Source organism: Vitis vinifera, chromosome 11 (genome assembly GCF_030704535.1).
Source record: "Vitis vinifera cultivar Pinot Noir 40024 chromosome 11, ASM3070453v1".
NCBI lineage: Eukaryota > Viridiplantae > Streptophyta > Magnoliopsida > Vitales > Vitaceae > Vitis > Vitis vinifera.
This window is the reverse complement of record NC_081815.1, coordinates 18,719,548-18,791,636: the sequence shown is the minus strand read 5'-3', so window position 1 is coordinate 18,791,636 and position 72,089 is coordinate 18,719,548. Positions and strand designations below refer to the sequence as shown.

Below are 72,089 nucleotides of genomic sequence, written 5' to 3'. Positions count from 1 at the left end.
AGCCATATAGAGAGCGGCGTAACTTGCACACTAAACCAGACTCCCCCTGAGCAACAAAACCAGGTGGTTGCTCCATATACACTTCCTCGAGAAGTTCACCATGAAGGAAAGCATTCTTAATATCCAACTGATAAAGAGGTCAATGATACATAGCTGCCATGGAGAGAAATAAGCGAACAGAAGCAATCTTGGCAACAGGAGAGAAGGTGTCACCATAGTCACAACCATAAATCTGAGTATAACCTTTAGCAACCAAGTGAGCCTTAAGGCGATCAACCTGACCATCAGGACCAACTTTAACAGTGTAGACCCAACGACATCCAACTGTAGATTTACCAGGAGGTAAAGAAACAAGATCCCATGTGCCACTGAAGTGCAGAGCAGCCATTTCATCAACCATTGCCTGTCGCCACCCAGGATGAGAAAGTGCCTCACTAGTGCTCTTAGGAAGAAAAACAGAGGATAAAGTAGAGACAAAGGCATAATAGGATGAAGATAATCGATGGTAGCTCAAAAAATTATAAATAGGATGAGGATTACGAGTAGATCGATTATCTTTTCAAAGAGCAATAGGCAAATGGTCAGTAGATGACAAGGTCGGGGTAGGAGAAATCGATGGGACAAGAAGTGAGTCATCAGGTACCTCAGCTGAAGAGAGAGGAGGAGCAATAGCACGATTTCGACGATGATAAACCTGAAGAGGACGAGAGAGCGCATCTGAAGAGGGGGATATATACGGAAGTGACAATACTTCAGAAATGGGAAGAGATTCAGAGGATGAGAAGAATGGAGAGTCCTCAAAGAAGGTGACATCAGCGGAGAGAAAATAACGATGAATGTCAGGGGAATAACAACGATAGCCCTTCTGAAGTCGAGAGTATCCCAAGAAGATGCATTTTGTAGCCTTGGCGGAGAGCTTGTCCTATCCAGGTGTGAGAGTATGAACAAAACAAGTATAGCCAAAGACACGAGGAGGAAGGAAATAAAGAGGTTGAGTAGGAAAAATGAGGGAATGAGGGATTTGGTCATGTAATATAGATGAGGGCATACGATTAATCAAGTAACAAGTTGTAAGAACAGCATTCCCCCAAAAACGAAAAGGAACATGACTATGGAAAAGGAGGGTACGAGCTGTCTCAATAAGATGTCGATTTTTACGTTCAGCAACCCCATTTTGTTGAGGAGTATGAGCACAAGATGACTGATAGAGGATCCCATGTTGGGACATAAAAGAAGTAAAGGGTGTAGAAAAATATTCCCGAGCATTGTCACTGCGTAACACTCGAATAGAAACATTGAATTGTGTTTGGATTTTAGCATAAAATTTCTGGAAAATAGAGAATAACTCAGCTTGATTTTTCATTAAAAATAACCAAATACATCTTGAATAGTCATCAATGAAAGTGACAAAATACTGAAATCCTAAAGTAGATGCGATCCGACACGGACCCCAAACATCAGTGTGAACAAGTTCAAAAAGAGACTTTGCCCGATTATTCAAACACTTTGGGAACAAGACATGAGTATATTTCCCAAGCTGACACGACTCACACGCAAGCGACGACAAAGTGGAAAAACGAGGGACCATCTTCTGGAACTTGGAGAGACTAGGATGACCCAGACGATGGTGAATGAGAAGAAGAGCATCGGTGGAAATGCAAGCTGCAGGATATGAAGGTGATGTGAGGTGATAGAGGCCTTGAGACTCACGCCCTATGCCAATCGTCTTCCCCGTACTCCGGTCCTGCAAGATCACAGATTTATTAGAAAAAGTGATAGAATAGTTAAGAGTGCGAGTTATTTTGCTGATGGAAATAAGATTAAAAGGACACTCAGGGGCATAAAGGACAAAATGGAGAGGTAGGAAAGGGAGAGGATGAGTCAAACCAATACCTTTAGCCATAGTTTGGGAACCATTAGCTAAAGTAACAGTAGGTAAGGCAGAGGTAGTAGTAATAGAGGAGAAAATGTGTTTATTACCAGAGATATGATCAGATGCTCCAGAATCTAGAATCCACGGGTCAAGAGAAGGAGACTGAGTAAAGTAGACAGAGACATTACCGGTTTGGGCAACAGAAGTAACAGAAGCTGATGTGGTTGCTTGATATCGGAGATAGGCATCATAATCACTACCAGTAAGGGTGATACTCTGAGATGTGGAGCTCGCAACGGAGTCAGGTCGAGATAGCAGAGGATCAAATGATTGAGCAATGTGGGCAGTGCGAGGAGGCCGTCCATGTAACTGATAGCAACAATCTTGAGTGTGACCAAGCTTATTACAATAGGTGCACTGAGGACGTTGTCTTCGACCCCGATTGCCACTACGTCCTCCTCGAGAGTTAGTCTGAGAGGCTAACACAGATGAATCTGAAGGACCATCAGTCGACAAGGTCTGAGTAGAGGAGAGGCGTAAGAGACGAGCAAACACATCATCCAATGATGGTACTGATGAACTAGCAAGAATCTGATCTCGGACATACTCAAGATCTGGACGGAGGCCAATGAGGGTTAACACCATAAAGAACTTGTCAGTTTGTATTTGTTGAGCTTCAACACCATTAGTGAAGGGCATCAAAGTTAAGAACTCCTCCTTAAGAGACGCAATCCAGCCAATATAAGTAGACAGATCCATGTCCTGCTGTCTCACATGAACAATATCATAAACCACCTTATAAAATCGTTGAATATCATTCGTGTATAATCCTTTAGCCTGAGTCCAAAATTTAAAGCAGGTTTTGTAGGCACGAAGATGATGTAAAATTTTGGGATCAACAGATTGCCATAATACGCTGCATAATTGTGCATCGATTTTCTTCCATTGCACTTTGTCAACATCAGGTATAGCATCCTCAGGTGTAACAAGATGATCCTCATAACCTTGTCCCATAAACCAGAGTTCCACAAACGCTGACCAGGAGAGATAATTCTCACTACCAATCAATTTTTCCGATGTGATAGTAGGAGATCTAGAGATGACGGATGTAAAAATAGGATTTTTAGTCGCCATATCCACTTCACCTGAGATTGAATCACGTTTGGATCGAAGAGAGCCCTAAAGAAAGAGAAAACCTTAATTCTCATTCATATTGTTAACTTCTTACAATAGAGAAATATATATACAAGGCTAGGTTGAACTAACTACCATATATGTGACCTATATTAAGAAAGGAAAGAAAGATTGTACACTATAAATACATTATATTCAACAAATACCATAGATTTCTCCTGTATACTTCTATTGTACTTGGGTTACCTTTCTGCCAGGGCTTACTAGTATATCTATTTTTTGCCCTTAAAAAAAAAATTCAATATCATAGATTTGTGCATGAGTTTTCTCCAAAGTCCTATAGAGGGCTACATAGTAATACAAAGCCACTTCTATTTCTGTAACATTGTAGGTTTTGAAGGACCATGTCATAGACACATCACAACATCTAGTCTACACCAGAAACCTTGTCCTTGAGATATAGGGAAAGTGATGTTGTTCAGAAAAGTGGTACCATTGCCAAAAAACTAACTTTTTATTCTTCCTAGTGTTGTGACAACTAAATTTAGCTCCCATTCACTTCTAAGCATCTTCACAGAGAGAAGAACTAGCTCCCTCGACCTTGGGAGTATAGCCACCTCTAAATGAAGAAATTGAGAAACTCTTCTCCCCTGTAAGCAAATAGATCGTATTGATTGTCTTCTATGTTCTATGAGTTCTTTAGAACTGTGGTGCACTTTTTGTCCGAAGGAAAGTTCACTCACTTTCTGAAAACCACACAATCCTCCATTCAATTTAATTAATTCTTTTCAAATGAAATTAAAGAGGCTGAAGTTTGAAAAAAAGGTAAAACTTTAAAGCCAACTACTAATATTAGCCTTTTCAATAAATGAAATACCATGTCAGATTCATGCACAAGCTCCTCAGAAATGACTATGGACATTGGGATCTCTAAAGCAACATCTCCAACTTTAAGGTCTTCTGTGGCAATAGCACCTCGTCCAGCTCCTTCAACATCTATGTGATGAATTAAGCATGAGAAACACAATACACACACACACACACACACATATATATATATATGTATATGTATATGTTTGTATGTCTATATTTGATAGGCAAGAAACACAAAATACTGAAAATAAAAAATTTAAATATCAGAAACTACAGAAATATCCGTAGTTGAATCTTATGGAAATTCGGACAAAAAATATATGTGAGACAGAAATTGATCAAAACTCATAAAAATAACGGAAAAAAACTTTAAAAAAATGATAAAACAAGCAATAAGACATATTGAAGTTGTTTTATCAAAGAAAATAATATATGAATGATAAGACAATAATATGCAGGACTTGAGAATACATTTAATAATAAAATAATGATTCATGTGGTCCAGATGTATTTAATAGTATAAAAGAAATGATAATATTCGAATAACTATTTCTTGTTCAAATTTTTTTTTATAATTTTATATATTAGTATATGTTTCTCTATTTAATTATAAAAGAAAACGTTCTAAATTCGATTAAGAAGTTCAAAACATAGTTTAATGGAATTAAAAAAAAAAAAGATAATTAAAATTTATTTATTTATTCAAGTTTGTTTTTAATTTTTTATTTTTAAGATGGTTTTAAGGGAGAAAATTACATTATATATTTCATGTAACAATGTAAACAATTGGAAACTTGGTTTGTTGGTTAAGCCTTTAGACTGCCACCTTTGCATGCCCAGGTTCAAGCCTTCTACAATTATGCATTTTTTTAATTTCAAAATGGGTCATGAAGTGCTACTGCAAGGGGCAACTTGCAGACTTTCCATTGTGATTTTCGATTCGACACTAGCCAACAGACGTTCAATTAATTGGTTCGAAAGTCGGTGACAGTATCTGAAATTTTAATCCTTACTGAAAACTAGCTTCCTTTATCCTGTTTTTTGATATCTTGGATATTTCAAAGAGCGATTAAGATTTTTCTAGAAGATGCTTGAGAAGAAAGACAGAGTAGACCAATAATCATAAAGGTGAAGACTTACAGGCTATCTTCAGCTTTGTTCTAACATCGTTTCTTTCACCCCACTGTAATATACACTCCTCTTTTTCAATGCTCAAGTCTTCAACAATTCTAGTCTCCAGTCTGTTCTTGTCACCAACTTCTTGAATCCTATCAAGAGTTGCATTGCATAATTCTTGCAAGACGTCCATTCTCGTGTGTTGACAACTTGAGCAAGAGATATCAATGAGGGAGAGGATTGAATTGAGAGCCTCCAGCTCATTCCTGTGACTGTAAAATTCTACAGATGGAGATACAGGAACTTCACCAAAGTAAAGTTCTACCTGCAACTCAGCCCCATTTTCATCATTAGTGACTTTATAATGTAGGGACTGTCTGGATATAGCCTAATTTTGCATGCCTGTGTGTTAGAACAGGCCAGAGAGAAATTGAAACTACCAGATTCACAGAGCTAAATTAGCAACTGTGCCAAACAGCTTGGCCCGTATGCTGACCAAAAAGGATGTAGGGCAAATACCAGCATCTTCCTTCAATATTCAATAAGCCTTAATGACCTACTTAGAACATACTCTAGGATCAAGACTATACAGTTTAGAAAGCAGAAATGCAGTTACCTCATCCAAATGAATGATTCTCGCTCTCTTAAGCATTTTTTCCAATGTAGTATTTGTCCAACTAGAACATGAGATGCTATTGAAGTATACACGTTCCTTGGTATCAAAACCCTTAGCTTGTAGTACTTTCTGGCAAAGAAGGCAACATTAGAAGCATGTTCAAAACAATGTTAACACATTAACAAGTCTTAGATCAATAGAAGCAATCATTTTCTGTTCATCAGGCACCAAACAATCCAAAACATCAGCAACATAAGCCACAACATTTATAAAAATATATGGTTAATTTACTCAGACTCCCTATGGTTTGATGTAAATATACGTGACTACCATTGATTTCAAATTTCATCAATTAGCACCCTTATTTCATTTATTTTTAAAGAATAAGTGTTAACTAACAAAGTTTGAAACCAATAGTGGCTTAGTGTATTTGCACTAAACTCAGAGGGTGTAAATGAATTAAACCCTAAAAATATACTACAAAGTGTTTAAAAAGAAAAATATAGATGAATAGAGTGATGTGTTGTCACACTGGTTAGTATACACTTTTTATCCTCTCTCTTAACCTGTTTAACCAATCACTAAGAGTATCTAATGAAGATACATTTTGAATAAAGATGGCAGCATTTCTTAATTACTAAACAGTGTGCCTTTCAAGTTCTGGGCTATATAGTACATAGAAACACAATAGAAGCAGGAAACCGTTATCCATAATATCTACTTCCCTTTGTTTTTTCAGGACCAGCTATATTCTATACTTTCCCTCAGCTACATACTTTATGGTTCTCAAATTTCTTATAAACCGGTTAAAGTTAGGATTTTAATAAAAAGATTTGTAACCCGACAAAATGGATGAAGAAAATAAAAACAGAACCAAAAGATTGTGTCTATTTATAAATCTTACCTTCTTTTTCTCAAAGAGAGGATCATTTTCAGGGAGTTCAAATACTAATGAACAGTCCCCATCAGCCTCTGTCATCTTAATGGATGAATATAACTGCTACAAGCAAAAGGGAAATTATCATTAGGATTAAGGTTATTGTTCATTTGAAAAATAATATGCAGGAAAATATAACCAACCACATCAAAATAAAATAAAAGCAACGAGTTACAATTAAACCGTAGAGGAGTCTCCTCACTCTCCTTGTACTCAAAACACAGAGAATTCTTTATATGACCGTTGGCAAATATCGTATCATATGCAGTGTATTTTACAAATCTCATGAACAGAAGCCATTAGTACTTTCATACCTCTTTCATCAATCCAAATAAGAATTCCAATTGGTGTCATTTAATATCATGTTTTACCATGGACCAGTTGATATTTACAAAAGGTTGAAGGGGAGTGGGGTTTATAGGGAAAAAGGAAGTTGGAAGAGGATATGGGAACTGAGCTCCCAATTATCAGTTCTGAACAATAAACACTGCAGAAATCACTAAAATCAAGAGATATAAACAGATCAAAATGGATTGACCTAAAAAAGTAAAGTGCTTTTACTTTTTTCTTTCATTTTCCTTTTCATCAGAAATGTATAATAAATCATCCAAGTCAAGATGTTTCAGTGCTTAGCTCAACAAAACGAGCCACAAAACTCATAGCAAGAAACACAAAACGGGGCAACTTTAATAATAATATATTTGTATCAAATTCTTAAACTAATACACCAGTCGCAATGCACACCCCCGTTTGGTTAGCAGGAAAATTAACTAAAATTGACGCATGGAGCCTTTTTCTGCTTTTTAAAACCTAAAAAAAAAAAAAAAAAAAAAAACTGCAATGCAACTGAACTAAGTTAGTTACTCATATGAAGCTCAGTCCAGTCCATTCTTTCATTCCTTGGAAAACCAAAGCAACTGAAAAAGGAGTTCCAAAATTTTCTCTTCTTTTCCATCGGTTTCGCAGCAACCAAAGAGAACATAAGAATCCAAAAACAAACAGACTAAATTGACAACAACAGGTAAAAAGGACAGAAACTGAAATAATAAACAGTAACATCGACAACCAAAGCTCTGTTTGGTTGCTGAGAAAATTAGAAAAAAATAAAAATGAATAAAGGAAAAGAGAAAAAGAATGAAAAGAAGTTGAGAGCCTAGGGCTGACCTTGTCATTGTCCATGAGGTCCTCCATTCCACGGCTTCAACAACGCAAGGCAGAGACAGAAGAGAAGAGGAAGGGAGCGTTCGAAAATATTTGTGGGCTTTTACTTGGATTGAGATGGAAGGCCAGGCCAAACCCTAGGCCCAATAACTACTTTTTGGGTCGCGAGTTGTTGGTAGATTCGAGCTTAAAAATGGCTTGTGGGATCATGTGAGAATGACGGGTAAGGACCACTAAATTAGTCAAAGAGTAGTTAGTATTTTTAGAGAGAGTTTGGAAAATATTTCTACCCTTTCTAATATTAAAAAAATAAAAAATTTGAAGTGTAAAAAAATATTAAAAATATTTTTTATAATTACTTCTAAACACACTCTAATTGTCAAACTTCTAGAATCACTAAGTCAAAGTCTGTCGGTACTGTCTTGTTCTACCACTTTGAGTTACTTGAAAGCCCTTCTCAATCAAGCCATGTCCTCGTTTGGAAATTACTCATCCATTGCTTTTTTTCACACATTAGGCTAGATTTCATTTTGCTTAATCAAAAACCGCATATGTCAATGAAGCAAACAAAAGCCTCTCTAGGGCTTGAACCAAAGAGTTGGTTTGTCCTTTTGTTTTCACTAAGCAAGCTCCTGTTTTGTATTATAATTAAATCCAAATATATAAGTAAATTATACTAGACATGTTTATTGTATCCCCCAAAAGGACTAGAAGGAAAATGGACCTTATTGATTAAAGTAAAGGACCAAGGGTTTAGCGCTTTTGTAAAAGAAAATAAGAAAACATAATTCACATATTTTCATAATTACTTTCAAACGAATTCGAAGAATAATAATTTTAAAAGAAAAAAAATTACTACAAATTTATTGTACCCTGAATGGTTTAAGGCTATAAGAATTTCAAGCATTAAATATTGAAATATTAAACTCGATTATTAAGTATATATATATGAACATTTTCTTAATCATATAGATACATTTTTACATCGTAATCACTTTATTTCCACAATTCATAAAATCTATAGGAGGAACTAATCATACAAGCACTCGCCAGTGTTTCTGGCCCACGAGCCCAAGTGGTTAAGTTTGGGCGGGTCCTTCCTAAAGTCCGAGCCCAAAATTACTTTTCCTCATCCTTCCTCGTCTCTCTTCGAACGACTTCTCATCTCTGCAACGCTTTTATCGTTCACTTCAAATATTATCTCAGAAACAAACCTTAGATCCAGATCCAGATCTGAAGAGTTCCGATTCATCGGGAAGGAAAACGATGTCATGTCTAGCGCTTTCTCTCCAACCCGCCAACGGACCTGACATATTGCTCCAGACCCGGGAATGGTTCCCGCCGGCGAGAGCTCTCGTCGCCCTCTCTGCATTCCGTCAAACTCGACAAGCCTTCGCGGCTGGAAAACACCAATCCGCCGAGGACGGCGATTCCTCCCTTGGCGACGATCCCCTCGCAGCCTCCAGCGGCCAATTAATCGTGGGCGTTGAGAGCCGCTATCGCGTTGTGTACCGCCTCGTCAACGGCATCTACGTGCTCGGGATCACCACCGTGGACTACGACCTCGGCGTCAACAACGTGTTCGAGTGCATCGGGATCGTCAACCAGGCCGTCAGCGTGGTCGTCGCAGCGTGCCGCGGCGTCGATGTGACGCCGGATAAGCTGAATCGGAAGTACGCCGAGATCTACATGGCGTTGGATATTGTTTTGAGAGGCGTTAGCAGTATCAGGCTCGCGGCGATGCTGGCGTCGATGCACAGTGATTCGATAGCGAAGATGGTGCATTCGGCGATTGACACCGAGAGCAAGATTCGCGGTGCTGAAAATTGGAGCAATGTGGAGATAAACTCGGTTGAGCATTTGGCGAGTGTGGACGCGTTTTCGAATACTAGATTCGAATTGCCGGCGGATGTGTTGGCCGCTGGCGATGAGGTGGTGGCGAGCATTGTCCCGGTGCAGAGCGTTGCGGAGCAGCAGGATCAGCCGGAGAAGAAGGCGGAGGAGGAGGTGGAGAAAGATCCTTTTGCGGCGAGCGATGCCCTAACCAAGCCTGAATCACTGGTTGGGGATTTCAAGAAAAATAAGGATCAGGCGGCAGTGTCTGATCTCACGGTGGCGTTGGCGGGGCTGGAGGTTACTACATTGCCGCCGGCAGCGGCCACAGACTCCACTCATATCGGCGTGGAAGGTTTTGAGGGTAATTATGGTGGCATAGAGTTCGGTAACGAGGAGGCCTCTTTGGGGGAGACTTTTGAAGGTTTTAATGATGCTTTTGGTGGTGGTTTGGATGCTTCAGAGTTTGTTGGACCGAAGAAAGTTCCCAAGTCCCAAGGGCTTGGTGGGCTTGAACTGTTACAGACAGGGAGTGATGCCACAACTGCTGCCACCACAGCCCCTGCTGCTAGTGGAGCTGCCACTCCTCTTGAGGATCTTTTGGTGAAGAAGAGTGAAATGAAGGGTCCTGAGATGTATATTGGTGAAGTGATCAGCGTGGAGTTTAGGGAATCTTTGCTGGCTAGAGTGGGATTAATGGGTGTGGTGTATTTGAAAACCTTGCCTCCCAAAACTTCTGATAAAGAAACTGAGTTTTCTTTTAGGATTGATGGTACTAGTGGGGTTAAGAGATTTGTTATGCAAAGTTCTCGGGTTAGCAGTCTCGGCAATGGGATGTTTCATGTGAGGACTGCACCTTCGGAGGAGCCTATACCTATTTTGAAGTATAGCTTGCTACCCCGTTTAACTCCATTGCCTTTGAGGGTTCGTCTCATAAAACGTCACAGTGGGACTTTACTTTCAGTCATGATACAGTATGTTTCAAATCCGGATTTGCCAGCACCCTTGACTGATGTAACTTTTGTTTTAAAATTGCCGGTTGACCCATCATTGTTGAAGGTTTCGCCAAAAGCAGTCTTGAACAGGTCTGAGAGAGAATTGAGATGGCATGTACCAGAGATTCCCCAAAAGGGTGCTCCTGGTCGACTGAGGGTAAGGATGCCTGTGGATTCTAATGAGGAAGATGGTGGAGAAGAAATTGAAGTTGTTGGTTATGTGAAATTTTCTGCACAGGGAATGAGGTCATTGTCTGGTGTCTCATTACGGCCTGCTTCTGAGGGTAAGACAGACTTTTATGAGGTTAATCACAGGTATGAGAGTGGTGTTTATATGTGCAATTGACCATGGATGAGATGGTTGTTTACTTACATCTTGTGTACTGTTCATTTTATCTTCCATATTTGTCCATGCAGCTTGTGGTTTTGGTGTGTTTGTAGCATTCTTTAAAATGGAGCTTGTAACTTAGATTCATTGTTCTTAAATGAAAGCCTTGTGTCTATGTCATAGGCCAGTATTCTTTCTTTTTAAGTAGAAAGTAGACAATCCTTATACGTTTGTTTCTCTCTTTTCCTTTCCATTTCCATTGTTGTTTCATAGTCTTAAATTCATTTGAAACTGTAAAATTTCAAACAGCTTATTTGTTGTGGTAAGGATTACCAAATTAGCTGTCTGCCAATTATTTGACAAGAAAGCAAAAGTGTTGTAGATTGGTATTTTCTGGGATATTGGTTTTTCATTAGTGGAAGTCCTGTGCTTGCAGCAACTTTGCACCTCAGTTTTCTTAAGGTTAGTCAGTGAAAAGGTCTGCAAGTGCACTCTAGTTGGTAAGTTCAGTGAAGGTCATACTCTTTAATGAGCATCTTAAAGCTCAGGATTCTTGTTCTCATATTGATAAATTAAGAATAGAGTATTTGGAGGACTTATTATTAAAAAAACTACCGAAGTTGAGAATCTTTCTTCTTCTTTTTTTTTTAGTGCAACCAGTGCACAAGAGTACACAGGAGACAGGACGTACACAATGAGCACCAAAAGGCAAAACAAAAAAGAGGGGAAACAAAAAATACTGCAAAACAAAAAATACTCTCTCCCTCAACAAGAACCAATCCAATCTATAAAATCAACAAAAGGCATAGTACCTCCACCTATATTCACCTTAACCCATAGAGATAGATTGTTAAGGAAACTGCTTTCAATGTCAGTGAAGGCTGAACCAAATAAGTTGAAAAATGAATGAAGCTATTTGTGTGGATATTCTAATCCCAGTTTTGTGAGGCTTCTGTCACTATGATTTTGTGGTTATTTTACATAAAATCAAACAAAAAAAGGAAAGAACCGATAAATGACTTTTCTACAACTGAACTGCAAGCTGCCATCATACAACACAATCACTTAAGTAGAATTTTTTTTTTGGATAGGCTAAAATAGGTGGGAAATTGATATAGGTTAATTAAAATGTCATTAATTTGTGATGCACAAAACTAGTGATAAAAAAAGTCAATGATAGGGGAAAACATAAATTAGAAACAATGTGATGTGAAGTGTGTAAAATGTATACTCTGTTAGATATTTATATGTAAAAATGAACAAAATTAGTTGTTAGTTCTTATTTGATCTTGTAATTTGTTGTGTAGGTTTTTAACTTATATATACACATAGATACACATATATCATTGTAGAATGATGCATACAAATCATCATGCAATTATAGCATACAAATCATCATGGAATTATAACGTACTAATATGCAAAGCTAAATGCTATATTCTATCACTATTAAAAGTTTCACACAAGAATTATTCAATCATTTAGCTTATAATTCAAGATGAGAGAATGATAATAGTTGTGTTTTAAAAGGCTATTCATCTTGATGCTTGCCTCAAGGTGAGGTGCAACAAATTAGCCTTGAGGTTATAGCCTCAGTACAACGTAACCGAGGCTTAGGCATCGCCTTGTGGAGTCTTACAACCTCAAGGTTATTGAGGTTAAGCTTCAAATATTCAAGGGATTTTAATGGGTGTTAGCCTTTTGGACTTTTTGGAATATATTTTATAACAGCCTTAAATCTCAACATTCAATGGGTTTTAAATCTCAATAAGGGTTTAGCTAGCTTCCATTAACACCTTCAAAAGAAAAGAAAGATTAAGACCTTCTAAGAAAAACCGAAAGATTAAGAAGAAGAAACAACAGAGTCTTTGACTGTTGTAGTGACTTAACTCATATATGATTATTAAGTTACTATTGATAAATAAATGAGAAAGACTATTGTTTATGTTTTAAATGGTTAATGGCAGTTTTGAGGTGTCCTGCCCAAATAAGGCAAGGAAAAATTATTGTTTATCATTTTGAATAGTTTCTAGCTCATTTTTCTCTCTCCAGAATTCTAACTGATGACTCTATCAAATAGTTCTTCAACATCGTCATTACAATCACTAGTAGGATCATCTCAGTAATAATTGTTGTATTTAATTTGTCGATCATCCTCCCCATAAATATTTGGTGTCCACCCATTCTTCTTTTTCATCTGTCAACTTGATGCAAGATTTTTAGATTTTCAACACCATTGAAGTTTCTTGAGTTATAGAATAAGATGAAAGAGTCAAAAGATGACTAAGAAGAAGAAAAGAAATACATAACAATCACAACAAGGTTCCTTAGTAAGAAGGTTTCTTAAGCCGTTACACTTAAGAACAGGGCAATCAAACACTCAAAGGAAGCAGAATAAATATTGAAAATTATGATAAAAATTTATTTATATTGACTCTTATGCCTTCTTACCTGATAGGTCAACTTTCATAATTTCCTTTCTTTCCTTACAAGAATAAGAACAAACATAAAAATGGGAATATTATTTAGAGTAAAAGAAATAAAAACTTTTCCTAACATAACAAGTAGACTAAATTAAATAGGAACTTGACAAAATAAAAACTTTTCCTAACATAACAAGAAGACTAAATTAAATGGGAACTTGACAAAAATTAACCTGTTAACTAAAATAGAAACTTAACAAAATACTCATGCTCTTAGCTAACTATTTTCTAAGAGAAACTTTAATAATTATTGTTGCCATAGAGAAACTTAAATTATTTGTGTTCCAAATTGACACTTTGATATTGGAACTAATCTTTCCCCTTCTCGTGTAAGTCTTCAAAGGATATTTTCAACATTTTTCCCCATCACAATTGCAATTTTGTTTTCTTTATTATTATTAATAAGATAATAATTATATATGAGCCTAGCCATTACAAGGTTAAATGGAAGTTGGGTAAGCCCTTAATTTATAAAAGATTTAATTCAAATCTTGGAGCCAAGACCCAACACTTATAAATTCCCAAAGTCCAAACCCATTAAAGTCCATGAATAATGAGGCTTAAGCCTTTTATAAATATATAGCAAAAACCCACATAAGCTTAAAGCCCTTTAAAACCAGTCAAACATTTGAGGCTTAAGCCTTAAATACCCTATATTGATGCTGTATAATCTCAAGGCTAATTCATGACTCCTCAACTTTGATACAAGCCTCAGTATGTAAACCTCAATAGCCTTTCAAAATGTTGGCCTCTACTTCAATGAAAGCTAGCTTCTACTTCTCTTCCTTCATCTTTGTTAGTCCTTCGTGCTTAATGATCATCATATAGTGAGAAAGTTCACCCTTGCCTTTAGATGATAAAGCACCTTTTTTAAGGCATTAGACGAAAGAATAAGAAATGCTACAACCCAAACAGCAATACAGAAAACAACAACAAAAAGCCAACTAACCCCATCTTAAACTATCAACGAAGTCTAGTCATGAGTAGTTTGGTGTCCCCAATGAAGCCCTTAACCACTCCATGAAAAACCTCCTTAAAATTGTCTGATAAAAAAATAAAAATAAAAACCTCAAAATTTTGATACAAAAGCTCTAAGTCCTTGATGATTTGGCTACTGTACTCTTTTCAAATGTACCAAAACAAATGGAGGGATATGCCAAACTTCCCTTTGTTGCTTTTCCCTTTCCATCCCATAAGAAGCTCCTTAAATAACTCTAGAAAAACCCATTGAATTCTAAATCTAGCCAATAAAAATTCTCACAATAGTAACGTGGAAGAATGCTTGGACCGCTGCCCCCTCATGTTTGTTTTAAATTTTGTGGAAGGAGAGAAATAGGAAGGCTTTTGAAGATGTGGAGGAGTCTAATCAAGCTATAAAAAACTTTTTGGTCTGTTTATTGGGTTGGGTCAAGCTGTACATAGATTGGATGTGCTTAATGTAAGGAGAGAGATGTTGTTTTTTGTTGTCTCTTTCCCTTTTTTATTGGCACTCTTTGCATACTTCGTGTGTATGCTTGTGTGCTTTTTTTGGTACTTTTAATATATTCTCTCCATTACTGATAGTAGGGTTTTATCGTTGTGAATGAGAATGTGGTTTACTAATTCATTATTTAGACTTGCAAAGAATATAGCTTTTCATCAATGATGCCCTTGAGGCTTGGCTCAAGTGGTAAAGGGATGAGGAGGGTTTGTGGGAGGTTCTAGGTTCAAGTCCCAATGGAGATAAAAATTTATCTATTAAAAAAAAAAAAAAAGCTTTTCATCAAATGACTTCCTCCTCACCAAGTTGTGTAGGGTTAAAATCTTACCATATACCACTTCCCAAGCAAAGGAGCACACTCAAGGAGCACAAGTGCCCCAAATCTCTCATATGAAGGGTTCTGAGTTCATTTTTTTTCAATAGGTAAATGCACGGAAAAAAGTTTATATATAAAAAGGAGAAAAGGGCATCCAAAGGCAAACCCAAAGCATACAAGAAGTATACAAGAGGTACCTAAAGGCAAGAACAAAAAAGAAAGAGAGGATACAAAAAATCTCACTAGCCTTCATCTAGAACCCAACCAATAAAAAAAGTTGATTAAAGGTAAAGGTCCTTCATCAATAAACAACTTAATCCTAAGACCACCAAAAAATAAAAATAAAAGAATTTTTCATCATTTGAATCAACAATTACTCATTTTAAAAACAATCCTGTTACTTTCCTTCCAAATCGACCAAAAGAGGCATAAGGAAGCTGTCATCCAAACCTTTCTATGCTTCTTGCCCACAAAGGAATCATGCCAATCAAGGAGGGTCTCTCTAACCGAAAAAGGGAGGACCCACATCACATCGAAAAGAGTAAATAATAATTTCCACAAAACCCTAGCATTGGTGCATTGGATTAGAATATGATCAATAGACTCTTCTTCAACACAAAGGAAACATCTGTTGGCTATGGACCACCCCCTCTTTTTTAGTTAATACAAGGTTAAAACCTTACCCCACAAAGCTTCCCAAGCAAAAAAAGGCCACCTTAGTAGGAACACAAGGGGTCCAAATGATGCTATTCGGAAACGATACTGCACTTCTAGGCTCAAGAGCACTATAAAGGGACTTAACAAAAAATTTCTCATCTTTAGTCTCTTTCCATAGCACCCTATCCTCCATATTGATAACTATCCTCTTTCCTTGTAATGTCAAAAGGAACCTCTCCACCACCTCACCTCCCAAACATTGAAAGGCCTAGAGAATCGAGGATTCCAACCCCCCCTCCTCACCCATAGAGTCCCAAAGCTCTGCTACCCACACCTCTTTTGAAGCCACTAAGACATACAAAGAGGGGAAAGAATTGCATAGAACATCGTTTCCATACCACTTGTCCTTCCAAAATCTCATTCTTTTATCAAAGATTGAAAAAGTCTTTTGTATGTAACCTGTGGTCTTGGTATAGGGCATCTGTAGATATAAGCCCCATTTCTCTTGTAAGTTTCATTGTTTAGGCTCTAAGTAAGTGCATGTGATGTTTTTTGCTTCTCTCTCTCCCCCTTTGGTTTAAGCCTTTAGGCTTTTTTTTTTTTTAATATACTTCCTGCATACTCTGAGGACATTGTTTTTGGTGTCTCCTCTTTACTTTTTATACGACTTTTCTTTACCTATCAAAAATAAAAAATAAAAAAATAAAATCTCACTCTTCTACCATCCCCCCACAAAAAACACAGTTTTGTAGTTCAATAAAGACTCTTCCTTCTTGATTTCCTTCCATAACCTCACATAATACTCATTCCTCACTTCTCGGGTACACCACCCCCTTCTTCCTCTGCAAACTTCCTACTAATAATTTGCTTCCAAAGAGTCTCTCTTTCTACTACAAAGCACCAACCCCATTTATATAAAAGGGCCCTATTAAGTGTAGATGGACTTCTAACACCCAAGTCACCCTTCCTTTTATTTGAACAGACAATCGCCCACTTCACAAGATGAGACTTCCTCTTCAAAGCTCCCCCACCCCAAGGAAAGTCCCTTTGTATTTGCTCTAATCTCAATCTAACCTCTTTTGGCATACGCATCAAAGGCATGAAGTAAATGGGTATGCTAGACAAACTACTTCGAATGAGAGTGATTCTTCCTCCTTTAGAAATAAATTGCATTTTCCACATGGCTAAGCTCTTCTGAAACCTCTCTTCCACCCCATCCCAAACTGCCACAGGTTTGTCTAGAACCTTCCCCCCCTCCTTTCCTTTACCCAATAAAAATTCTCTCATGGAAAAAAGGATAAGACTCATCTGGAACCTCCCCCCTTCCTCTTCTTTAGCCGAAGGTTATCCTCCCCTTCTACATTTTAAAGAGTTTTGGAAAAGCCTTTTTCAAAGAGCACTCCCTTATTTACCTGTCCAAGTAGAACTTGGTCCCCAAACCATTTTTTAATAGGATGGAGGTTCTAAGACTGAAATCATCCCACCATATTCTGATGTCTTTCCACAATCCCACCCCCAAAACCATCCTCACCTCTCATATATACCATCCCTCATCTGTTTCTCCAAACTTGCCTTGAATTACCCTCTTTCATATGCTATTCTGCTCATTGCAAATCTCGAAAGCCATTTACCAAGAAAAACACAATTTTAGAATCCACCTTTCTAATTCCTAATTTCTCCTCCCTTGATTTTTATGTGATTTTGTTAGTAATTTTTTTTTATCTCAAGTTTTATCTTATTTTATTGTTTAAGTTGAGGCTTATCCATTGTTCCAGCCCTAGACTTACACTCCAACTTGAGGCTTACACTTCACCTCATTTGGACAGAAGATCTCAAGGCCACCTCTAACCTTTTAAAACATTGGATAATAGAAGTAAATCACTTTGACTAATGATCTAATCTTACCAGTGTTCTATAAAAATAAATGTTGACCATATTTACCAATATAGATACAAGGTAGCATCATGTATCACTGATGGTATGAGACAACTCCTTTAAGATGTTGATATTTAAGATAATTCATCCATAACTTTGCCAACTGTGTGATAATTGAGCTATAAGCTGGATTAGACTCAACCAAACTGATAGATCCAGCAATATTTATTCTTCAAAAAAAAAAAAAAAAAAAAAAAAAGATCCAGCAATGCAACTAGTTCTCAGCCTGCACCTAGATCATTGCTGATTGATGTGGATTGGGAGCTGGTAATCGAGCTAGGTTTCCTCCAATCCTGGATACTGCACATTCTATTCTATTCTTGATGAATGAATCAACATTTTGGGGTTTGACCCCTTTTATTACTCTTATCAACTTTTTTTTTTTTTTTTTTTTTTGTGTTTTTGTGAAAATTGTTGGTTTTTATTTATTGATTTATTTTTTATTTTTTATTTTTTATTTTATTTATGGGTGCTTAGAAGGGTGACTTTGTGGTTCAAATGGTTACATGTGATTGTCCTTTTAAGAGTGCCGTCTAAGAATCTTCTCTCTGCTATTGGATTAGGAACCGGGGCTAACTTTGGATTTTGGTCCCATGATGTTGATTTATGCATATCTAGAAGTGGTCTCACATGATTTGCAGCTATCTAAACTATTAAGATCCCTTTGTGTGCCTGAAACCCATTTTCTTGCCACACCAACTATGAGTTTCTTTGGTGGTTGAAGACTTGGTCCCAGCTCAGTTAAGAAATTTGTTCCCCACTACGGTGAATTTGGATTTTGATTTCTCTACCACAGAAAGATGTGAAATAAGACGATAAATGCGTGACAAAATTTGACAAAAATGTGGGTGGAGTGGCTTTTGAGCTTTTTAGCCTTCTGCCTGACATCTATTGTTTGGATTTTTGTGAAGCAAACATGCAACCGTGATGCCAATTATTTAGCTCTCATGAAGAAAGCTGTGGCTCTAGTGAAAAAGAGTAATTAAAACTGTAGCTTGCAATAGTGATGAGAGCTTAAGTTTCTGGTAGTTGGTGGATGGTATGGGTATTTGAGTGCTTAGAGATATCATTACTTAAAAATTATGTTGAATGAGGAGACAGGTATACACATTTTATTTTGAGATGTTAAAATTCGAACTTGTTAGTTTTCTTGCATTTAACCTCCAAGTTTATTCTAACTAATAATCTGTTATGATTGACACACAAGCAGGGGCAATGCATATTTAAACTGTAACTATATGCTTTTGCACTTTTTGACAAATACACAACAGTGTGGGTGCTCATTGTCTAAATGGTGACTAGGTCATTGGTATTGAAGTTTCGGAACATGAATTAGGTGGGTTAATGTGGTTGGTAATTTTACAAATTTCTGGATTGCTGCAAATTGAATTTTTTGGCGATTTTTGCTACTATTGGTTCTATTAAAGCTGAGTGTATTGAGGTAATAGATTATTTTACATGTTCACTTCTGTTATTTTTCAATAGATTGCCCTTGTTGTTACTGGCTTTGATTCTCATGTCAATCAAAGCACTCTGGTTGTGAATTATCTTTGGTATTAAGATGTCACTTATTTGAATCCATGTGATTATTCCTTACACCTTGCATTTACTGGAAATGGACAATTGACACTCAAACATTGTACAATATGTGTGGCTAATTGTCTTTGAGGTTCAGCAAACTATAGGTGATATAGTTTCTTTATCCCACTTCTAGATTAAAGGTCATTCAGCTTGTAATCTGAAAAAAGGGTGGACTTCAATTAGGTTAGCCTGTTAAGAGGCTGAAAAATGGTGGACATTAGACTGAGAGCCTTAGTCTATGTTTGGTTCCCTGAAAATTCAAGGAAAATGCAAGGGTAAGAAAATAGTGAGGAAAAGTAAAAGTAAAGGAAAATAAAAAATAGATTTAAAGTCAATAAATTATTTTTATATATTACTTTAAATTTATTTTACTTATTTAACTCTTTGATATAAAGATTAAATCATTCGAAAATACATAAGTTTTTAATCAGTTTTAATTATATTTGATTTTTTATGGTATTTTCCATAGGACAACCAAACATGATATTCATGAGAAAATTATTTTTTTTCTTTCCTTTGTATTTTCTGGAAACCAAATATAACCTTAAAAAGTTTGTCATATTGGTATATGATAACCATGTGAGAATAATGAGACTTTTCAAACAGCATGATTTGGATGCAGCATTGGACTACTGCTGTGTATGCTTTAGTTATCGCTTGATTGTACCATCAATGTTCCTAAGAATGACTGAGGAATTCTTGTAGTTAGGTGTGGATCTTTCTTTACCGAATTTATGAAATGTACCCTCTTAACTTTTGCTTATTCTGAAGTCATTTCTCTTCCTGGAATTTCTCAAAGTGATTGGGTGAGTATATGGATTTCTTTTAATTGGAAACAGGATGCTAGCCTGTGCCTATCAGGGTAAAAAAGAGGGAAAGGAAGAGGATGGTAGTCTGGGATGGTGGGGGATTGATGTGGGGTCAGACTTGAGGTAGAGAATGGAAATCTGTATAAAGTTTCATATTGACCTCTTGATGAACAATTTGTTGAACAGTTCCCAACGGTTATGATTATATTTGTTGCTTGAAAATTATTTAGCTATATTCATGCAAAACCTAGGTCTGTGTAATCAAGGTGTCTCCCAGCTGCAGTTCAAGCATTGGATGAGGGCTCATTGCTTCTTCTTGCCTCTCTGTTTTTCAATCTTACCAAGTAATTATAAACCACTGCTTCTCTCCCACACATTTTGTGTGTTTAAACTTCTTCTAGAATGACAGATTTGGTCGGGAGGAGAATAATACTCTACGGTTCTTGCATGTGAAACATCCTACCGGAGTTTGACATTCAGCATTTGCAATTCTGTATGCTTAGTCTTCTGAGTTAATTCTGCAGTTTTAGAAATTCCCCCGCGGTCCAAATACTCTTGGAAATGAAAATAAAATCACTAGATCAGGATGCAAACCACCATTCACACCTTCAGCTTCAGATTTTTCTGAGGCCATTTGTGTCAACCGCCAAGTACAGAACTAATTCAGATTAATCTTGACAGTTCTTTTCTTTTGCTAATAATGCTGAAGCATATACAGAAGATTGGTTCCACCAGATAGTTCCCGTCAGCACACCGTCCGTCCGTTTACATCAGGTGCGTCCCAATTTTTATTAGGTCCCTTTTGTGGATTTACCTTTTGCCTAATAAAAGATTGGTATTTAGGTTTAAATTTGTATGACTATGCTTTCTAACAGTATGACGCCTTTTTTTTTTTTTTTTTTTTTCTCTATCATAAAAAGGTGGAGAAGAGAAAATTTGAAGGTAAATTGACAATAAGCATAAACCATTTGTGTAAAAGGTTAAAAAAACTTTCAAATGAATGCAGAGCCTCTATGTATAATTCTTGTAAAATATCTTATACAAATGAACAATTGTTAGAAGTTGTAAAATATTTTACCGAACGTGTAAGTTGGATTAAAATTTCGGTGAAATTTCAGCATCCGATGATCAGCAAAATGAACAGAAAAATCGGTGAAATGTTGTCAATATTTCCTTTTCAAAGAAGATATGATATCTTTTCACGAGTTTTGACTTTTTAATGTTGGTTTTGGGAAAATATTAAGCAAAGATTATTAAAAAATGTTAAAATGTGGAGGAAAATTAAATATAATTAGAATTAATTAAGGATTTATATATTTTAGATTTAAAAAATAATAATATATAAAATAATTTATTATTTTTTCTGTTGCTTATTTCATAAAAGAAAAATAGTGAAGGATGCCCCATATAAAATTCTTAAAAGTATTTTTCATATTTGTTGTTCAACATAAAGTTAAAAAAAAAAAATTACTTTTGTTTTCATAATTAACTATCAAAAATTTATTTTCTGTCATAAAGTTGTTAAACGTGTTTTTGAGTTAGAAAATCATTTATTTATTTATTTATTTTTTAATACCAAAAAAAAAATATTTTCAAGAAACAGGGCCTATCAGTTCTTTTACTTCTCCTAGGCCCCATCACATTTCATATCATTATCATTATTAGTGTTTCCTTAGTAGCATTGGCCTTCACTAATCAAAGTCCCATTTTGTTTGTATATGATTTAGACTCTTTCTGTTGGGTCGCGTTATTACTAATTTACATGATTAGATAAAAATCAAAATTTAAAATTAAATTATTTTATTTTCAGGGCATAATTTAGAATTAGGCATCCATAACTTTTAGTTAATTATTTAGAAATGTTTGTAATTTTTTTCAATATTCTTTTCTAAAAATTGTTTAAAAGTTGGATTAGGCCTTAGGGTTGCATCCTCAAAGTTCATGAACAATGTGGATCATCTTTTGATGTGCTCAAGAAACCATAAGCAAGGCACAAAAGAATATGGTGAGTCGAACAAAGCATTCCACCTACAAACAATAGTAATAATAAAATACAAACATTTCCATGATACACATGTTAACCTCAAAAACCATCCAAACACATCACAAACCATTGTTTTCTTCGACTATCCTTCCAAGAAAATGGTGAGGAAAGAGGAAAGAGGAAAAAATATTTACAAAAGTGATGTTCCGACATTTTGATATGACAAAAAAGTAAGAAAAAAAAGAAGGAAAATGTTTGGAAAAGTCTAGAGAAATGTTTTCTTTATATATTTATTTCTTTATTTCAATTTTTTAATTGATAATCAAATAAGGAAAGAAATTATAATTTATTTTTTTTTCTTTAATTTCTTTTCTTTTCTTTTTTTGGCCACAAAATGAGGAAAATAAAATTTAAAAATAAAATAGGGAGAATTGAGTTTTACACCCACTTGGGCTTGAAAATTGGCCCAAGGTCCTCATATCCCTTGTATTTAAGTCCAAAACTTAATAGATGAGTGAAAATTGAGTTGAAGGAGTGGTTCAAAATAGATTGAAATCTTTTATAAATGGTAATTTTATACACTGCTTGTACACTTAATACATTTCCCTTAATACATTTCCCTTGTACAGTTAGTAAATACTTTTATACAGTGACACAAATTTCATATCCTCGTAGTGCATGTATGCCTATATGTGTATTGAACATGATTCTAGTAGTTTGATTAAAAAAAAAATGAGGGAAAACTTAAATCCATTTTTTTTATGAACACATTACATTTTTGTGAAAAAAATATATAATTGACCAATTCCTTTATTTAATTGTGAACATATTATATTTCAAAAATAAAAATAATAATTAATAAATGAAATTTAATTCTTTTTATTATCTTCATATAAAAAAATATAGTATTAAACAAGGTCTTCAATTTTCATTTTTAAAATTAGTTTTCATTTTTTTTAATTAAATGTATTTTCAAAAAGAGACTATATAAAAAATAAAATTATTTTTAAAAATAAAAAAATAAAAACTAGAAAAAACATTTTAAAACCAAACTCAAACATAATCTATATAATTTTTAACTACTTGTTTTCATTTAAAATGAGTAAATATATCATTTAACCATTTTATATGAGAAAAATTCAATTTTTACTGTACTATGTATTGATATAATCCATTTCTAAATACGAAAACATTTTAGTTGGATATTTAAAATAAAAACTCCTCATCTATCCTCTTTCTCTCTTTTTCTTCTTTCTTATTTCAATAAATTTTCAATTAATTCAAATCATTAAAAAAATTCCTTAGTAAACAAATTTGGAACATTCATATAACTTATTACCAAAAGTCTATATTCAAAAAAATATTAAAATATGGAAGGAAAAAGATTAAAAAAAAACTTTAAACTTTTTATTTTATAATAGTGAAAAAAGTAAACTTTAAAATACTTTTTAGTATAAAAGAAAAAAAAATAGTAAATATATTTATTTTAAATAGTGTTTTAATAATTAAATTATTTACTTCTAAAATGTAAAAAATAATTTTTATTCATTTAAATTAATATTTTTTTCGAAAGTATTTTCCTAAATAATTTTTGAATCATTAATATAATTTTTTTATTTATAATTTAAAAATAGAAAATAATGCTGATTTTTCAATTATTTTTAAAAGAATTTAAAAAATAATGAAAAATTAAAAATTATTAAATAAAAGAGAATTTTATGGAAGGAACATATAAAGAGTGGTGGTATAAAGACAAAAATGACCGATGTAAGTCAAAAAAGTATTTTTGTCTATTCCAATCTTATATTCTTGTAATCAATTATGGGTGTTTGAAGGACCTTTTATTAATTATCAAGCCCAATTAGGTATAAAACATAATTCTCCCTAAAAAATAAGTGAAAAAAAATAAAAAATATTTAAAATTAATAAATTATTTTTACATATTTCTTCAAAGTTATTTTAATTGTTTTTTCTCTTCTTTAAAATTTCAAAATACATTAGATTTTAATTATATTTATTATTATTATTATTTATTTGTTATATGAATCCAAACATGAAAAATCGTTTTCGGCCTTTTTCTTTTCTTAGTACTTTTAGGAACCCATTTGAAAACCAAACATGGCCTTACTTTATATCACTATTCCCCTTTATCAATGAGAGGGGCTCTTCTCCATAAAGGAGGTTGGAAAACCTAATTTGAGATGGTTTGTGTATGTTGAGTGGGGCAAGGTAAGAAAGTGTTTTTAGGTGTGGCAAAGGTTTTCAATGCCTTGACTACACAATTCTCCACACTTTGTTTCAACTTAAAGTCATCTATATTTGGTCAATGTAATGATACCATATCTTCATTATTATTATTATTATTATTATTATTTTCAATACAATAAATTTTAATTTTAATTGTTAAATTCATAATAATTATATTAAAAAAAATTCAAATCGAATTATTTTCCAAATATCATCTTAGTTACTTTTAAAAACAATCATATTATAATATAAAGTATTCTTCCCTTTTATTATATCATCAGACTAATATATCATTAATAAAATAAATGATAATTTGAAAATAGATGATTACTTCATTTTTTATAGGACAATGATCTAAAGATTTCACCAAAGTCATTATTATCTCCTCATTTTATGGATTTGTTAATATAAACGTTATTAATGTAAAATAATTTATTTGAAATAACAAAATATTAAATTATTAAATATGGAGAATCAAAATAAAAAAGAATTTTTTATTTTTTATTCATATCTATTATAATAATGTTTGATATTAGAGTTTGTTTGATAATGTGATTTAAAATAGTTTTTTATTTTTAAAAATATAAAATTGTTTTTATAAATTTGTAATATTATTTTATTATTATTTTTTGGAAATAATTTTTTGAGAACAGGGAAGAATTGTTTTGTTGTTGGAAATGAAACTTCTAAAAAAATGGAAAAAAATTCAAAAGAAATGGAATAAACAAGGGGTGGAGATAACAAAGCAATAATGTATTGTCTCTAATATGAAAAAAGGACAAAAAGAAAGTATATTCATAAGCATCATCCAACTTCTTCTATATAATAAATATTCAAAACTAGGCATTGCTACTATAAAAATAATTAATAAATATGTGCTATTATGTCTGTGTCGGGACTCTCGTGATTTTCATTAACTTTCCCAGCCACCAAACAGACAAAAAGAACTTGCTGAAGAGAGGACACCATCATCATCCATGTTTCGCCACTACACTCTATCTTTTCTTCTACGTAAAGCCTCAATCATAGAAACCTGACATCAAAGCCACTCCAATAAAAAGAAAATATTTTGATTTAATGACCGATTTGCCCCTGGGCCGCCATGGGTGAGGGGTTGAGGCAGGTGAGGGGTGAAACGGTAAATTAGGTAGAGGCACGTGACGTGGATCTTCACGCACGAGGAATACAGTGAAACGACGCCGTTACAGCGACGCTGGCGTCCTTGCAGCTCAGTGCTCTGAGGATTCCCCAAGAGCACTTGCCGGAGCTCCGTTTAACCGGAACTTTTACTGAGGCGTCCAGTGAAGGGAACAATGTCGATGGACTTCGGCGAACTTGACGGCTCTTGATGTCTCTTAGCTCCATCTCCGGTGGAAACTTCACTAGCCCAAACATCAGTAGATACCACCGAGATTTCGGCACCTTCCGGACCGAAATATCGGACCTCCCCGAGCTCTTATCGGACGAATTCCGATCCATTTCGGGGCCCGGCGAGGTCTGCGAGCTCGACGATCGGTACAGTTTGCGGTAATCCAGAGACCGGCTGTTCCTCACGAGGCGGCTCTTGGCGCTGTTGCTCCGAGACGTCTGCAACTCCGAAAGCGACTCCGATCGCCGGCGAAGAGTGCTCGCCTTCTGAACACTGCCTTGCTTATTATCCTGAATTTCTCGAGTTTGAGCGTCTTTGAAAGGCACGAGCTTGCCGCAGAAGATGATCTCGTCGGCCGGACTCATCTCATAGCTCAAATTACTGAAGAACTCGAACAGCTCCGGCGGCTCGGACGTCGAGCGGCGGCCACATGGAGAGAAATCCTTGCCGCTGGTCTCACTGGCGGAAATCGGAAGATCGCAAAGCGATAACGCCTCCTCCGCCTCTTCTTCTGAGTTTTGAACATTGGCAACAACATCGTTTGTCTCCATTGAGTTCTGTGAAGATTTTCTAAGGAATTTGGAGTTGATTTTGGAATATATATATATATAAAGCAGCGGAAATATCTGTGGTGTTTGAATTTATTAGGTTGTCGCTGGCTTCTAGAAGAAGACAAGAGGCCAGGCTTCTAGAAATAGAAGCACAAAGCGAATGGACGAAGGACTAGGCCAAATGGAAGATGTGAGCTCCTAAAATTTATGAATTTTACGTGGGCCCGGTTGTCCGATGTTTAACGGGTCAGATTAATTAGTTTATATCACGTTTATATTTAAAATTTCGATCATTTGTGTTATTTAAAAATTACGGGTAATAACAATTTTTAAAAACAGTTTTTAAAAATAGTTTGAGAACAAAAACCTATTTAAAAATATGAGAAATAAATTTTATATATAATATTTTATTTTTAATTATTTTATATGCTTGTATAAATAAATAAAATATTTAAAAATATCTTATTTTTAATTTTTAAGAATTGAACAGAAAAATAAATTTTGATTATGAAATATGATTTTTTTTTTATTTGAAAAACAAAAAATTGTTTTGATAATAATTGTTAAACCGATACTATATTTTTATGTATTTATTTAATTAAAATATAAAATTTGTATATTAAGAACATGATTACGAGCTTAAAAATTCATCTTCACCTAGAATCTTAGGTGACATGAAAGGTTTTGTATAAATAGGTTTAACATCATTTATTAATGTAGATGAATGATAAGTGTAATAATAAATGGAAAAATGTATTATCAAAATTGTAACTCAATTTTTTTTTTTTGAGTGGGAAAATATTATTGCATTTATTACTTCTTATGACTTGTTATTTAACATAATAATGAGATATTGACGTGTTATGGAATTAGTATGATTTATTGTGTCTGACTTGTGTGACTATTTGATTATTTTGTAAGTTAAAAACTGATAATGAAATGGTCCTTTTTTTGTGATGATGAAAATTACCACCTAAAAAAATAAGAGAAAAAAAAAAAAGAAATAAAGAAAAGTATAGACCTAGCTTCTTTGTTTTGAAAATTTTTTATGGGCTTGGGTTGCTTTTGTGGGTTGGTGATGACTAAGAGTGGGCCATTTCCATCTCTTATCTCTTATGGCTAAAAACAACCAATAGAGACTTGACAAAATCCAATCTCACCCATCATATATTTTCTTATTTAATGGAATTTATGATGGGTAACTTTGAATTTTTCATATGAGAATCTAGAACATCTGAACTCGACTTTTTCTTGAGAGAGAGAGAGGAGGGGGGGTCTCCTCAAGTCTCCATGGGAGTGGTTGGGTGTTAAAGGGTTAATTGATTCAATGACTCAATTTGACCATTTAAGAGTCTTTACCTTTACCTATCTTATCTGCAGGACTAGTTTCTATTCATCTATATATTATCATTAATGCCTTATTACTTAAGATATTTGTTAGGATAATACTAAGCTAATTACAAATTTACAACCACTTATTTCTAAGATACATTGAGAAGACATATTCGGATTAGAATGTATTTTTCATCCCACCTTTAGGTACATTTGACCTTTAAGCCCAACTCCAATCCAAGTGCTTCAACTAGTCAAAAGTGAACTTAATTAGAATTTAGATGTAAGAAGAAAATTGGAGAGATGGTAGAAAAGTAAGGTAATGTGTTAATACATGCTAGTAATGTGAAAGGGACATGCTTTCAAAACCTTTAGAAAATTTCAATCCATCTAGACTTGGAAAATGTCATATGAATAATACAATAAAAGCAATAGTTAACTCTTGTTCGATATAATTTTTTGTTTTTGGTTTAATTTAAAGTTGAATTTATAATTTTAAAAGAGTAATACGAATGTTGTAAAAGTTTATTAGCCGTTTATGAAAAATAACTTTTTCTTAATTTCTATTTTAGAAGTTCTTTTACTAAAATTCTCTTAATGGGTAGAGAGTTCTTATTAGTTTTTTTAGTACTTTTCATAATTCAAATAAAACCTAAAGAATCTAAGTTATTCATCTAAAATAAAAATGATGAATTGAGCATTGACTAAGTAATACTCATCCATCTAGAATAAAAATGATGAACTGAGCATTGAACAAAGTAATTTACCGTTGTATGTTATCTTAATTATTTATTTTATCTTAAATCTGAAAAGACCTTAATTTAACTTAAGTTTATAATTTAATCTTATTAAGTGTTTAGTTATTTATTTTATTAAAGTCTCAGTGTTATTATATATTGAATAAACAATCTTATCCTTACAAAAAAAAATTATTATTTCTTCTTATATTATATAATTAACATAAGATATTTAAAAATAGTAATTCAATATATTTCTAGATATTTCAAATTACTAAAATTTATTATGTTACTATTTTTTATAATTAAAATAAGATATTTGAAAACTAATAATTTGAAAAAATAAGAGTATTTAATATATTTCCAAATTTCCAAAAATACCAATACGGATTATGCTAACAAAAAAGTTTATAAAGATAAATTATGTAATTTGTTTGGAAATTGATAATTGGGAGTAATTAATAAAGTTTCCTTTACAATAATATGGCTTTGTTAACCTAATCCTTACCTTCAAAATAGACATTGTTGCCAAAAGTAAATTTTGAAACACTTAAGGGATTTTTTTTGTAATTTCATGGAACATATAAAACACATACCATTTCCATACGTATTCGATAAAATCCATAGATTTCGATCTTGTTCATTTTGATATCAACCTTTGTAGTGACATGATTTGAAGCTTCTAAAATTTGGATACCAATAGTCATCACAAACAGTTTCAAGTGTTGCTAGCATTGTTGTCATGCCATGGTCCCTAGAGATTATGAATTCCAAATTTAAGATGGACTTGGAAACGACTGGTCAAAGTTATGAAAACATCAGCATACTACTTGTTCAAACTTGCATAAAGTTGAAATTGTGGCTAGTTATTGGAGTTCTAGAAACCTCTTCCACCAAAACATAAACCATCATTTCGACTTCCACCTCAACCTCCAAAACCAAAACCTCTTCTATTACTATTAGGAAAGTCTTGTCCTTCACAAAAGTTGTTATTGTTATAGTAGCCTTAACTACCAAAGTTTTACCCATGGATTGGATGTTAATTATGACCACCACTATAAAGCAACGAATTTCTTTTTCCCTTGTTATGAGTTTTATCCTCAAGCAGCAGGCTAGTAGCAATGTTTTCTATACTCAATTATGATGAATTAAGACACTTGATTTTCTTCTCGACTCGAACTTCTTAGGTTAACAGGGGAGATTTAATCCCATCCATTGTATAATTATTTGTTCATGAAGTCACAAAAATGAAAAATATCTTATATTTTAGTAGCAAACGTTCGAGAATGATATTAATTTGATTTTTGGGAGGAAGAATACGACCAACTAATTCCAACTAATGTGAGTAAATCGACAAGAATATTTCTAATCCTAGGCAAGTACTCATCAATTAATAACAAACTTTTCTTGATGTTTTGTAATTGCATTTTGAACTGAAAGATATTAGCTCAATTTTATGCTACGAAGTAGACCTATAATGTCTTCCACATCTGCATAAGGGTCTATCAATTCGCCATTCATGTAAGAACTTTTTGAACATAGAAGAGAGTAACCATCACATGAGCAATTGATTTTGTTGCTTCATCTAAGAACTATAGACCAATCTTTCATGCTCGTCATCTTCGGGCTCTAAGAATGAGAGCAAACCAACATTTATAAAGCTCTACAATTTGTGGCCTCAAATTTTCATGAGGGTTTGCATTTTGCACAAAAGAAAATTGTTCCTATGAAGTTTGATTAAAAAGGAGTATTGAACAATACACCAAAAAATCTTGATGAAGATGAAGAAGCTTCAATGAAAGATACTAAAGAATTTTTTATAGCTAGAACAATAGGATTTGATACCATCTTATAAAAAAACTAAAAGAAACAAATTTGATTTCTGAATGTTGATTTTTCTTACAATGAGTAATAACCCTACTCTAAGACTAGTAACCCTTTAGTTACCATAAAACCTCTAAATTGTTTTTCAAAAATTTCAAAATAAGTTTTTGACCTTATAAAATATTTCTTAAAGCCTATAAGTCACATATGGATCTTAAGATATTGAGAATGGCTCTTGATGAAATTTTTATTACATAGAACCTTCATTGAGTTGCCCAAATGATGGATAGGGTGTTGGATCATTTAGGCATGTTGTTACATGGACTTTAATAAAACATACTAAAATCAAAGGCTTTTCATATGATATGGAATTTTCTGGCACATTTTTTGGTATCCAAAATCTAATATCATTTTCCAGTATAGTAATGACCAAATTGGTTTAATCAAAAGTATGCATGAATATACTTGTTTCTTTTTACTAATTGATAGCCGTATAACATAACATAAATGTTAATAGACTTTCTACTTATACCTTTCATTTATTTTATCCTTTTTTTTTCATACATTATTTATTAAAATTACTTTTCCTAGGTCATTCTATAGAAAAACAGTCCCTAAAGTTTCGCCGAAGTTGATAATCAATTCTTACATACTTGCAATGACAATAAATTTTTTATATCCATAAAATGTTTAACAAACTTTTAGATGGTAAGGTGTTGGATTCGTTAGACATATCATTACTCACGATTTACTCAAATATAGAAGTATATGTTCTCACGCTTCTAAGTGTAACATGTTCTAAACTCGAAAGTCTAACATTTTTCATTTTTAGTATCAATATTAAATTATTAATCACAAGAATTATTGGGTATGCTTGTTCGCTTAAATTAATTCATCTGTGTATTTCTTGGGTAATGCGTAAGAAAGCATTAAATATAATGCTTTATTAAAGTTTCATGCAATCAAAAGAAAAATAGAGTAAATTTTTATTTATGGAATTAACCCTATTTGAGGTATATCTTACCAAAATAAAACCAATATTTATAGTCTTGGAGGACGAACCCCCTTAGTCTTTCCACCTCCATTTCTATTTGTGCTATCAAAAGCATAAGGTCTCTATAAACCCAAAATCCCAATAAATGATTGTAATACCTTATATGGAAATTAACCTCCTAAAGTTTAGTTTGGTGGTAGAAGTTTTAATAGGTTTGAAATGTTGGAATAGAAATTCATTTTGTTTTAAATTTATTACAATGTTTAAACGACTTAGTGGAAATGAAAATGAGAATAAAAAATTTACTCATGCAAAGCAAAACTCGCTCACTTCAAGATTTGGATTCCTTTATCTTATAAGTGTGATTCACTATTCTTATTTTTATTATGTTTCCGATATAATAAACACACCCTGGATACATACAATTGGCTCATTGCTAAAAGTTTTAATATGAAAATTTTTCGTTGACTAAAACTTAATAATTTAATGAGTAAGATTCAAGGTTACAAAAAATAATTTATAAATATTTTAGACTAGCTTTTGGGAGTACTTTTTGGTAAGATACTATGAACATGTTTAGTAACGGTTTTCGAAAATAATTTTGAAAAATAGTTTTTTAGAACAGTTTTTGAAAACTGTTATTTGAATTTTGTAGAACAACAAAAGTTTATTTGAAAATTTAAAATGATTTTAATATTTTTAAATATACTTTAAAAATAATTTTTATATCTAGCGTTTTATTTTAAATTATTCCATATATTTGTATAATTATTTCCTAAAACAATCTTTAGAAAACAAGTGAAAATAATAAAAAACAACCAAAAGATATTATTTAAAAACATCATATTTAAAACAGAAAATAATTTGTTATTGTCAAACATATTTTCTATATTTTTTGTTTTTGTTTTGGAGAATAGAAAACTGTTCTTAAAAATCGTTCTCAAACAGACCCTATATATTATTAAATTTTTAACTTAAAAGATCAAATTATTAGGAATTGACTTATAATGTATATCATACCAATACCTTAATTTCCTTATAGTCAAGTTTATACCGATATGTGGAGACATGAACAACAAATAACAAATCACATAAACATAAATCATAAATGGGAAACCCATCAGATGAAGATATCATATTCCAAACTTCCAATTTGACCAACAAACTTAAATTATTATGTAATAAATCAAGTGTGCATTCAACTTTTTGTTTACAAAGGAAATTACAAGATTTCTATCAAAGTTTTGTAACCCAGTTTGCTTTATCAGCCTTCTCATTGAGCTTATTCTTTTCATCTTTTCATTCCTTTTTATAATTGCATTTGAGTAGTGATCTAGTCATCATCTTCTTAATTGTAAAACAAAGAAATCATTACTACAAAACACTCACTAATTAAATTGAATTAATACTTAAGAAAAAGAAAAAAGACTTTTTAAAAAGGTTATTTGTACCAAAATTTTGATGCACTTGGAGATTAAAAACTTTGGACTTAATTAAAGGAAAGCTTGAGAATAAGAAATAGCATTCATTTCATGTATGGCATATGTGGTCAACTTTAAACTCCTTGGCCCTTTTGGTATGTACGTCTCATTGTAGAGAATGTCTAGATGGATTCACATTTCTTCCCAACCATAGGTGTCTTAACTAATGACATACCCTAATCAAACAATTCAGATAAAAATTGAAACAATTAAGCTAGTTCCTCTTGATTCTTCTATTTATGAAGCTGGCTTTTGAGTTGATATTCCAAAGAAAATTTCCCCTTGTCAAACACAGACTTAGTAAAATTAAGAGAAAATTTGAATCATCCATATAGCAGAGAGAGAGAGAAGAGGAGGAGGAGGCAGCAAGACCTTTGTTTGGTTCCTGAGAAAAGAGAATATATGCATCTTTTTCTTTTCTCTCTTCAATAACTATTATTTTCCTGAACAGAAAATTAAGGGAAAAAGAAAAGTTATTCAAGTAGCCCAAAGAAGTAAAAAAGAAATTAATACTTACACCAAACTCCAAAATGAGGTCAGACTGCAGCTTATTTCTCTATACTGTGTTACAACAAACAACAGTACTAAAACCAAACAAAAAAACCAGCAGGAACCACTCAAGTCTTCTTGTCCGCAACCCAACATCAAACTGCACCATAAGAACTCAGAGAGAGCTTGCAGAGGCTGATCACAGTATACTTTCACAGTGGGGCTCGCCTCGGTATGCCCTTTCGGGGTCGGCGCCGCCCTTTGGTCACCGGACTGGTGACAGCAGGCTCCTCAGCATATACTTCAACTCCACCGGAGGTGGACTCTTCGACTTGATCAGCCTCCTCTATTTCAGTGAGGCATCGAGTCTTCTCCTTCTTCTCTTTGTTGGGCGGCTCCTTTGTGTCCTTCCTCGGCCTTCCTCTCTTTCGGAGCTCGGATTTCACGTTGGTGCTGTCCTCCACACTGGTCACACTGTCTTCCTTTTGAGCTTCCATATCTGCAACTCAAAGCATAGAAACCAGACCCCTCTAAAGATTTTGCTTAAATGGATGAAATATTAATGTGGTTTTAGTCTTAAAACAGAAGCTAAGCTCTAAATGAAGAGCTATTTTGGAAAGCCAAGAATGGTAAAAGTTGTCTTTTGCAGTTGGGGGAATTTATGGATGTGGCTCCAAGCTAGTGTTATGCCTATTCATTAGTATATCATTTTGGTTGGGGATGATGAAAAATATCATAATGCACTATGGTGAATTGAGGGATCAAGCAACCTTGTCCGATATTATTATTATCATCATCATCTATATATTAGGTACTAATAACTCGAGATTAATAGGATTATGAGCTCTAATACCATGTTAGTTTAGAAGGGTTCGTACTGTCCGAAAACTCAAAATTATTATCATTATTAGACTTTTGAACATTAAAATTTTAATACCATGTTATTTTTGAAATGGTCAAGGTGAACTTGAGTTGAGCCTTCATTGTTTATTCACTTCCATAAGGTCCTAATAGGGCTTTGGTTTTGTTTGAGTCTTAAGGCTAAACTCAAGCTCAAAAAATTTTAGAAGCATTCTTAAATTAAATTTAGAATTTAATAAGAAAATTTTAGTCATTCTATCATCTTATTTGGATATGGGTGGTAATTAAATAAAAGAATTATGGAATAGTAGATACATAATCCATATGCCACGTTAATGTGACTGAATTTACATCTAATTACCTTATATCTAACCTTGAATAATTTAGGTAAGGTGTAAAAATACAATAGGGTAGTGTTTTCTTGTTAATTTCCTTATGTTTAAGGGATGACTCTTCATTAAAGGATTTAGATATGATATAAAGTTGGAGGGATTAGATTTGCTACATCTTAAAGAGCAAAATAGAGGACAAGAGAATGTGTTTTTACCTTTTTTCCCTTTTCTTTATTAATTAGAAAATAATAAACTATTATAGAAAACCTTATATTCTCCACCCTTATCATAAACCTAATACTCAAATTATAATAATACCGTCATAAATAATCTTTAATATTTTAAAACGTGTACACTTCTATTTTATTTGATAATTGATACAAAAATGGTTCAAAGAGAAAAGGATATTGAAGATGAGAAAGACAAGGTAAGGTAATAGTTAGGCAAATTTGTAGGTGGAGTGTTATGAAAAGTATTATTTTATTTCTAAAATGTAAATCCTTAATCGAAACCCTAATCACAAAATCAAAATTGGTTTACGAATGAATCGAGTTGTTATATATGCAAATTGATTAGTTAGAGGGGAAGAAGTTTAATTTGATTTTGAGAAAGGAGAGAAATCAATGGAGAACTTGTCTAAGGCTTTGTGAATGCAAGAGCAAACTCCACGAAGGTTGCAACAACAACATACATCTTCTCTTCTTTCTTCTTGAAAAAGATACTCACCCCTCAGGTTCTTTCTATTTTTTTTTCTAAAAACCAAAGAGTGGAAAAGTGAGATCTTTCTTCACAACATTTTCTCCAAACCTACCACATCCATTTAAACCTACCCAAACAGCCCTAATAGAGAAAATAAATTCACCATTCACTAGAAAATATATTACAAGCCTTCATATATAAATATATATATATATATATATATATATATATATAGAGGTTTTGGTTTAGATTTTAACATGAAAGATGAATTTCAAACTCTTTTTGCAACACAAATCATAATTCCAGCAATATTCCAAGGAATGCAACTAAAATGCCCATATATCAAATCCCTAGCCGGGCTGTGAATTCTTGAGGATGGCAATGAATGACCATTAATGGAAGATGATGAGAATGAGGACGAGGATGAGCAACGAGGTGATGAATCTATGAACTCAATATCAGAGTTACACAACTCTGAGTTTTCAGCTCTTTCCAAACCCCTACCATCTCCATTATTATTCTTCTTGGATCCACCTTTAACCTTCTTACTTGGCTGATTTCTCTTGCTCTTCTTCCAAAACCAAACCCTAGACACCCTTGAACCAGTACTAACCTTGTGTTGGTCTATGCATGGCTTAGGCAGCCCCAAGCTCAACACCGCCGGCGGTGCCCTAATCGGCGGAACAACCTCCTTTCCCGGTGGATTTTTAGATTTCCCAGGCTGCATTTCCCACTTAAAAGGAACACCTTCTGCGCTTCGATAGTAAATGCGAGACGAGCAGCCCACTGATGATGACTCTCTTGAGATGATTCTGTTAAAGAAGAACTTGTCACCTTGGAGTACAGACACCGGATGTTTGGTACTGCAATCCTCGGAATCCATTAAACCTCTCGATCGATTCCACTGCTAAATTTTGATTATTTGTTTGGAGATGGACGTGGGAGTTTTGAAGCTAGACTTAGAATATATATATGGACGTGGGACTTGGAATTTTGAGGTGGTTGATGGAATCCTAGGGTGCATGATCCGGCTGATACTGATTTGTTTTTTTTGATATTTCATGTGGTAGTTTGCTGTGACTTGTTTGTTGAGTGAATTGCCTTCTTTTGTGATTGGTAAGCAAACCAAGGGGGGAAGAACAAGAAAGGAGAAAAGCTTGTAGGTATGGTATGAAGACTAAGTTTGTGTAGGAAGGCTTTTTCCACATGATGTGCAACTTACCAAACCCTTAAGGTATGCCCAGCTTTATTTTTTTAATTCTTTCTTAATTCTATTCCCACCCTTCTAGATTCTCTAGCACGTGCTTGAAATTTTCCTTGGAGTTCTCTAATGGGATCAAGGGTATAAATGTATTTCAATTCTTCAAATAAATTATTTAGAAGAGGTGATTAATTAATTAAACTTGATCAAGGGTTGAACAACTCTAGCCTACCGATTAAAAGCTCTTTCCTTTAGAGCAAGCAAATTTGCTTTATCGACCTTAGATTTTACACGAATCTTCTCTGTCACAATTCTTATTCTTTCTTAGGAGATACGACAATATCTCCGATCAATTCTAATCTATTTTCATGTTCTCTTACATTAAATTTTTTACCATTTACTTACTAAATAGAAACATTTTTTCTAGATTCAATTTTCCCCGTATAGATAGTTCCTAGAAATTGAGATTTTGCTATATAAGTCTTGGCAATTTTTATGCACTAAAATTATCATAATACCCCTACTCCTTGCCAAAATGATTATTTGACTTTTTGAGTTTTGTCATTTTTTGTGGGTTTACAATGGTATAGTTTATCAATCCTAAAATTTTTCATGACAAAGAAATATAGTGTAAGATTGGGAGAAACCTTGGAACCAATTGACTTCACACCTACTCCACATTTCTTTACTTCATTGACTTTCTTTTTTATTTTTTATTTTTTATTTAGGAGTTTTCTCTTTTTTATTATATTTGCATTAGACTTTCAACAAGCAAGTACGTAGTGACCATCATGTAATGAGAACAATGATTAAGCTAAACCAAAAGAAAAGAGAAACTTGGCCACAATCAACTCCATTTAATTTTAAATTCAAAAGCATATAGAGATTGGAAATTCCGCCTAGAGGATTTAATAAAGTGATAATCACAATTCTCACCCAACTTAAGGCCAACCCCATCATTGGATTGGCACAAATGTTGTGTCCAAACAAAAAGGTTTCTTGTTTGGAAAGTTCTATGTGATACAAGTCTCCATATCCCACAAAATTCAATTCCCACAATTGTATTCTTGAATCTTAAAGTGTGTCTCCAAACAAGGTCTTGTTTGAATTGATATAAATTTTGATCAATTGTCAATTAAAAGGAGATTTAGAAAGGATTTAAAAAAAAAAAAACAAAAAATGGGCCAATTTTAGTAGAAGTTCTGGAAACGAAATTTAAAATTTGTTTTTGAGACATGATTTCATTCATGGCTACTAAACAAGTTTATTATGTGTGCAGATTACATAAGCTCTTTGAAAACAGAGAACATCATTTGAATTGGCTACCAAACAGGGCCTAGGAAACCACAAGGTTTCAACAGCTTTGAAAAAAATTGTTTTTGTTTTCTTGGGAACCAAGCACACCCGCAATGTAAAGTTTCAGTTTTGCAAATTTTTTTGTCTTTGCCGATGTGGGTTTTGGAACAACAAAAAAGGACACTAATTTATTAAGAAAAACACAAAAAGATTAAAGTAAGAGAGAGAGTGAATGATGTAAGCCTATGACCACACACGTGGGTTGGTTTTGCATTTGCAGGCAGGAGACTCCGAAAAGGTTCCCCCAGGCTCAAAACACAAGGCCATAGCTTTTTTATTTGGAAACTCTTGGGTAATTTTCCTCACATTGTTGTCAAATTTCTTTGTTTTCCAAAAAAAACAGGCAAGAACACGAACGAAAAACAACTTCTCTGTGATGAATTAGACACCAAAATTCATTCCAAGCTAGGCCAAGCTTTTGTATAATTTCAACAAATCACACCAACAAATTTGGAGAGATTACTAGAAAGCCTATCATACAAAGTTAAAACAAATTATTATCAAATGCAATTATTAAAGAAAACAATAAACAGAAGTAGCTATGAGTTTATAAGAAACTAAAATCACTTATTAGTCGGGTTTTTTTTTCCTCATAAATCTTTATATTAGTTTTAGAATGATCAGAAATAGCTTATAATCATAACTAGAGATGATAAATAAAGAATCAACATCTCATCCCCAACCCTAAAGAAAAATTATTTGTTCGAATCCAAAGTCAAAATGGGGTAAAATCAACATTTTCATACTCATTTGCCGAAAATAAAACTATGTCCGTCTTGCTTTAAAAGCAAAGAAAGGTAAAATGAAAAATTTTATATTACACCCCACATCACTGTCATGCTTAGCAACCAAATAGAGAAAAAACTTTAAAAGAAAAAATGGTAAAGAAAATACTACAAATCATCTTTAAAATCTTCTCAACAATCAAAAGAGAAAATACCAAAGAAAAAGGGAAACATTATAAATTAATCAAGGTAGAAAGAATATACCAAATTGGGAGATGATGAAAATGATAGTGGTAGAAAACGTTGATATGAGATCCGGTGGAAACAAAGCTAGATCGATACTAAACTACAATTGTAAGAGGTTAGTCAATACAATCATGGAAGATGATAATAGCGATGAGTAGTTGTGAGAAACATGGAGGTTGTGGGTGGTTGTAAAGGTTGCAGAGATATAAATGAATAAACGATGGTGTTGTAACGTCAATAATATGGTCACAAACGATAGAGATGGCAATAATGGGAAAAAGAAACACAATTAGGACATATATAATGTAATCGAGAATGAGTTCAAAATAATGACACTAAAGTAAATTACAATGTATCTAAACGATACAATCCAATACCTTACTTCATCCTAAACCTAAGTCAGGTTTTACAATTTATCCAACAAGGGCATACTAAGAGTAATCTAAATCTAGTTACCTAAAAATTCAAGAAAAAAAGGAACTTTCATTTCTAACCATAGTGATAAATAATTTTAAGTCTTTAATTATCCTAAATCCTCAATGATGAACCATTTTTTCCTAACTTCTCAAGAGTAATTAACAAAAAATTGTTAATTCTAAACATAAAATTAATGTGATTTCCTAGTGACTAAATACACTAGACCTATATCAGTCACTCTTTTTGAATTCCTAAGGAGAATAACTTTCAAAGGTTAGTTATGCTAAATCCATATAACAACCCTTCTTATATTTCACCTACGGTATTGAACTCAACTAAGGTTGACTTTAATTTCTAGGTCATTCTTTAGATTGAAATTATTGAGCCATTATTAATTCATGTAAGGCCTCAGACAATTGTCTTAAGTATTAAGAAGATCATTCAAGAATGTAAACCTTAGGGATAATGGTATCGCCTAGTTGTAAGGGAAAGAATTATTTACTTCTCTTTTTACCATAAAATCTTGATAAAACATATTAGTTAAATAATAAACCAGCAATGTATATTTGTGCTTGAAATAAATAAATGGGTGGTAAGATTTAAAGTTATGACTCACAAAATAACAAAACTTCGATACCATGTCAAGATGTCAATTGACTAAAACCAAACATTGATAAAATAGCATATGACAAGAATGTCAAAACATATTGAAATTGTTCAAAGGAGCTTCAAAGGACATGAGATAAAGGGAAATACACAAACGTTGAAGTTTGAACTCTTGACTACAATGTATATCAAGCCAACCTTAACATTGATAATGCAATGCTTGTGTAGAGTTGTCATTTGCAGAAAGTCAATCTTATGGAATGGTAACGCTATACTTGGTTCCAAAAATATACTAAGAAATACAAATATTAAGACATTGTTTTATTATATTTGATTTCACCATAAAAATAGGGGGAAAAATCAAATATAAATAAAATTAATTAAAGAATTATTTGTTTTCAAATTATTTAATCTTGATTTAAAAAAGTTAAATAAGATGAATTTTTAATATCATATAAACTAATTATTGATTTCAAATTCATTTTTTATTTTTCTTCATTTATTCATTTTAAAAAAAATGATAATGGAATCAAGAGAACTAAGAGTAAAATATTTTTGCTTATTTTGGTTGATGAGAAATAAAATCTACTTTTATATTGCTTCAAAGCATTAAGCTCCACGTTAATTAATCAATGATGATGTGAAAGCTTTTGGAGATGTGTCACAAAGACACAATGATCCCTCATTCTAGCCAAAAAACTAAAATCCTTAAACCAATCTCACAGTACTAAGTGGTGGAAACTCCACTATCTAAATGCATCAAGTCTATTTCGAATCCTATGAGCACTACTCCTAAGTCAGACAGATGTATTAACATTAAGGCATTGAATCAAGTGTGACACCTTCAAAGGGAATGCTGAAGATCATTTGACCACAAATATTCAATATACAACATCGCTCCTCTAACAAAAGAGAAACAATCAATATTTTCAGGTGCACATAATATCACCTTCACTAATAGGTAGAGCAACATCAACATTTGCACAAATGGGCATCCCTGTTCTACAGGGATCCGAGGATGGTTTTGGAGATGGGTATTTGTGTCCAAAATGATGCAGTATAACATAGGAGCTATATTAGGAAAACATAGATTTGTTTATGCATAGGAGATCACAAGCAACATGATTTGTCAACATCAACTTTACAAAATAAGACATTAACAAACAAGATCTAACAAGAATGTCAAAACACCATGTAGGTGTTGTATGCAGAAAATTTTCAACAAAAATCTTGAGCCTTTCACAATATATTTATAAAAAACCTAGGATAATTGAGATACACATGGAATAAGACTCACACTGATGCATCATAAGATGATCATTTTTCAGTTCCAAAGAAGTACCAAGGAAAACAATTTCTTATATTTGGATACCATGAAAAAAGGTAAGGAAAAAAAATACCGAGGAAAATGTCACAAGATTTTCCTCCCTTTTAAGTATAAGGAAAAAAAAAAGGTGAGGACATTTTACAAAAAGTACATTCCTCAACATTAGATTTTCTCTCAACACTTTTTCATGGACAACCGTATAGAAGAAATTTTTCATAACTTTTCCTTAAACTATCTTTCCAACTCCTCTTTTCTTTCTTTTGTACAAACCTTATAGGAGCCAAACATAGCCTAAAACAACCTAAATATTCCATGACATGCCACAAGTTGTGCCCCATTGTAACTATACAAAGTGTTGAGACAATCACAGTTTTGTTAACCAAAAGAATATGGCTAATAATCAAAAACACTAAAAAGGAATATAAACATTCAACCAGTAAATAATACATAGTTCTACAAGGCACAAGTCGGGCACAAAAGCCTCCTAAATCTAGATACAAGGCTCACAAACATAAGCAAAGTGAGGCAAAACCTGGTGCACACGTGCAATTTTATAGAATATTATAAATTTAAACCTGCAAACATTTATCATATGCTTATATGTCAGCAAATATGATCTAAAATTTCAATCCAAGCAACAAAAGAATCAAGAGTCCAACCATCTAAAAAGACGTCCAACAAAAACTAATGCAGTCGTGCAAAATTTCAATCTACAGTCAGAAATTTCAAGAATAAAATAATTCTAGGATTTTGGAGCTACTAAACTAAAAATCAAAAGAAAATATAAACACTTATAGGGTGTTGACATTTTCAACACAATGTCAAAAACACAACCATTTTTACCATCAGTTCACATTTTACTTTGTTCAGTTCAAAAAGGGGGCCAAAGGCCAAATGGGCATTGTTTTTGCCCTAAGTTTTGTTAGAGAAAGAGAGAGGAGGTCTGCCTCACCTACAAGATGCATGCCTTGGCAGTTGAGGTGCCAAGGCTAAGGTGTCGCTGCATCTTGGGCTTAGGCCTGCCTCTTAACAACAATGAAAAGAAATTGGCACAAAGTGCCAGTGCTTAATCATAACAATATTTTTAAACGACCATACCACAACCTGAGCAGGTAATGCTAGAGACTTCTAGTTTAGACACTGCAGTAAAACAACATCATTTAAAGAAGATAACCATCTGAAAACTGCACTTGATTTGATATGCAACTTCTAAAAAGAGAGATTGCAGCAAAGAGTCAGGCAATTAGAATGACTATAACTCAAATACTCAAAATTGGGTCTCTATGCACGCTGTTCCTAAAAAAATAACAGAACTGTAAGTTGGGATGCATAAAAAGAGTATTGAGCGACGGAATTATCTTCAAACTCAATGTTGCAGTCTCCCTAGCAATGTTACATAGCTGCCACAACTTAGCAATTTGCTCATCCAAGATATTCACCGAGAATTGTTGATATGGTTTAGAAGTTTGAATTTTGTACCTGTTACACCTATGTTTAGAAATCTCCCTGGTTGAAAATACAAGAAAAGTGTGATGGATGAAATAAAATCAGCTAGATAAAGATAATAATTTAAGTAAGCATAAGGAACAGCTAGATACTGATCATATTGACATAAAAGCTCAAAATTAAACATCCAAATTGACTGTTCCAGATCCTTTGATCAGAAATGAGTAAACATAGTATTACATGCCTCCCTGCAGCCACTAATCTCCACATAGCCAACTTTGGCTTGACCTCCATAAGGACCAAAACTTAGTGCTCATAACCTTACATGTTGATTTCATACGCCCTGAATAACAACAAATGTCTGTCAGACCAGCATCAGTAACAATAATAAGGAATATTTGAGTAAGCAAAATGAGGCACGAAAACAATCTGAGAGAAAAAACCCATGAAGTTTAACCATACTTCTTTCTTGGCCAATCAACTATGATTATGCACAGTTTATAATTACAAAAGTTGTGTTTGGTTCCTAGAAAATTTGAGAGAAAATACAAAGGAAAGAAAATAGAGAGCAAAAGTAAAAGGAAAATAAAAAAATAGATTTAAAGTCAATAAATTATTCTTATATGCTACTCCAAACTTATTTCACTTGTTTTAATTCTTCAATATCAATATGAAATAATTTGAAAATACATAAGTTTCTAATTAATTTTTATTATATTTGATTTTCTTTGATAATTTCCATAGTATAACCAAACATGAGAAAATCATTTTCTTTGGTATTTTTTTCTTTCCTTAGTACTTTCCGGGAACCAAATATAACCTAAAGGAAAATTTGGATTGACAATAGATTGATCGAGAAATTTCAGATTTTATGCATGAAAGCACCATAATTATATTTTAATTGAGTTTGTATTTTGATAAAGAAAAGAAAGCCAACTTTTTGATCTGTCAGTAGTAGTGTTTTAAAAGCAAACAAGACTGGACCAGCCAGTCAGACTGGCAACTGGATCCCTTTCAGGTCCGAATCAGGCTTTGGCCAGTTAAAGCTTGACCCAATAATGAATCAAACAACCTAACATTTGGACTGGGAAACCAGGTCAAGTTCAGAACCCGGTCCATTATTTTTTTATTTTTTAGTTTTAATTTCAAAACAACATGGTTTTTTTTATAGGCTTCAAAACAACATTGTTTTGGTCATAAATAATGTTGTTTTGCACCTACTCTAAATATTGAATTTTCAATAAAATTTTGCCAAAATTCAGGAAAACTCATCAAATAGAGATATTGTCAAAATTTTGCCCCAATTTATCATTTGTATGCATATCTAGTTATTTTCTTATTGATATTGTGAAAGTTAAAAAATCATTAGACAAGTATCTTCACTTTTAAAAGTGTTATTAATTTTTTAATTATATATATATATATATATATAAATTTGCAACTATTTTTAATTTTAATAAATATAAAGTATATATTCATAATATCACAATTTGAATGCAGTTGAAACAACAGTCCAATCAATAACCTGTGACCAAGCAACATCTTTGGTTCAATGATAAGTCCAGTCTAAAAACATTGGTTAGTAGATACTACATAATCTATTGGGGATTTTCTATTTCATCCTTAGACTAGACAAGTCATCTGCAAAGACCTCGCATTAAAATTTCACCTACACCAAATATTTATGGCTCATCATTACCCTATCCACAGCTTCACTTCATAATGCTTAAATGCTCAAGGAAAAGAGACTTCAAGATCATCAACATTTTGAACTTATTCTTGTGATGACATGACAAGTTAAGAAATTTCAGATAAAATTTTTCATACATTTGTTTTCAAAAATTGAAGAAAAAAGGAGAAGAAATTGAATTGTTTTAACCAGTGTCTCAAACCAGATCAAACTGGATAATTGGGGCTTCAGGACTGAATTGACTGATTTTGTTCAATGAATTCTAATTTTATTTTTGGAACCCAAATTTAGAGGTAAAATGTCAAGTAAAAAAAAATTTCTGATTCAAGGATAGTAGAAGCAAGCAAGCTAATCATCAGTAAGCACCCAATATTAACACCAAAACAATTGCCTATAAAAAATAAAAAATAAAAAATAAAAACAGCAAAAACAAGAAGCAAGATGAATGAAAATCTCAACAAAATATATTTAAGATTGAAACAATAGTAGAAGACAAGGAAGAAGAAAAGAAGAAATGATGAAGAATAAAAAATCTCAATAGGTTTCATGTTTTCTACCTCAGCTGGTGATGATATGATAGACTCCCTGTCAGAAACAAAATGGCGATTCAGTCTCCTATGGTAATTCAATATTAACTATTTAAAATGTGTATTTTATTAAGGGGAAGAAATAGGAAATACCTTGGCCTCTCAGACTTAGCAAGATGTTTAGACATTATCGACGCCTGCAGTTAAACCCATTATTGTATTACTGTCTTAAGTTAACCATGACAAAGAAAAAGATGAAGAGAGTAACACATTATTAAACTGCTAAACATACTTGAAATTTTCAAAATGTAGATAGTTAGACCCAAAGGAGCTTTTTAGGTGAGAAAAACCAGAGAACACATTCATGGCTAAAGCAAAGTGTCAGAAACAACTACAAAAATTGAGGGTGAACATACATGCAGAATATCATTTTAGAAACCATCATATATATGTGTGTTGTGTGTTTGTATGAAACTCATTCATCCATTTAGAATTAGAATTGAAATGAAAATAGACGAATCCAAGATCCAGTTTTGAATCAGCAATTTGCATAACCAGGAAAAGTACAGCACCTGCTCCTGGATTATGCTCCGTGCCTCAACAAGTTGAGCTTCAAGCTCAAGCTCCCTCTCAGTTGCTTCAGAAGTAACCTCTGCCCCTTTCTGTGCATCTTGTAATTGAACCATGCGCTCCTTTCAAATACAGCAGAAAAATAAATATTACAAAAAAAGTCTAGGTTTTGTTATCAATAGGAAATATGAGATAAAAATATGTAGAAAAAAACAACCTACCTTTATAGAGGTCATCTTATTTCTGAGACTTTCTTCTATTTGATCTCTAGCCATGTGGAACGGCAAATCAAAGACATCCTGCAAATCAATTAACTCTAAATCTAACATAGAGAACTAGATTTATCTGTAAATAATCCACTTGCATCATCCCATCAAATTCCCATACCGTCCTCCCACCCAATGGGGACTGTGAGGCATCTGTATCAAATCTTTCATTGACAACCAAAGATTGCTTGGACAACCCATTTGGAGCATTCAAGAAATCACGCATATCTACCTGCAAGTCAATCATACCTGTAGAAGTTAGAACCTGTTACCACATAAACAAAGATGACAGCTCCTTAGAACAATTTCCATTACTAATGATAAGAAAAATAGATGGAACTTAAGAAAGGTGCAGAAAATGATAAATCATGAGAAGAAAATAAATTATTAGGCGCTCATTATTTATCATTGTCATGACTCTCTTGCTTGGAAAGTCTTATGTTCCACACAAGAAAAGTACATAACACTCCATGATTCCACCTTCACCTTCATACTTTCGTGTGTGGGAAATAAGGTTATATGAATACACTTCCAATTAAGTAGGTTAGACTAGTACATGTGCAAGATCACACCACCTTTGGAATAATTTGTGTATTAGCCAATGCTTAGAGCATTGGTAATTAAACAACCCCACACAAACATTACACTCTCCACAATTCTCAGAGGATATATGTAGCTCAAATAACAAGGCATACAACAATTGTTTAGGTATCTATGGATATGACAATTGACTAAATAGCCACTGATATATCCATAGCAGGATGGATTGACGTTCCAACCAATATTTGACAACATCAACTCTCTTCCATCAAATCATGGTAGGGGTAAATATATCATCAATGCCACTAATATTAGGCATACAAGTGTACATGTATCGAATTCATATCAAATGATACTAGGTTTAAAACTTGTCCATATACACCCCTAAATAACAGTGTTATGGGACCCATATTTTGCTGAGCCCACTATTAGATTACGTTTCTCATCCATACCCATTATGCTCACCAAATATCAAGTGAACAAAAACTAGAAATTAATCCACCAATATAAAGCTCATATCTATTTCTTGTTTATATGAAGAAGCATGAGTTGAAGAAGCATGAGGAAGAATCAGATGATCACACATCTCCAATCAAAAGCCAACATGATTGGTTAGTTGAGGAGATGTGGATTGCACAAGAAGGTATCAACAGATGTGAGAATCGAATGTCTTGACCAATGTGCTTATATATCCCTTGATAAGTCTTCATGAGATACATATTTCACAAAGCCTACAGTTCCATTTGGTGTCCTTCAACTTTTCATCATTGTATAAATGTCAAGTTGATCAAATATCAGTGAGTTAAAATCTCTAAACACAACTTGAACAGGACAAGATATTAATGGGTTTGGCTTGAGCATAACTGTGTAAATCTCTTAACACAAACATGCGGATCCTTTGTACCAGTCTTTTGTGAATGTAGTAAAAAAGGAAGGACCGAGGAAAGGAGGCCTTGCTCCAATTGGGAGATGGGCGAGAGTTGTGGTTTGTGAATGTCCTGCTTCTTTTGTTAACTGGGCTAAGGTTGGTCGTGCTCTGGCGAAATTCTTAAGGCAAAAAGGCGTGGTGACTATCGTCCCTTTCTCTATCGAACAAGGTTTATTTTTTGTAGAAACTCTTGAGGAAGCTTTCTCTCTTCAGGAGTTCAGGTTTCTCAAGATTAAGGGAGGGTATACAACCCATTTGAGAAGGTGGATGCCAAGGGAAAACTCAGAAGTCGTGGGGAAGTTCAAAGGAGGATGAATTGAATTACAGGGTTTGCCCTTTCATTTATGGTCTAAGGAACATCTGAAGAAAATTGTGGAGCAGTGGGGGATAGTGACAAAGATCGATTGGCGAACGGTGAAATTGTATGATCTTTGTAAGGCAAGAGTGAGAATTTTAATGAAGGAATATTCAATTCTTCTTGCATTGATTAAGGTGTTAGATGGGGGATGGTTTTTTACAATATCAGTTGCAGTGGTTGAAGTTGAAGACGAAAGGCGGGGTAGAGAAATGGGTGAGTCAACTCGGGGGGATTATGAGTCTCACTCGTGGACAGGTGGCAGAAGGCTGGTTGAGAAGGCTAAATCAACGAGTAAAGGTTGGTCTTCTAATGTGGTAGCTGACAGATTGAAAGATGGAGTAGAAAGTCAAAAGGCTGAGGATGCCTCTGAGGGGACACATGGCAAGAGAAGTGCAGATGTGGGGAACAGTTGTTCCCAACCTTCCTCTCCGTTTAATTTGAATTCAAATAAAGAGAGAATAGGGTCCTTTGGGCCGGAAGGGTTAAGGCCCACTCAAGTGTTGAGGACTGGCACCAAGCCTCTAATGCAATGCAAGAGGGAAGGGCCCATTCTCCTCAAAAACCTAGGCCACTGGTGGAAGCAAATTTGGGCTAGGAGAGGGGTTTTAAATTAAAAGGCCAGGTGATGACTTTGGACCAAGAACGGGGTGGAAATCAGCCTAATTCTGGGAAGGGCTCTTTACGCAGAGAAGACTCCTCTGCAAAGGGAAAGGGGAATTCAGTCTCCGAGGACTCTTTTTCTCAGTTAGGGGGTTCCACAACTAATTTTGGTTCAAAGAAGTTGTGGACTAGTCTTAATCCTCCAACTTCTGGATGCTGACAAGGGGTTCGAAGACGAAGCGAGTCTCTAACGCAAGAGATTCCATCTTCAGATTTTGTTGCTCCTCCAAAGGACATTGCTTTCGAAGTGGGAACACAGATGGTGCGAAGGTTCAGCTCGAGTCCTCTCACTTTTAGTCGTCCGTTAGGGTTCCGAAGAAGTTGGTCTGGGGAAAGGGCTTTGTCGACAAGAGGTGATGCGGATAATCAACAAAGGTTTTCTCTTAAGGCTTCTATTCATTCAAAGAGGAAGGCGAAACTGTGCAAATTTTCTAACGTTGTAGACAGAGCAAACTCTGAGGGTTTTGAGGGTTCTGCTCATCGTGGCTATTCAATCTTGGTTTATCCTTCTAGTCTAATAACTAGAGAAAAAGGGTTAACCTCTGTGGGGACTAGTGGATTGATGGTAGTGGAAAACAATGAGGTATCTTCTTCTCCACTTTCTTAATCACCTTTGTCAATTTTCCCCCCTCCTATGGCTTGGCACATCCACCTCTGATTTCTTCTAATCCCGCTCTTCCCAGTTCAGTAATTCTGTCTCGGTCTCCTACGAAATCTCGAGTAGTTTCTGAAATGTTTTCAAAAACAAATGACAATGGTGCTTTATGTCAAGATTTAGTTGGCAATCCTAACCTAGATGTTGAGGAGTCCCAGTTAGCTTGTCTGAACCAAATGTCTGAGGGTATTAACTCCCTTAAGACCCTACCCAACATGCCTATTGAGGCCCCTAACCTTGTTACAGATTGCCCGATTGAAGTTGAGTTTTCCTCTTTCGGTGGACTCCAAATAGGTCTTTCTCCTAGCAAAATGGCTAGAGTTCGTGAGGTCTTAAGTTCTTTGGATATTAAGGTGTATTCTAGGCAGAAGAACAAATTCTCCACAGGTATTTAAGACCTGTAGGAATTGGTTTGGAGGTTTAGGGTTAGAGAGGTTTTTATTATGAAGATCATCGATTGGAATACTAGGGGTTTGGGATCTAGGAAAAAACAAAGGGTGGTTAAATATTTTTTGCGTCTTGAGAATCCGGATGTTGTAATGTTTCAGGAAACAAAAAGGGAAGTGTGTGACAGAAGGTTTGTTGGTAGTGTCTTGTCAGTTAGGAATAGGGAGTGGGCTTCTCTTCCAGCATGTGGGGCTTCAGGAGGGATTTCGATTATTTGTGACTCAAAAAAACTATGCAATGAGGAGGTGGTAATAGGCTCCTTTTCTATCTCAATCAAGTTTTTGTTGGATGGATGTGGACCCCTGTGGCTGTCCTCAGTTTATGGCCCAAACAATTCCTTACTTAGGAAGGATTTTTGGGTGGAGCTCTTAGACCTTTATGGCCTTTCCTTTCCTTTCTGGTGTGTGGGCGGTGATTTTAATGTTATAAGGAGAATTTCAAAAAAATTGGGAGGCTTTAGTTTAACTTCTAGCATAAGGGACTTTGACGGATTTATAAGAGATTGTGAATTAATTGACCCCCCTTTACCAAACGCCCCATTCACTTGATCAAACATGCAAGATTCACCTGTGTGTAAGAGATTGGACCGGTTTCTTTACACAAACGAGTGGGAGCAATTCTTTTCTCAAAGCCTCCAAGAAGTTCTCCCTAGATGGACGTCGGATCATTGGCCGATTGTTTTGGACACCAATCCATTCAAGTGGGGACCAACTCCTTTTAGGTTTGAAAATATGTGGTTGCAACATCCTAGCTTCAAAGATTGCTTTAGAAGTTGGAGGAGAGGTTTTCAGGGAGTTGGTTGGGAAGGTCATAAGTTTATGAGGAAGTTACAATTTGTTAAGGTCAAATTAAAAGAGTGGAATAAGGAATTTTTTGGAGTGCTAAAGGAAAGGAAAAAAAGCATCCTTAGTGATATTGCTAACATTGATGTTGAGCAAGAAGGGGTTCTTTCTTCAGAACTTTCAACACAAAGAGCTTTGAGAAAAGGGGAGTTGGAGGAATTAGTATTGAGGGAAGAGGTTCATTGGAGACAAAAAGCTAAACAAAAAAAAAAAAAAAAAAACTTTTTTTTGGTTGGTTGTCTTGGTATTCTTGGAATTATTATGCATTTGTCAAATTTGGTTTTATTGGGACAATTATTATTGTTCTTTATGGTATAATTTTTTATCTTATATCAATAATGTTGTCCTAGGCCCTTTTTTTAAATATTTAAATTTATTATGGCAATAAAGAACACTTGTTTGATTACCTATTGCAATTCCAAGTGTGTTAAGTTGTGCAAATTAAATACTTGAGTTTATCATGACAATAGTGAACTTATATGTGGTTGCCTATCGTGATCCTATATGTGTCAAATTGTCTTTGTTGAGATATTTTATCTCCCACTTTTGGTTGCTTTATTATTATGATTACTAAGGTCCATACGGGTATTGTAATTGTCCTATCGATGATTATAATACTTGGTAGGATGCTTGAATTGGTGAAGGAAATTAATTATATATTATGAACCGTACTAATTTTATTTTGCCCTTTCGATAATAAAATTAGTGCATCTTGGTTGTAATATTTAATTAGTTGTCCTTACCGCTGTGGAATTTCAAGATTCTAAGTTATTGCTAAATTGAGAAATTCTGGAAACTAGCAAATAGCATGATATTGTAGTAACATGCATATTATTTAATTTTGCTATTTTCCAGCTACTAGCAATCCTGGAATTACTCTGCAATTATCTGTCATCAAGTCTCTTATTGGAAATAACTTTGAGGAATGGTATGAGTCTTTCAATGTGCATATGACTGCACAATTTGGACTTGGCTTTGAGAGTTGATGAGCCAAGTAAGCCCACTGATGTGAGCTCTGCTGATGAAAGATCATTTTATGAGAGATAGGAGCACTCCAATAGGAGTTGTTTGATGGTGATGAAGTATACTATGGATAAATCTATTAAAGAATGTGTGTCAAAGACGGAAAGGGCCAAAGACTTTTTAGAATATGTAAAGGCCAAATATACCAAGATTGATAAGGCAGAAATGACAACTTATTTGAAGCTTCTCACAACCACTATGTATGATGGAGTAAGTAGGGTTAGAGATCACATCATCAAGCTAAAGCACTACTTCAACAAGGCAAATGAGATGAAAGTGGAGTTGAGTGAGAAATTCTTGAAATGGTTGATACTCGAGTCTCTTCCTACTTCCTTTGATGCGGTGAAGTTGACTTATAATGCCTTGAAGGAATAATGGACTTTGGAGAAGTTGATGTCCATTGTGGTGCAACATGAAGTCTCACTAAAGAAAAATGAGACTCACTCCCTTGCTCTTGTTACTGACCAAGTGAGCAATATGAAGAAAACACCTTCACACAAGAATTTTGGAGGCTCTAAGCAATTCAAGAGGAAAGGGAATTCGAATCAAGGAACCTCTAATGCATCTGCTTCTTCTAATGCTACAAAGAATGAGAGATTCAAGGGGGAGTGCAACTTTTGCCACGAGATTGGCCACAAGCAGGCTGATTGCTTCAAGTTTAAAAACGACGTCGTTTTGAAGCCTGTTCCTTTGAAAAAAAATACAAGCCAAAACGACGCCGTTTTGACCCTATTTTCCTTTCCAACCCTCTTTTCTGGTCTTTTTGAACCCAACACCACTCCCAATCGTGCCCTAGCCTTAGTCGTGCAGTGGAGAAGTGAAGAAGAAGAAGAGGAGAAGGAAAAATAGGAGAAAAACAACCGTGCAGTGGAATTGGATTTGTTTTTATGCTTGGAGTTCTTTATTTTTATGTTTTTTGTTGATTAAATTGAAGTTTTGGATGATATTTGATGATTTATGTGTTTAGGACAAATAAATGATTGTTAAATTTAATTATATGATATAAAAATATATATGTAAATTAGGGTGCTCCTTACTTCACTAAAGTCTGCGCCTTAGGTGCACCTTGCGCCTCAGGCTCCAAGACTACTTTGCTCATGGGTGCGCCTTAAGCCTTTTAAAACTATGTTTTGAAGACAACTCCTTCCTCCCCTAATTTTTTTTAGATAAATAAAGAGATTGTATTAAAAACCACCGAAGCAGTGGCTAAAAGAACAAGAAGGAGAAAAGAAAAAGAAAGAAAAACACCCCACGCTCCCTAGCAGCCTGCCAAGGAACGAAGAGCCACCCTATCCACACCCTTAACGGGAAGCCACCCACCCGACAAAATCAACTAAGGTCGAGGGACCATCTTTTATAGACCTCTTCGTCTCCGACCAAAGAAAATAAACAAAAGAAGCCTTGAGTCTTTGGATTGACAACTCCTCTTCCTCAAAAGCAACTTTGTTCCTTGTCTTCCAAACCGTCCAAAAAAGGCACAAAGGACTTGCTTTCCAAACACCCTTCCTCTTCTTCCCCACAAAAGACCCATTCCACCCCAAAAGCGTCTCCTTAACCGTGGCAGGCAGCACCCACTGCACCCCGAACATTGAGTAGAGCAGCACCCAAAGAGTTCTAACCTTTTCACAATGAAGAAGAACGTGATCAATTGATTCTTCATGTCTTTGACAAAGGTAACATCTGTTCGCTAGAGCCCAACCTCTCCTTTGAAGCTGATCCAAGGTGAGAGCCTTTCCCCACGTTGCTTCCCACCCAAAAAAACTCACTCTAGGCTGCACCGTAACTTTCCAAATAGCCGACGATGGGAAAGAGATTGGATGGCCTGATACTAATGATTTGTAGAGAGACTTAACCGAAAACTTCCCACAATTAGTCTCTCTCCAAATCACCCTATCATCCACCCCTTGCTGAATCTGCTTCCTATTTAACGCCACAAAAAAACTGCACACCTCTTCCAACTCCCAATCATTAAATGGTCTAGAAAACAACGGGCTCCAACTTCCCCCACCCTCATTGCACCTCCACACATCCTTAACCCACGCATCCTTGGAAACAGCCAATGCAAATAGAGAAGGAAAAGAAACACAAAGGGGTTCATCCCCGCACCAAATGTCTTTTTAAAATTTTATCCTTTTCCCATTCCCCACAACGAAAACAAGCCTACTTTTCACGACTTCCCATTCTTTCCTAAGAGTTTTCCACAATCCCACACCATGCGTCTCCCCCCTTGCTTCCTTTGAACTCCAACCCCCTTGCTCCTCCCCATATTTTCCCCTAATCACTTTGTTCCAAAAAGCCTCTCTTTCCATAGCAAATCTCCAACTCCATTTACATAAAAGAGCCTTATTGAGGATAGAAATACTCTTGACCCCCAACCCCCTTTTATCCTTCTCAAGACAAACCAGCTCCCACTTAACAAGATGGATCTTCCTCTCAAAGGCCCCACCTCCCCATAAGAACTCCCTCTGAATCCGCTCTAACCTCAGTCTGACTTTTCTAGGCATAGAGAGCATGGACATAAAGTAAATGGGCATATTAGCTAGAGTACTCCGGATCAAAGTAATCCTACCTCCTTTGGATATGTATTGGCTCTTCCATCTAGCCAATTTTTTCCTCATTCTCTCCTCCACACCGTCCCAAACAGCCTGCGACCTATACTGTGCACCTAAAGGCAAGCCCAGATAAGAGGTTGGGAGACTTCCAACCTTACACCCAATAGCTGCAGCCAACTCCTCCACATTATTCACACAACCCACCGGAATAAGCTCACTTTTGTCAAGATTAATTCTCAAGCCCGACATGGCTTCAAACCACATTAAAATCCAATTTAAATGCAGCAATTGCACCTTGGAAGCATCACAGAAAACCAAAGTGTCATCAGCAAACAAAAGGTGTGACACATTAACTCCCTCACCACCCCTACTTCTTGCCTTACAAGCAGACACAAAGCCCCCAGCTACTGCCTTCCTTAGGAGACTACTAAAAGCTTCCATCACCAACACAAAAAGATACGGAGAGAGAGGATCCCCTTGCCTTAAACCTCTAGAGCTTTGAAAAAAACCTGAGGAAGACCCATTCACCAAAACGGAGAAGCTAACAGTGGAGATACACCACTTCATCCATCTAATCCATTTTTCCCCAAACCCCATCTTCCTCATGACTGAAAACAAAAAGGACCATTCCACATGGTCATACGCTTTCTCAATGTCCAGCTTACACATCACAGCCTCTTTCTTGTTTTTTAAAACCGAGTCTAAAACCTCATTAGCCACCAGAACAGCATCTAGAATTTGCCTTCCTTGCACGAAGGCATTTTGAGCCTTGGAAACCACCTTCCCCACCACCCTCTTTAATCTATTAGCTAAAACTTTAGCCAACCACTTATATAGACCTCCCACCAAGCTGATAGGCCTGAAATCCCTTAACTCTTCTGCCCCTCCTTTCTTTGGAATCAAAACAATAAAGGTGGCATTAAGACTTTTAACAAACCTGCCATGGTTATGGAACTCCCTAAAAAACCCCAAGACCTCCTCTTTCACAAACTCCCAAGAAGATTGCCAAAAGGCCATAGAAAAACCATCAGGCCCGGGAGCTTTATCCCCACAAAAACCTTTAAGCGCCTCCATCACCTCTTGCTCCGAAAACGGCTCCTCCAAACTGGCTGCATCCACCGCCTCCAATCTCTCAAAAGACAATCCCCTTACGCTGGGTCTCCAACCTCCAGCAGAAGACAGCATAGCTTTAAACTCATTCACCACCCCCTCTTTAACCTCATTCTCCTTTGTTAACCAAACACCATTTATTTTGACCCGGGCTAACATGTTCCCCCTCCTGTGAGCGTTAGCCATCTTGTGGAAGAACTTAGTATTCCTGTCCCCCTCTCTCAACCAGATTTCCCTTGATTTTTGTCTCCAAGATATCTCTTCCATCAAAGCCCACTTCTTAAAATCCTCTTTAGCTCCTCTCCTTGCATCCACCTCCTGAACAGAAAGAGTCCGAGATAACTCCATTTTGTCCCAAAAATCCACCTGACTCAAAGCCAAAGCCTTATTGACCTCCACTTTCCCAAACTCCAACTTATTCCAATCCCTCAACAGAGACTTCAAAGCTTTCAATTTAGAAACCAACACATAGCTCGCAGACCCACTAAAATTGAGCCCCACCCACCACCCCTGCATTTTTTCTTTGAACCCCTCTTCCTTCAACCACATATTCTCAAACCTGAACGGCATCGGACCACTCCTTCCTCCCCTAATTGTCTTTTCTCATCCACTATCTCATTGGTTATAAGAACTGCATCCAAAATTTGTCTCCCTTGAACAAAAGCACCTTGAGTAGAATGGATAGTTTCATGTAGTACACCTCTTAATCGCCCTAATAAGACTTCGACTATTATCTTGTAGAGACAAGTGATCAAACTAATAGGTCTAAAGTCTGAATTTTTTTTTGTCTGGCTTTTTTTGGGCACAAGAATTATGAAGGTGGCATTGGTGCTTTGATTAATAATCCTGTTTCTGTGAAACTCTATGAACACCCTCACAAAGTCCTCCTTGATCACATCTCAACAATCTTGAAACACTGCAATAGTAAATCCATCAGGCCCCGACGCCTTATCCCTATGTAACTGAAAATGGCTTTAGAAATCTCTTCTTCAAAAAAGGGGGAATCCAATTTAGAAGTGTTCTCTGCTGAGATAGAGGACCAATTTAAGCCTTCTACTCTCCAAGACTCTCCAAGAGGACTTGAGTAGAGCTTTTCATAAAAAAGTAAGATCTCCTCTGTGATGCTATCAATATTATTTAACACTAAACCTCTTTCATTCTCCAAAAACTTGATGAATTTCCTATTTCGTCTGCCATTAGCCATTTTGTGAAAAAACTTTGAATTGCTCATGACGTCATCATGCACCGTTCATCTTTTCCACCGGGCTAAACATGACCTGGTTCTTTTAGAGATTTTTTTTTTTTTTTTTTTTCCCGGCCAAAATTTTGTGCATTTTCCGACGAAAACACTTAGGTTTCCATCCTCAAACATCAATCCTTCAAACTAAACCCAAAAATTACACAAAAAAATGCATAAAAGGAAGAACTAAAATAAGCCCTAATTTTCGAAATCCCATCAAATGAGCTCCAAAAACCATAAAAAAAAAAAGGGTTTTGCTCCAAACAATATTTTCTACAAGTCTCCAACATCAATTGGGCTTGAAAACCGAGAATCAACACCAAACAGGAAAAAAAAAAAAAAAAAAAAAAAAACATAAAAATAAAAAGGGCCCTCTGCAACCTAACGGCAACTGAAGAAGAGAAGAAGAAGAAAGAAGGTGTACCTGGCCGGAGGCGAGTCAGGTGACCGCGTCGCGCCTTACCGGAGGCGGGCGCCTTCGTGAAGAGGCGTCGTCTGCCTTCAGGTAAGGCACCGGAGGGTGGCGTCGCACCCCGAGCCTAGGCGTGCCTTTCACAACTATGCTTCAAAATTGACTTTGAAAAGGATTATGACCATGTGGATTGGGATTTTTTGGATCATGTGTTGGATAGGAAAGGGTTTAGTCCTAGATGAAGGACATGAATGAGAGGTTGTTTGTCATCAGTCTCTCATGCAATTTTAGTGAATGGAAATGTTAAAGGGTGGGTCAAGGCAACTAAAGGATTAAGACAAGGTGATCCTCTATCTCCTTTTCTGTTTACTATCGTCGCTAATGTGTTGAGTAGGATGTTGTTGAGAGCAGTGGAGAGAAGTATGTTGGAGGGCTTCAATGTAGGTAGGAATAGAACAAGGGTGTCCCATTTGCAATTCGCAGATGACACCATCTTCTTTTCTAGCACATGTGTGGAAGAACTACAAACTCTTAAGTTTATTTTGTTAGTGTTTGGGCAAATTTCTAAGCTTAAGGTCAATCTTGACAAGAGTAACCTTTTTGGCATCAACCTTGATTTGATCAGGATCATCTCTCTAGGTTGGCTTTGATGCTTGATTGCAAGGTTTCTGATTGGCCTATACTCTACTTGGGTCTTCCTTTGGGAGGGAATCCAAAGGCTTGTGGCTTTTGGGATCCAGTGATTGAGAGAATCTCGCGGAGATTAGATGGGTGGAAAAAAGCTTATTTATCTTTTAGAGGTAGGATAACTCTTATCCACTCATGCCTATCCCACATTCCTAGCTACTTTCTATCCTTGTTTAAGATTCCCGCTTTAATGGCTGCAAAAATTAAGAGATTGCAAAGGGATTTCCTTTGGTCAGGGGTTGGGGAATGTAAAAAAGATCATCTTATTAGTTGGGATGTAGTGTGTAAATCGAAGGCAAAAGGGGGATTGGAGTTTGGGAAGATTTCTCTAAGGAATCTCGCTCTTTTAGGGAAATGGTTGTGGAGATATCTTAGGGAGAGTTCAACTCTGTGGCATCAGGTCATTCTAAGCATTTATGGGACATATTCTAATGGTTAGGATGCCAACACTATAGTTAGATGGTCACATCCTTGCCCTTGGAAGGCTATCGCACAAGTCTTTCAGGATTTTTCCAAGTATGCTCGGTTTGTGGTAGGAGATGGGGAAAGAATTCACTTTTGGGAAGATTTGTGGTGGGGGGAGCAACCTTTGGGATCCCAATATCCAAGACTATTTAGAGTAGTCACAGATAAAAATATTCTCATACCTTCAATTCTCGGTTCTGCTCGTCCCTTATCTTGGAACTTTAATTTCCGTCGTAACCTTTCCGATTCTGAGATAGAAGAATTAAAAAGCCTCATGCGTTCATTTGATTGTTTGCACTTATCCCCATCGGTTTTAGATGAGACATCCTGGTCTTTATCTTCTTCAGGGTTATTTACAGTCAAGTCTTTTTTTCTAGCCTTATCTCACCCTTCTGATTTATCTCCAATTTTCCCTACTAATTTTGTTTGGAATTTTCAAGTCTCTTTTAAGGTCAAGTCATTTATCTGGTTAGTGGCACACAAAAAGGTAAATACTAATGACTTGCTACAATTGAGAAAACCCTACAAAACTCTTAGTCCTAACATCTGTAAGTTGTGTATGAAGCACGGAGAATCAGCAGATCATCTTTTCTTACGTTGTTATTTGACGATGGGATTGTGGCACAGATTATTTCAGATAGCTAAGATGGATTGGGTCCCCCCAAGGAGCATTTCTGACTTGATAACCATCAATTATAAGGGTTTTGGAAAATCCAAGAGAAGCATAGTTTTGTGGCAAACTACATGTATTGCTTTAATTTGGGTTGTGTGGCGAGAAAGAAATGCTAGGATATTTAAGGATAAAGCTAGGAATTTAGAGAATCTATGGAATACCATTCACTTCCTAGCTTCTTTTTGGGCTTTTTGCTCCATGGTTTTTGAGGGCATTCCCCTTAATGTGTTGCAACTAGATTGGCTAGCAATGCGTAGCTCCAATGGGATGGTCTAGCAAAGAGAGTTTGTTTTTTGTTATTACTATTTAGCTGTTTTTGTATTCTTATTGTTTAGTTTTCTTTTGTGGGAGGATTCCCCATCCTTCTTTTGTACTTCTTAATTCTATCAATATATTTCTTTGTTGTTTCCTATCAAAAAAAAAAAATGTCAACCCACATAAACTTTTTCATTGAATGTGACTTATTTGGGTTGGAGTCCTTAACCCATTTAACTTTTTTTTTTACTTGCTTAACAATCAAAGGCATTTAGGACCCAAGTGTAGTCTGTATATAGCCCATTTAACTCATATTTCTCCTAAATAATTTAAAAAATAAAACAAAATAAAACTCCAATTTAAAGCATAATATGAAAGAGATAGCTCTTAACAACCAATCAACTTGACATTCAACAAGCAAGATGAGCATTAGGAGACATCTTATCCAACACCAAGCTTCCAAGTAGATTAATCAAAAAGAGGTACTGAAGAGTGCAAGAATAAGAAATTCTACATAATTTGATATTGATATTAATATACAGCTATAAATAAACATACAATTTTTTCTATTTAGTTGATTATGCAATATGCCATATATCATGTGTTGCTTCAAACACTCAACCAGTTATTAAAATGCCAATGTCAAGGTCCACGCAACATTTCATGGAGGAATGCAATTTTTGCCTACCATCAATATCGTTATTAATAGTATTAAATTTCCTTTTTTTACCTAAATATAATTATTCTCTACTTTTTTACTTGATGATTGTTTTGATAATTTCCCTTTTCTCTGTCTTGTGCATTTAAAAATCTAACCGATAAGTTAATTAAATGCTTATGACAAAACTTATGGAAATTTCTATAATTGGGGAATGTCTATTCCATATCTAGTTTCAATAATAGAAAAAAAAAAATCAAATTTCTGAAAATTTATAAAAATTGGAAATTTAAGTAATGATAATTGATGCATTGAACACAACATGAGAGTTGGAGCCCCAAATGCCACAATAAACATTCTTTGTTCTAAAACTAAATCGAAAATAAACAAACCTAAAGTTGTGTAAGCATATTCAGTGATGACTTCAACAAGTTATTTCAACTTAAATGTTAATAGCTTGATAGTGCTTTGCAAACTAATCCTAGTCAGAATCATAGTTGTGAAAGGTGCACCTAGGCTCCGGGCGGCACGATGCCACCCTTCGACGCCTCGCCTGAAGGCAGACAACGCCCCTTCACAAAGGCACTCGCCTCCGGCAAGGCACGATGTAGTTCACAAGTGCGCCTCGATCCCCTACCTCCTTCTCCTCCTCCTTCTTCTTTTTCTTCTTCTTCTTCTTCTTCTTCTCTTCTTCTTCGACATCGGGTTGCAGAGGGTAGAGAGAAGCCCTAATTTCTTTTTTGATTTTTTGGGACCAAAACGACGTTGTTTTGGAGCTTGTTCCTTTAAAATAAAAAACAGGTCAAAACGACGTCGTTTTAGCCCTGTCTTCCCTTCCAACCCCCTTTTCTGGTTGTTTTCAACCAAACAACTCTCCCAAATTTTGCCCTAGCCTCAACCGTATAGTGGAGAAGTGAAGAAAACGAAGAAGATGAGGAAAAATAGAGGGAAAATAGGAGAAAAATAGAGGAAAAATATATGTAAATTATGGTGCGCCTCACTTCACTAAAGCCTGCGCCTTAGGTGCGCCTTGGTACACCTTGAGCCTTTTAAAACTATGGTCAGAATCATGGGTCAAAATGTCAGTTGATATAGGTCAGTATTGGCCAAGCTGTATCCATTTCAGCCATGGCTGTGATGAGTCTGATATGCAAGTCAATATCATAAGGTTCAACAATAACTTAGTTTCAACTCAAATATGAATCACTTGGTTCAGCCAACCCATAGGACAATTCGAAATCACACCACCACAACTCAAATCTAATAAAAATGGAAAAAAAAAAACAAAAACAAAAAAACCAAATCAGTAATGTCTAACTCGAAGATTCCTCTCATCAACCAAGAAAAGATACCTCAATACACAAGTAGGAACAAGAAATTCAAGCTGATTTATTTTCAAAATAATTAATTTTACTGATCACCTTTTTATCATTTCATTTTTTATTTTCAAGACATACAAATTATCAAAATTTGGTATTGGATGTAAAACTGAGTATGATAGAGCTTTAAAATTTTTAAATTCTTAGCACTATCATAAAACAATTTGAATGGATGTATTTATAACTATTTAGATAATGTTAAATGTGATAGATGTTTACTTATTAATTTGTTCAGACTATCGAATCATAATTATTTTTCTAAAATTTTCATTAGTATTTTAGATTTTTTAGAGCGCTTTAACTCGCACATATGTGTACTAACCAATACCCATCAGGGCATGGCCCAGAGGTAATGGGGAGTGTCAAGTTGTGTGGTTGAAACACATGATCTCGGGTTCGATTCCTACCATTGGGAATCCCTAGATTACCAAGAACTGGTTGTGGCAGATGCAATCAGGCTCCCCAGGGTTTGGAAACCATGGGTGGGTCTGAAAGGCCCTACTATGGTGGGGTTTCCCAGTCATAAAAACTATATATCCATATATCTTTGTACATGTGTGTCACCCGATACCAATTTAAGATACTGAGACTATTGTGCCTCGGGACCTGCTAAATCTAATCGATATTGTGACTTTGAACCATATACTAAGTTTTCATATCAAAGAGGAAAACAAATTTTGAGTAAATGCTGCTACATAACTGACAAGCATGGCTAGACAACAAACCAAAAAAAATTAGAGATAAAAAATGTGTTGTATTTCTGATTATTGCTGGATATTTCACTGCTTACGTTGCAGTGCTGCCTACAGCAGAGACAGCATCAGACATCAAAACAAGGTTAAATTTTTATTACTGGTAGATATGGAAATTGGAATAGCCAACCATGTAGATGGTTGCATAATCCAAAAGTGTTCAAACTCATGCTCTAACTCATACCATAGTTAGAGCATGTACATTTGTAAACAAAAATGTGCAATCCAATTTCAAACTTCACCTGCAATATCTCGGTAAGGTTTGTATTAACAATAGCATATAAAGATGTGAGTCACCACCCAAAAAAGATTTACAGAATCAAATATGCCAATTGCAGCTATAGGTTGTGTCAGTGTGATGTGTTGAAGCATTAGTTTAGGTTTCATATTTTTCACATAAAAATTCCAATCTTTCACCTCTGACCAGAAATTTCATCATGCCTTTAATTATATCAACAGTACAAGTACAATAATTAAGTTTCATTTATTGAAGTTCACATAAATAAATGGCATTAGATTCTTAGTACAAAAAGGACAATTATTTTTAGAGAAGGCAAGAGAAGATAGTTTTTAAATGCTTCTTTTAACCACAAGGTGTCTTTGAAACAATAACGCAATAATGAAAAAAATAAAGTAAAGCTCTTTTTTCTGAAAACTAAAAAAATAAATAAACCATAAAGCACAGATCATTTCACATGCTCATGTTGCATACTGTTAGTTACAGTCAAGATGCAATGCATATTTGTTATGCACATCACAGCGTGCAGAGCAGGTGATTGGCAGCTATGAATGCCAGCATCCCTATCATGGTTCCAAAGCAGAAGAGCCAACCAACACCTTGGAGATTCCTACACCTTGGTTTCAGGTCTAACCAAAACCTAAACCAGGCATCCTTTATCATTAGCATTCTCATTAATCATATGTTTATCCTTACAGCACCACCATAAAAAAAAATATTATATTGATTCTCATAACTGCACTAAGTTAGACAGCATGAATCATAATCTATGTTATAGCTATTTGCTAAGTACATATTGTTCGTTTGAAGGAACCCTTACTCATAGGAGTGTAAATGAAAAAAAAAATGACAGGTGCTGCTAGAAAGGATGTTGCAGGATCTTTAGATTTCTAGAAATATAGAAGTTTCATAAGTTATAGAATAATATCAAAGACAAAAGAACACAGAAGAAAATAAAGAAAAGAAATCATTAGCATCACATCAAGGTTCCTAGGTATTCACACCAAGAGTTTTCTAAGCAATCACACTTATGGAGAAGCCAATAACACCCTCAAAGGAAACATAATAGATACTGAAAACTTTTATTAAGATTCGTATTCTCCTCTATGAAAGAATATTAGGAACAATTTTCTTAATTTCTTATCTTTCCTAATAAAAAAAAGAATAGATATAGGAAAGGAATGTTATTTAAAGACTCAATGAAATATAAACTTTCCTAATATGCAAGGAAAACTAGGCAACAAAAAGAAATAGAAACTTGACAAAGAGTAAACACTAACCAAAATAGAAACCTAACACAAGACTTGACTTAACCAAAGCTAAATGTAGTAAGTTCCAACAGGGATTAATCATCATTCACGTCCTAAATTATGGCTTGGACATTGAGACTAGTCTTTCCCATTCTTGCTTAAGTTTTTAAAGGATGTTTCCAGCAATTTTCCACCATCAAAAGAGCATGAAAACAGAAATAAAAGTGAGATGATACAGTCATAACATGAAGACCAATATGAAGTCTATCCACCAAAAGATGAGACTTTGATGAAATGGAGAGAGTTTAAGACACTTTACACAGTTTGAGATCTGTATAAAAAATGGCCAAGAAATTTTGTTGGTATGTGTGTGTGTGTGTGTGTGTGCATGAGCACACGTGTGAGTGAGCGAGCGAGTGAGAGATAGAAACCAGTTTGACTGTTTTGAAGCATGATTTAGGTGCTAGTTTTTATCATGATATTAGATGTGATGAGCCTTCAACACCATAAACATAGAAAATATTTGAAATTTAACAAAGATAATCCAAAATCTTATTCTGATCCATCATCAACAATTTTTTGGCTCGTCTCTTTTCTTTTCTTTTTCTTTTTTTGCTTATGGAAAAATAATTTTTTAAAAATATGACTCAAAATTAAAACAAACCAAAATATCAAATCAAAGAAAATGTCTCCAAAAAGACACCTTCCACATAGAAACATAAAACAAATACTATGACGTATGAGTAAGGTTTTCCATATCATATTGTGACTCTTATACATTTAAGGAACTACAAAATCAAGCTTAGTAAGAATAATTATCTATGAGTGTATCACAACAGAGACATGATCAACAACATCATCAAGTTCTAAATTAACCAAACAAAATCGTATGATTTAGCTTTCATTCTGCATATGCATAACTTGATAGTTTCCAGCACTGAAGATTGCTCTCTTAGAAAACTACTAGTTTAATACACATATCTTGGAGGTAATGGCTCAACATATTAATCTTATTCTCTCTGAGTGGAATTATGTCATTCATCATTAGAAGCATTTCCATCCGAAGTTCCAAATGTTGGATTTGGACCATTGGAGACAATAAATATATCACCAAATTTAATGGAAGTGTAACAATTTGGACATAAAAAAAACTCATTTCCTCAATTCCTCAATACAATTGCATTATGAAACCAACAATGATCAAATGTCAATATTCAATTGTGGAACAGAGAAGAACTAAACATATAAAAATGCACTCAGAGCACAAGTAAACAAAAACAGTAGAATAGTTGATGCATACCTGCATTGACCGTAATAATGCCCTCAAATCAGTATTTTCTGCCATCAGCTCTTGATTTTTTGCCTCATAGGCATCCACCTGCCATCAGTACATAGTCGCACTTAAGTTAATCAGTGTTAATCAAAACTCTAATAAGCCAATCATACTTCATACAATTTTTTTATAGAAATCATTGTCAGTCTTCTTTCCATTCCATGTCCCACGTTGTCGCCCTTCTTTCTGTTTACACCAAGCACAAAGGCCAATTATGAAATGCTTTCAACCAAAAAAATTCAGAAATCTCAGAACAAGCAATTGGCAGACTGACACCTGAAGAAGATTCATTATCTCCATGCCAGACCTCGATTCCTTCTTTTTCTCCATCAAAACTTGGTTAAGCCTCTCCTGCAAGTGAAACACAATCATTCCCCAATTTCCTACTCATGAACTTCTCCTGTTCTCCATATATGTTGTCATTCATGAAAGATGTTCCCATTTGCTAACATGAGCAACCTTTAAGTTTCCCCTAAAAGATAATATCATAATAATACACATGGAAAGGATCCTACCTGCAATTTTATGTATTCCTTCTCTTTTTTCTTCATCTCATGAATTTGTTGAGTCCTCACTTGCTTTGGCACCATAAACAAATAGGATTGAATGCTTTTAGAATCTATGCATTTTCACATAACAAGCACTAACTAGATAATTAACAAAAGAGTCCTAACCTGATTACCAATAACCATCCTTTGAAATTCATCCCGCTCCTGCTGCAATTTTTCTATTTGAGCCTTAAAAGCTGCTGTAGCTTTTGCTTCCTAATCATACACAACTACTACACCGATCAACAAACAGACACAACTGACATAGAATGTCTAATAGGGTAATTCCAATTTCCTAGATTATTTCACTTTACAAAATTTAAGTGTTCCTAACCGTCCGGGTCATGGTTGCAATCTCCCTATCTTTTGCTTGTAACTGTGACTCAAGCCTCTCAACTTTGGCCTCCAATCTCGATATGTCAGATAGAAGTCTACATCATACAAAACAATATATTATTTTCCAAATAATGGAATTTCAAAATTCATCAACACATTGCATCTGGTGTGGCTATACAAAATAAATAATGTAATAAATTAACATTGTATTTATGTGTATCATCAACTATGGGAAACTACTGTGAAAGTGAAAACTATATGTAAAGTACAGAATGATCAACAAGAACTAAGTTACATTGTGGTACATACAAATATCAACAGGAAATGAAAACTATAAAGCAAGAACACTAGCAAACCCGACCCAGTGCCAGCATTTCAGTGGAAGTTAATTCGCTAAAATTGAGTTATCCCAATCTCTAACCCCAAAAAATAGCAAACATTCAAGCAAACCAACGAAAACAACCAAAAACATTACCGCTGTCTCTGCTCATTAGCAGACTCCCTAAATTCAACATCACGCTGCCTCTGCTGCAGCAGAGAGTAAATGCAATTACAGGTCCGCGCAATCGAAACCTACCACCAAAAGCGCAAAAACGCAACAATCAAAACCCCACTCCCAAAACCACACAAAACAATCCACAAACAACCACTCCGCACCGGATCGCCGGCGAACAGATCGAGCGAGGCCGGGAATCCGAACGTCACGAGCGTCTGGTTCAAATACTTGGCACAATGCTCCAAGTTTCCCGCATCCGCGAAGGCGCACTCCCTGAAAAACACAACCAAACCTTAGAGAAACACAGTTTCCAAGACCAGCCAACCCTAGCATCCACAAAAACAGAGGAAAGCGTACCCGATTCCGAAAGCGGACTGAGACGAAGACTGCGAAGAGTCCAAAAAGTGTGAGAAAATGAGTGTGTTGTTTTGAGCATTGAATCGTAACAATGTTAGGGTTAGAGAGAGATCGTACTCTGAGATCGAAATCTGTGTCAGTGGCGGGCATTGTTCTTGGAGAGAGCTTCGGTGTGGCGACAGTGGCGGATGAGAAAGAAGACGAAGAACAGGAGGAGGAGGAGATATTGAGTAGATATTAGGTGATGATAGATCTGGAAACGGTGGGGAAGTTTAAAACAAAATTTGAAGTTTGAAGATGTTAAAAGGTATTAAAGAAGGGGGTCCTTTTTGGCTTTTTGCTCGACAGTGGCTTCCTCCTTTCACCTCGGAACGGTCTCTCTTCGTCTCACGCTTCTCTTTATTTTGGGTAACGTCATTCCTCGGACCCTGTCAGCGGAGCGGTAGTTGCAAACTTATAAGGAGACTATGGCCGGATTTAAACGGGGATATTTGGTTAAAAGGGTTGAAATAAGTTTGAAATTTAAAAAATGACCTCCCTTCTTTCAATTTTTTTTTTTTTTTTTTTTTAAGAAATAACTCTTTTTAAGACATTTTTACCCTTTTCTAATCCCTTTAAAAACACCATTTCTCTCTCATTTTTTCTATTTTCATCAGGTTTCTTTACCTCCTTTTTACACCATTTATTTCTCATTTCTTACACATTTTCCTCCTAAGTTCAAATCTTAGAGTAAAGATCAATCGATTGAAGATTAGAAGTCTTACCCATATAGAGCTAAGTTCTCTCATACTTCTTTCGTCTTTAAGAATCTTCTCATCTTCCATTTTCTCTCCTTATTATTGATTAGAGTTTGTTACGGTTTCATATGAATTTCAATAATGTTGAAGATGAGGTTAAATAAAAAGTTGCTAGTGGTTAAATCTATATATTTTAGTTGGCATGGTTGGAAAAATTTTGAAATATGTTGATTTTTATTAGGTTCTTTAACGAATATTTTAAATTACAATTAACTGATCGAAGAATCATGCCTTTAACATTAATACCTCACAATTTTATAAATAAAATTTAAGTAAAAACATAACCTTAATCAAATTCTTTGTATATGAAATGAAACTTAACCTTAATTGAGTTATTTTAAAATGAATCTTACCTATAGTACAATTCAAAAAGACTAGTTAAGTTATTTATAAATGAATTTAATCATTATAAAAACTTTTTCTTGATTTATATCAAGTTTATGAATTGACAATATATTGAATAAGAACAAAAAGAAGAGTGACATGTCATCTATTTCTTTCAACGTTTCTTTTAATCTCATATTTTATATTTTAATAGTTGTGATAATGATAAGAACATGATTTACAAGAGAAATGAATTACTAGGACATCATGAATCATCATTAATTATGAAAGAAACCGAGTGAGATAATAAGTAATGAAAATGAGTTCAATGGTAGTTGAAAAATAAACAAAGTTTTGGTGTCGAGAGAGTAAGCTAAAAACGAAGTTATGTTGGATCTTTTGAGAAAGCAAGAGGTACAAATGGGTAGGGATTAGAGTCTGATAAAAAGAAATGAGAAAGAAAATAACATGCTTTTGGATGGAAATAGAACAGAAGGGTAAACTTGTCCAAATGTAGACAAATTTTAACAAAATTAATAAAAGAATCATTTTTGTAATTTGATGAGTATTTATCCAAATAACTCATTTAAATATATATTATTTAAAAAGAATTATTTGAAAAATAAATATAAAAATATTACTTTCCAAAATAACAAATCACTTGTTTACATTGAACTCATCTTTTCAAATGAAAAGTTTGATGAGTTGATTTTAAAATTAAAATTATTTTTTATTGAAGAATTTTTTTTAATAAATTAATTAGTTAAAATAGATTAAATAATCATCGAATTTGGTTTTTAATCTTTCCCATATTTTTATTTAGATCATAACTCATTTTTTATATAAATGGTTTTTATCATTTCAAGTATTTACATATAGATTTAAAAAAAAATAGTTATTTTTACGGTGAAAGAGTAAGGACATTTTTATTTTATTTTTTATCAAAGTGAGGTTAAAAATGAATTATAGGTTAAATTTTCAAAATTGGATTTTTAAAGGTACATTTAATCAAATAACCCTTTTTATAATTTTGTTTAAAATAACTCAAGTTATTTAAGATGATACGTATTACATTGTTTTATTTTATTATTTATTTATTTTATTTATACTAACATCATGTTACATTTTCAAGATGGAGGGAAAGTTTAATTTTAATATTTTTAAACCTTTTTAATATATCAATTATTTTCACCTGCAAAAGTGCAAAACAAATTGTCATTCAACGAATATTTATACACAACTAAAAATCTATAGCAACTAATACATAATCTAAAAGAGAGAGAATATGTAAGTATATTTAAGGCAAATTTTATCATGTCCTTAAATAAAAGAATCAAGTTAAATACCAAAATTAGTTTTAAAGCATAATAAAAGACTTTTATGATCTCTCATGCAAGCATTAAGAGACTAATTTAGATCATAATTTACATTTTATTAGGGATGTAACTTGGTCAAGTAAGAAGCTTAACCTACACCAAACTACCCAATCAAAATATGTAATCCACATCAAACCTAATTCATGTCAAGTCTGACCCTAACTCATTCAACTTTTACCTACATCAACTCGAATGATCAGTTAGATATGAGTTAAGGAGTCTAACACATTCAAGTTATCCTCATAGTCTTGATTTTGATACTAAAATCCTATTTGGATCGGCTTTTGAAAGTTCAAAACTCTTTTTAGACTCTAAGAGTTTTTATACTTGATTGACCAATTTTGTTCGAAATATTTATGACTTAAAAAAAATCTAATATGAAAGTCAAAAAATATTGTTCATTATAAAAACTGTATTTTAACTTATGTAAGAAGTGTTTTCACATCTAATAAAAACTTTATAATATCAATGTTGTCCAGAAAAATTGTAACTTTGCCTTTAACTTCATCTTTCAATTAAAACAAAAAAATAAAAAAGTTGAAATTTCTTAAAGAATTATTAAAAAGAAATAAATAAATTTTGACTTAAATTTAAGGTGGACCAAGCAAGGGAGTGAGGGTGAAGCTCCTTGGGGAAGAAGATTCATTTATTTTGTTTGATGATGACTACAATGGGCTCAACCATGTGATGGTACTCTAGATTTTGGAAAGTCGCACTATGAATAAATGAATCATGAATACGAAGAGGGGTACCTCTCCCTTGGGCATGCATTTACATGGGTTCACCATAATTTGATTGGCTTGAGGATGAATGTGGTGGGGTATGAAAAACCCATCACCACCATTATTATTTGACTTCATCATGTGGCCCACCCCCTCACAATTAGTGAACCCGTCTTTCAACTTAAAGTCTTAAAAGCCACATTGAATCTTACTAATTTTTCAATCAAATAAATTTTAAGGTAACATTTGAGATTTTTTTTTTAATTTAATTAGAAAGAAAAGTCAAAGGCAAGAAGACGTTCAATTTTATATGAAGGAAACATAATATATATATATATATTAAAATTATTAGAGTATAAAAAGAAGATCTTATTAATCTTAAAAATAGCTTTTAACTACTTTAAAGACCATTAAGATAAAGTTTATGGCCATGTTTAGTTTATGGAAAATGTCAGGGAAAGAAATAAAGAAAAAAAGTGAAAAAAAAGATAAAAGAAAATAAAAAATAGATTCAAAATTCATAAATTAATTTATATGCTTCTTCAAATTCATTTAACTTATTTTCCTTCATCATACAAAGCTGAAATAATTTTAAAATTCATAAATTACTAATTAATTTTAATTATATTTGATTTTCTTTCATAATTTTCATAGTGAATCCAAATATAAGAAAATCATTTTTCTTACATTTTTTTTCTTCTTAGTACTTTCTATGAACTAAACATAGCATATATTATTTTTCAAAATAGAATTGACATATACATTTATTTTTAATTGTTTTAGATTGTTGCAAGTATTTCAACAAAAATATTACCTTCTTAAATTGTTTGAGATGTTTTTGCTTTTCTTTAATTTTTGTAAAGATTATAAAAACAACATCTATACTTTGATTCATCTCTCTATTTTGTGTCTAAACCTCTTTTTAAGTATTATCAATTTTAAATCATTCTCAAATGTCAAATAATAGATGAAAATTTTATATTTAGGTACTTGAATTTTCTTGCATATTATAATATTATATAAAACTTATATCTAATAATATTCACATGTTTGTAAAAATGCACAAATGATTTTCTTAATTTTCCCTTTGATATTTAGAAAAAAAAATTATAATTTTCAAAATAAAAGTCCATGCATGTGGCATCTCAATAGAAAAATAAATTTTACATATAGGGGATATTTGGTCAAACTTAATACTATTTACTTAATGATTTAAGTTTACTTTAAGTTAAATTATACTTCAATTGTTGATTTAAAACTTATTACTTAATTTTTACTTTAAGTAATAAAGTTGTTTAATAAAATTAACTTAAAATTTATTATAAACCATCAAATTGACATATTTATCATCACAAATTATTACCAAGATAAAAGAAGTTGAGAAACACCGGAGGTTGTGAAATAATAAAAGAGATCGTGGATGTAATTAAGGTAAATGAGGATAAAAAGGTACAATGAAAATATGAAGTTAAAAATAAATTAATTATTTTTACTTATTACTTAAAATTATTTTTAATTTTAAGTTATACCATTAAATTATTTTACCAAATATACTTAATTTAGTTAATGACTTAAATTAAGTTATTAAGTCACCGTTAAGTTATTAAGTTAAGTTACCAAACACCCACTGTGGACCCCGTATTTCGCTCGATGTGTTCCCACTCGATGGCGAAACTCACTTTTTTATTTTTTTGGTAAAAATATGATTTTTAAGAAAAGACTTGGAGTCGCCACTTATTTTTATTTTATTTTTAAGATAAAAAATAAAAAATAAAACCTTAAGTGTGACTCCTTATTTGGAAAAGACGATCTATGAAAAACTAAAGTCGGGTTCGGGGTCAGGTTACTTATCAGGAAAGTACGGTAAAAGACCGTAGCACCCCTCTAAGCCCTTAAAATTGGGTCTCTTCTAAATAAGGTGAAAAAAACATGACAATTAATTAGGAGACCAATTAATACCAAAATGATCATAGATCAAAAGCAAGTCATAATAATGAATAAATAAACAAAATGAAAGTGAGAGCGTACCTTGACAGCAAGTAATAAAGCGCTATCATGAAACAAGGTTAGCTCAAGTATTAAATCATCACATATATATCAAAGAGTAAGACAAAGATCAAGCAATATTCATTAAGCATAACAATTGACAATCAGAAGAGAAATCTATATGTAGGGCCCCCACCAAAGCCTAATTGATTTTTGCATGAATTAATATCATAAATTTCATTGTTTCTGGAGCTACGAAAATTCATTCACGCTTATTAAAAATCAAGGAAAAAACAAATTAAATCAAAGAAAATTTGAAAAAAATGTTTACCTGAAAGGAAAGGTAGCAAGTTGATTTGAAAACGAGATTTTTAGTGATTTAAAACCCTAATGAAGGATGAAAAGTGGTAGAATTAAAAAATATTTGAAAAAATGGAGTAGAATTAAAACTATTTAAAAGAAAACTAGAATTTTGAAATTTATTTGAAAATTTAAATCTCAAAAGTTATTTGAAAATTGGATTTTTGAAAATTAAATTTAAGAATTTGAATTTTGGAAATTAAATTTGAAATAAATTGGAATTTTGAAAATTATTTGAGAATTGGAGTTTTGAAAGTTAAATTTAAGAATTGAAGTTTTGAAAATTAAATTTGAAAGAAATTGGAGTTTCGAAAATTGTTTGAAATTGGAGTTTTGGAAATTAAATTTAAGAATTGGAAAATTAAAATTTAAAGAAATTGGAGTTTTGAAAATTGAAGTGAAAATAAGATTATTTGAAAGTCCGGAATTTTGAAGATTATTTAAGAAAAATAATTTGTGAAAATGTGTGAGCATAAAGGATAAAAAAGAAATATGGGCATGTTTGGGATTACACGGCAAAGGTGGCCATGCACGAGTGGGGCCCGGGGTACAAGCAAACTAGGTATGGCCGATTGGATTGATGGTAGATTGGCTGCTGTTGTTGCACCTGTGGCTGATCTGGCACTATTGGAATTGCAGAATTCCAAATTTCCTCTTAACCACTAATTCCCATTTTTTACAAGATGAAAAACAAACACCACATACCATCTAAATGTTCCCGCCACCTCATCACCCACCCGCCATTCTCACCACCATACATGTTAAGCCCTTCCATTTGTTTCAAACTTCTCTCACACCCTCCATATTTTCGCACTCATTGCCGTAACAAAGCCTACCATGGCAAGCCTGTCGTTGATCCTCTCCAGTGTCGGCCCATTAAACCAGAATACATCCCCAAATTTGGTGCTCACCTTGGGCAAGGGAGG

The 72,089-nt window shown here is 34.2% G+C and overlaps 5 protein-coding genes across 13 annotated transcripts in view; 1 reads left to right on the top strand and 4 right to left on the bottom strand.

Moving 5' to 3' along the window:
* Nucleotides 1-7,825, bottom strand: part of LOC100256524 (retrovirus-related Pol polyprotein from transposon TNT 1-94) — an 11,968-nt gene extending 4,143 nt beyond the window's left edge. The window contains exons 1-7 of one of the 6 annotated variants that reach the window (XM_059740501.1): nt 7,714-7,825; nt 6,517-6,609; nt 5,613-5,741; nt 5,021-5,321; nt 3,885-4,003; nt 2,062-3,052; nt 1,336-1,744 (exon numbers count right to left, since the gene is read on the bottom strand). In XM_059740501.1, coding sequence (XP_059596484.1) covers nt 1,707-1,744; nt 2,062-3,052; nt 3,885-4,003; nt 5,021-5,321; nt 5,613-5,741; nt 6,517-6,609; nt 7,714-7,740 — 1,698 coding nt within the window. In that variant the 5' untranslated portion in view covers nt 7,741-7,825 and the 3' untranslated portion in view covers nt 1,336-1,706. Of the gene's footprint in view, nt 3,053-3,884; nt 4,004-5,020; nt 5,322-5,612; nt 5,742-6,516; nt 6,613-7,713 lie in introns of all 6 variants that reach the window. The other 5 variants (XM_010658535.3, XM_019223193.2, XM_059740499.1 and 2 more) reach the window with 5 other exon arrangements.
* A 935-nt stretch (nt 7,826-8,760) lies between these two features.
* On the top strand, nt 8,761-11,046 carry LOC100258100 (uncharacterized). Its single transcript, XM_002271092.4, has one exon. The coding sequence runs from the start codon at nt 8,977-8,979 to the stop codon at nt 10,882-10,884; it is 1,908 nt and encodes a 635-aa protein (XP_002271128.1). The 5' UTR covers nt 8,761-8,976; the 3' UTR covers nt 10,885-11,046.
* Nucleotides 11,047-25,528: 14,482 nt separating this feature from the next.
* LOC104880802 (uncharacterized) lies at nt 25,529-26,278 on the bottom strand. Its single transcript, XM_010658618.1, has one exon. It carries the CDS (start codon nt 26,276-26,278, stop codon nt 25,529-25,531), a length of 750 nt encoding a protein of 249 aa, XP_010656920.1.
* An 8,956-nt stretch (nt 26,279-35,234) lies between these two features.
* LOC109123357 (uncharacterized) lies at nt 35,235-37,238 on the bottom strand. Its single transcript, XM_019222892.2, has one exon. The coding sequence runs from the start codon at nt 35,908-35,910 to the stop codon at nt 35,299-35,301; it is 612 nt and encodes a 203-aa protein (XP_019078437.1). The 5' UTR covers nt 35,911-37,238; the 3' UTR covers nt 35,235-35,298.
* Nucleotides 37,239-42,438: 5,200 nt separating this feature from the next.
* LOC100263238 (uncharacterized) lies at nt 42,439-66,060 on the bottom strand. Of its 4 annotated transcripts, none has more exons than XM_059740502.1 (16): nt 65,716-66,060; nt 65,599-65,627; nt 65,403-65,514; nt 65,221-65,318; nt 64,744-64,840; nt 64,536-64,625; nt 64,377-64,439; nt 64,138-64,212; nt 63,982-64,047; nt 63,829-63,906; nt 45,526-45,636; nt 45,360-45,437; nt 45,141-45,260; nt 44,722-44,765; nt 44,599-44,626; nt 42,439-42,694 (listed from the first exon to the last, which is right to left on the bottom strand). In XM_059740502.1, the coding sequence occupies exons 1-16, from the start codon at nt 65,746-65,748 to the stop codon at nt 42,686-42,688; spliced, it is 1,131 nt and encodes a 376-aa protein (XP_059596485.1). In that variant the 5' UTR covers nt 65,749-66,060; the 3' UTR covers nt 42,439-42,685. The 4 variants fall into 4 exon arrangements, with proteins under 4 accessions (XP_059596485.1, XP_019078702.1, XP_019078703.1 ...); XM_019223157.2 differs by having other exon boundaries at nt 42,439-42,712; nt 45,526-45,669; nt 65,716-66,041; XM_019223158.2 differs by having other exon boundaries at nt 45,526-45,669; nt 65,716-66,040.
* Between the last annotated feature and the right edge of the window lie 6,029 nt (nt 66,061-72,089).

What these genes read in the sequence shown, in the direction of transcription:
- LOC100258100 (XM_002271092.4), top strand. Translation starts at nt 8,977, where the DNA reads ATGTCATGTCTAGCGCTTTCTCTCCAACCCGCCAACGGACCTGACATA.
- LOC104880802 (XM_010658618.1), bottom strand. Translation starts at nt 26,278, where the DNA reads ATGGAGACAAACGATGTTGTTGCCAATGTTCAAAACTCAGAAGAAGAG.
- LOC109123357 (XM_019222892.2), bottom strand. Translation starts at nt 35,910, where the DNA reads ATGGATTCCGAGGATTGCAGTACCAAACATCCGGTGTCTGTACTCCAA.
- LOC100263238 (XM_019223157.2), bottom strand. Translation starts at nt 65,748, where the DNA reads ATGCCCGCCACTGACACAGATTTCGATCTCAGA. An exon ending in GGATGGTTATTGGTAATCAG is followed by an intron (nt 64,440 to 64,535) that starts GTTAGGACTCTT and finishes ATGGTGCCAAAG; the next exon opens with CAAGTGAGGACTCAACAAAT. An exon ending in CCCCATTGGGTGGGAGGACG is followed by an intron (nt 45,438 to 45,525) that starts GTATGGGAATTT and finishes ATTGATTTGCAG; the next exon opens with GATGTCTTTGATTTGCCGTT.